Source organism: Chiroxiphia lanceolata, chromosome 5, assembly GCF_009829145.1.
Source record: "Chiroxiphia lanceolata isolate bChiLan1 chromosome 5, bChiLan1.pri, whole genome shotgun sequence".
NCBI lineage: Eukaryota > Metazoa > Chordata > Aves > Passeriformes > Pipridae > Chiroxiphia > Chiroxiphia lanceolata.
Window position 1 is genome coordinate 21,439,337 of NC_045641.1, and position 72,089 is coordinate 21,511,425.

The 72,089-nt window shown below is 37.1% G+C and overlaps 1 protein-coding gene and 2 long non-coding RNA genes across 3 annotated transcripts; 2 read left to right on the top strand and 1 right to left on the bottom strand.

Annotated features, from left to right (window-relative positions):
- The first annotated feature begins 35,452 nt into the window (after positions 1-35,452).
- LOC116787689 lies at positions 35,453-44,530 on the top strand. The gene is made up of 2 exons (XR_004357392.1): positions 35,453-35,618; positions 44,367-44,530. It is a non-coding gene; the product is annotated as an uncharacterized LOC116787689 (long non-coding RNA).
- On the bottom strand, positions 37,726-39,308 carry LOC116787687 (E3 ubiquitin-protein ligase Topors-like). Its single transcript, XM_032689511.1, has 2 exons — positions 39,013-39,308; positions 37,726-38,388 (listed from the first exon to the last, which is right to left on the bottom strand). Exon 2 carries the CDS (start codon positions 38,328-38,330, stop codon positions 37,902-37,904), a length of 429 nt encoding a protein of 142 aa, XP_032545402.1. The 5' UTR covers positions 38,331-38,388; positions 39,013-39,308; the 3' UTR covers positions 37,726-37,901.
- Positions 39,367-40,166, top strand: LOC116787688. Its single transcript, XR_004357390.1, has 2 exons — positions 39,367-39,503; positions 39,944-40,166. It is a non-coding gene; the product is annotated as an uncharacterized LOC116787688 (long non-coding RNA).
- Positions 44,531-72,089: the final 27,559 nt, after the last annotated feature.

The window sequence follows — 72,089 nt, forward strand, 5'->3', positions numbered from 1 at the left end:
TGTCTGACAAGATCAGCAGGTGTAGGCTCAGCTCCTGATTCTGCCGCCTAGGTTTGGGATACAATTCCTTTTATGGAAAAGAAAATGTGATGTTATGATATCTCTGTGTCATTAAAGATATTCTCATACTATGGGAGGGATGAACCTGTTTTATCAAAAGGAAAATATAAAAGTACATTCAGCTGCATATAGGGAGTAATTTTAAGTGCTCTTTGAGTTATTTCAGCAGCACAAAGTGCACCTATCCTGGTGCATGTAGGGCTATTCTGTATGTGAATTTTAGGTATTACAGTTCTGTTTAAGAGACTGAGCTAAGCTGGGTTGCCCATTTTACTGTGGTCACTTAGGCGAGATTCTTAAAATCTTCTACATTGCTCAGTAGCTGTGAAAATAAAGGATATATACAGACGCCATAACTTTACTTTTACAGTTATCTGATGCTTTCTTTACTGTCAACTGCTAGTTGCACAAAAGATTTCTAAGGTTATTTTTAAAATAAATGTGCTTGTTTTTGAGAAATATGTAAATACACACAAATCCAGTAAAGGGTTTACATGACTATAAAGTCTAGACAAAGCACTGTAGGTAGCAACCCTCCCCACTTTTTTAGAGCAGAAATGATACCTTACATCTATGTGACACTAATAACTTTGTACAGAAACTGACATTTTTTCTATTAGCTATATTTACAAAAGACTAATCAAGACTACTAGTTTGTTTCTAAAACAATGCTAGAAGAAATTATGTCAATGTCTTCTTTTTTACTCTTTTTATAAGTACCAGATTGAACCCAGCTTTTCTCAAGGGCTCAAAGGCTTGGATTCCAAGTTCTTCTCACCGTCATGTCCTGCTGGGAAGAGAGCATCCTAACACTGCACAGTAATAGAACAAGCAGTGTAGCCTTGGTGTGCTGTCTTTGTTCATTGTAGGGGGATTGAACTATACGACCTTTAAAAGGTCCCTTCCAACTCAAACTGTTCTGATTCTATGAATTGTGGACTGAGAGGAAAGAGCATCTTCAGTAATATTATTCTTTAGCTTGTGTGTTCAGTTGGCAAAGCAGAGTCATGGTTCTGGTCTCTGCCACTACAATTCAAAGGAAAGAACAGCTATAATGCTTTTCATCAGTGGTCCAGTCCTAACAATGTACATTGGAAGGACTACTAAACTGGAATGATTGTGATATAAGGAGGAGCAAGTAGCCAGGTTCTACAGGTTGCAGCCATTTAATGAATGTTCAGAAGCAGATCAACATTTCCGCTAAGCCCTTTCAAAGGAGACACACTTGGAAATGGAAAATAATTTGGGTTTCATTTAAAATATGATATGAATTTCCATTCAAAACAGGACCTGTCAATCACTAAGTGCTTCAGTATTAATTTTTTGGTGTGTGTCTTTTTAATTTTTTTTAACTATTGTTTGTTACAACTATTAACAGAGATTCCATTAACTGGCTTCCTTGCCAGACTGTTATTTTAACAGCCATGAAGTTCTGTGAATGAATCAGTTTTATGATGAAGACTTGTCTGCTGTACTGGGTCTGGCTGAGGTGCAGTTCATTTCCCCATAGCAGCCCTCACAGTGTTGTGCTTTGCATTGGTAGCTAGAAGGGTGTGGATAACATCCCAGTGTTTTGGCTGCTGCTGAGCACAGCAGCAGTGTTGTAACATTCCTTCCCCAATGAAAGGCAAAATTCTGGGAAGCGGCATAAGTAGGTCAGCTGACCCAAACTGACCAAAGGGATATTCCATGCCATACGAGGTCAGCTCAGATATAAAAGCTAAGGCAAGGAGCAGGAAAGGGGGCATTCATTGTCTCCAACGGCTGCCTGCTGAGAAACTGTTACGTGTGCCAAAGCTCTGCTTTTTGGGAGTGGCCAACCATCGCTGCTGATGGAAGTAGAAAATAAACCTTGTTATTGTTCACTTTGCTTTTGCTTTAATGAGCCACCTTATCCCAACTCATGAGTTGTTTTCCATCTCATTCTCTCTCTCCTTTATGGTTGGAGAGGGGAGTGATAGAGCAGCAACCCACCACATCTACATACATGGGTTAACTATGTTTCTGATACAGATCCTCACTTTTCTAGTGTAGTCTACTTTTGTTATGCAACTATTTCAACAACCATCAATTTCTAATAAAAAGACTTGTTTATGAGCCTAATAAACACAGAAAACATTATGGAATAATGAAACAGCTAATTAACTTTGTGAATTTAAAGTCCTGTCCTTGCACATGAAAACTAATTAGTGATTATATGGATTCCTGAATTAAGCTTGCTTCCTTTTTCTCTTCACGTGGTTGTTTACTTAAATGCAAAATATCCACAGTAATTTTCCTTTTTCTAAAAAGGATGCCAGAGTTTATAGTTAATAAAAAGCTGTATTGCTTATACATTCAAAATCTGCTCATATTTTATTGTCACATATTCTTCCACACAGTTGCAAACAATTTATTCACATTTCATCTTAGAGATACATGCTGATCTCAGCTTTGTTGAGGAGGCTGAATTCAAGTACAACTCAAGTAATAGTTCCCTAGAATTTAAAGCTAGACTGTGCTTAGTCTTGGGACAGCTATGCAGGAAAATAGGTTAGGACTCTTCTTTCCCTGTGTGTGGCTGATTTAGAACTTGCTGAACTGAACAGAATTATGCCACTTTGAGGGTGGGATTTTGGACAGTGATGGATATTCCATGGCTTGAGTAAGGGAGTAAGAAATAATGAAGCAAACTTTCCATGTTCTGCTGACAATAATTGTGGCTACACATCAGTTAGTAGTAGACTGAAAGCATTTATAACACAATGATCTACTGCAGAAAGATTAGTGGTCCTACTCCTTGCAAAACATCTGTTGGAGCAGAACATCCTCAGTGCAATCACACATCATCTACAGGATGGACAAGGGATCAGACCCAGTCAGTATGGGTTTAGGAAGGGCAGGTCCTGTCTGACCAACCTGATCTCCTTTTATGATCAGGTGACCCACCTGGTGGATGAGGGGAAGGCTGTGGATGTGTCTATCTGGACTGCAGCAAGGCCTTTGACACCGGCTCCCACAGCATACTCCTGAAAAAGCTGGCAGCCCACGGCTTGGACAGGGACACTCTCTGCTGGGTCAGGAGCTGACTGGAGGGCCAGGCCCAGAGAGTGGTGGTGAATGGTGCTGCATCCAGTTGGCAGCTGGTCACTAGTGGTGTCCCCCAGGGATCAGTGTTGGGCCCAGTACTGTTTAATATCTTTATTGGTGATTTAGACGAGGGGATTGAGTCCATCATCAGCAAATTTGCAGATGACACTAAGCTGGGGGGGAGTGTTGATCAGCTGGAAGGCAGGAGGGATCTGCAGAGGGACCTGGATAGGTTGGAGAATTGGGCTGATTCTAACGGGATGAGGTTCAACAAGGCCAAGTGCCGGGTCCTGCACTTTGGCCACAACAACCCCCTGCAGCGCTACAGGCTGGGGACAGAGTGGCTGGAGAGCAGCCAGGCAGAAAGGGACCTGGGAATTTGGATTGACAGGAAGCTGAACATGAGCCGGTAGCATGCCCAGGTGGCCAAGAAGGCCAATGGCATCCTGGCCTGTATCAGGAACAGTGTGGCCAGCAGGACCAGGGAAGTGATTCTTCCCCTGTACTCAGCACTGGTGAGGCCACACCTGGAGTACTGTGTCCAGTTCTGGACCTCTCAGTTCAGAAAGGATATTGAGATGCTGGAGCAGGTCCAGAGGAGGGCAACTAGGCTGGTGAAGGGGCTCAAGCACAAGTCCTGTGAGGAGAGGCTGAAGGAGCTGGGGCTGTTCAGCCTGGAGAAGAGGAGGCTCAGGGGAGACCTCATCACTCTCTACAACTAACTGAAAGGAGGTTGTAGCCAGGTGGGGGTTGGTCTCTTTTCCCAGGCAACTATCAGCAAGACAAGAGGGCATGGTCTTAAGCTCTACCAGGGGAGGTTTAGGTTAGATATTAGAAAGAATTTCTTTACAGAGAGGGTAATCAGACATTGGAATGGGCTGCCCAGGGAGGTGGTGGATTCTCTGTCCCTGGAGGTTTTTCAGATGAGACTGGATGTGGCACTTAGTGCCATGGTCTAGTAACCACGGAGGTAGTGGATCAAGGGTTGGACTTGATGATCTGGAAGGTCCCTTCCAACCCAGCTGATTCTATGATTCTATGATTTCCTAAACAAGAAGTTGCATATAAATCTTTTTTCTTCCCTTTATTTTTTCTTCAATAAATAGTGATAGACAAGTTCAGCGACTGCTTTTTCAAAATGCAGTTCGTTCATGAAGATGCAGTTGTTTCAGTTGGTGGAAATTAAAGTGGATTAAGGACTGAGTATGAGTTAGTTGTGTAACAACTGCAGAAAAAAATCCTGCCACAATGGCTGGTCTTAATAGAAGTGAATATAAAGTACAGAAAACAATTATCCTGCTCTATTTCAGCCCTGAAGTGAAACATTACATTGAATTAACAACTAGCACTGATGTACAGGGGGGAAAAGAGTTAACAGTTTTAGAATATAAAACCTTTGAAGTAGAAAGGATAAAAAAACCAAGAAAATTCTGCCAAAATTATAACCAACAGAGGATGTGATAACTATCACTGGAAATATGTACAGGATATCTATAGAAAGACATTAATTAAAGAACAGAAAAGTGGTAATGGGCTCGAACTCTGGAAAGACAGTCTTAGATTGGATATTAGACATATCTGCAAAAGTACAAGCTCAGTTAAATGAAAAATATTCCAACATACTTAATATTATTTCATGAGCCTTTCTATTTTTTTTCTTCTTACTAGTTGTAATAACATAATGGCTTGCCTTTTTTTTTTAATCCATTTGTTTTCCATTTCATTTATTTGTTACTGATGTATCTTATTAACAGTCAGCTCTGCTTTTTATTTATTTTCTTTAAACTGAGATTAAAAAGCCTTCTGCTTACCCAACCCAACAGTAGCCTTCACTACCACATGGGCTGGGAGATCCAACCAAGCAGATAGGGAGGTCCATCCCAGCTGCTACGTTAGTCTGCTTTTAGCAGTCCAACCCTAGATCCAATCCCCTTTCCATCCCTCTTGGTGACAGGTTTCTCTTTGTTCAGCTTGAACTGACAACTTGATACTCTGCACACATAAATGCCTTTATTGCTTTAAGCTGTCTTTAAAAGATGTATTCTGGGCCCTATTGACTGCACTAAAAGGGAAAAGTAGACATCCACCTAGTAGAAGGTGCCAAAATCATATAGGCAAATTTCTTCCAGAAGATCACCTTCTGAGTTTTCTTCCAGGGATCTGCAAAAGCAGTCTCACAGAGGGTGATAGTTCTAAATATTATGCAAAGATCTGGTATAGTGACTTCATGGCGGGTCAGCCCTTCTGGTGAATTCTTATAGTGGCAGAGGTATTCCTACAAGCTCCATGTTTGTTATGAGGCTTCATTTTGGTACAAGGCCTTGCATAGAATGGTACTTTATATCCTCACCCCCCGCATTGTGAGACAGTACACAGCAGAGCACAGTTATACCTACAAGGTGAAGGCTGAGGGGCTAAATCTCAAAATCCACCATGAAGTCATGATTTCACACTTATTTGAGATTGTTCCACACTTTTCTAATTACAGAACCTCTTACTGTAAAGACAGAATCCTGTGGGCTGCAACAGGTAGTTTACTCTACTGCACTACAGCAGAAGACCTTGGCTGTCTGAGAATAACCCAAAGAACGATGATGTTACTGAGGTGATTGGGAAAATGAGTTTACCAGTATGCATAGCACATGGAAGCTATAGGAAAGTATCACAAATTCTAGTAAATAATGGTGTTTAGTGATGTACCAGTTCTGGAATAGACTCCTAGATTACTTAATATCCAGCATCTGCTAATATATGAAAGAAGTAAACAGGGAAAATTATAATAGGACATGTCAACATATTTATACAGTCTTCTCTGCCTAATGGGAATTTATCAAGCAAACATTTTTAATCTTTCAGATCACTTCAGTATCAAAGCTGGATCAATGCTGAGAGAGATTTATAAGTGTTCTTTTTCAGCACAAACAGTACCTCTCTCTTTACTGTGAAATTAATAAGTAAGGTAGCATTGACGAAATTTGCTGTATGCTGGGCCTGCTGACATGAGTGGAGAAAAATTGTTGCAATATTGCACTCAGAAGAAATCATGTGAGAAAACAGATATTGTAGCTACAAAGCACTAAAGGCCAAGTGAACATAGCTAAATTCTTAATTGCTTCTCAAACAACTTTTTCACAAGAAAATAAATTACACTAAAAGCCTTCACAGAAAAAGTCTGCTACGAAAGAAGATTAATTCTCTCCTAATAAAAGCTGTATACATTGTTAATCTCTAAGTTTTGTAAAGTCCAAATAAACTTCAGTCCTAAATAAATCAAGAATATGCATCATTAGAGATTAAAATCAAGATTTTTTTTTTTTAATAAATCTATGTACTATAAATAGCTTTTAAATAGTTTAATATGTGATTCAACATTAGGTTGTCCAGAAAAAGTCATCTCGGATGTAACAGATTTCAAGATTCTATTTTAATTTCAAGATGAAAACAAGGCAGCATCAAAGTAGGCACAGTGACAACAGACACAGATAAACCTCATGTACTTCTTGTCCCCTTTGTTTCTTCACCAGCAAGGTGTCTCAGGATTCTGTATTTATTTAGAAGCAGAGTTCAAGGAGGAGAATATATAGCAGTGGATTAAGATCAGTCATTTCACCCCTACCAATCCACATACTGCATTCATGGAAGCTGAGAGAAATGATTCTTGCAAGGCTGCTTTCTGACATTTTGGAAAGGTCACAGAGATCAGGAAAATTCCTGGGTAACTGGAGAAAGCAAATGTTGCACCCATCTTGAAGAGATGCAGGGGATGCCATTCACTCTAATTTCAGCAATGCTTTCAACACTGACTCCCACAATATTCTCATATCCAAGTTAGAACACCACTGCCTGGGTGGGTAAACAATTACACAGGTAAAAAACCTGGGTCAATGACTGGGCTCAGGAAGTGATGGAGCACACTTATCAGATCTGCTGATGGCACCAGACTGGAAGAAGCATCTGGTATGTGGGTAGCGCTGCCAAACAGAGGAACCTAGAAAACCTGGAGGAATGGACTAACAGGAAGTTCATGAAATTCAGGAAGGTCAGATGCAAATCACTGGACATGAGAGGAAGAGCCCCTTGAAATATATAGAAGTTGTGTCTTGGCTGACTGCAGAGCAGGTCTGTAAAAAATTCCCTGGGGTCTAGCTGACAGTAACGCGAACATGAACTAATAGTCATCTGGTTATTCAGTTATTCTGTTTGTGAACAAAGAGTTGTTCACAGGAGTACAACTTGTAGATCAAAGGAATGGATTATTCTCTTCTATTCATGACACTTTGGGCAGTGTCTCAAATATTGCATTCAGTTTTGAACTCCCAGTATCAGACAAACATCAGTTAACTGGGTAAAGTTCAGTTTAGGGCCATCCTAAGGCCTTAATGTTGGAGTGCTTCTCTCATGAGGAGAGGCTGAGGGAGCTGCGCTTGTGCAGCCTGGAGAAGACACCTTCAGAGGGACTGAGCAGAGGTGCCCTATCACATACTGGGAGGTATATTACTTTAATGATCATATTGAATATGTAATTTTACTTTAATTTATTTTAATAATTATAAGGATTTTGTAATCTGTGTTGAGAACACATTTAAAAAAGAGAGAGGGGAGAAGAAAGTTGTAAATCTAATGACGGCAAACTCTATTCATTCTACTAGACAAAACCAAGGTTTTGTCATATGATAATTTATTGGATTAGAGTGCGAATGTGGTAATAATGGTGTTTTGACAGTGAATGATAAAGAGATTTTGATAAAATATTTATGAGGTTGTGTTTTTTTGACACCAATGATTATGATTGAATATTTTTAAGGTCACCATGACACTGAAGAGTTTTGACAAGATATTTATGAAGGCATTGTGGTCCCAAAGATGGATGTAGATGAGGAAGTGATGTAAATTAGATGAATTCATGAAAGACAAATATATCAAGGGCTATTAAGCACAAAGATATCAATTCTAACTCAAGAAGTAAGACAGCTGTGAGGTTATACCAGAGAAGTATCACTATCTGCTTGTGTATTTCTTAAACTCTTTATGTAGTCATTATAGAATAATTAGAGATGAAGAGAAGATATTATGTTAGCTGAAGGTTTGGTCTGATCAATACATAGGATACAAAGATATCCTGTTTTGAGATAATTACCTCTAAACCTAAATGAAGAAGTGGATTAGGTGATGAAGGTTATAAAGTGGTATGTACAAGCAATTCCTCTTTAGAGCTTTCCTGAAAATCTTAATTTTAAAATCTGGTGAACCATTGGCCAAGCCAAAAAAAAAAAATGAAGCTCTGGCACCAATAAGATTTTGTTTTGCCTTTTTTTTTGTTTTGTTTTTATTTCAGAAATAGCAGTGTCTACTTTTCCTCTTCATTTATGTGACTTCTTTTATGTTGCAATTATAATGTGACTGGCCGGAACTTCAGCCTAAACTATGGAAAATACTAAATTGAAAAATATCAAAGCAAAATGCTATCTTTCAGTAAATATTTTATTGGAGACTTTTCACTTCTTTTAAATGGTATAATTTTTCATTAAAAATTTAATCTAAGGGACTCAGTTTCTAAAAGAAATCAAAAAATTCCAGATTGCAAAATATTTGGTCTTTTTTAGGACTGTAAATTTTTATTCATAATCAACTGTTTCAAATAGCCTTTTACCACCAGTACTTTTAAGGAAAGCAATAACAAACCAGTGATGATATTTATTGCAACGGAAAGGACCTACCTCAAAGGAATATAATAGTGTGCAAAATGTGAATTTTTTCTGTGATAAGAAGGTGAAGATTACATATGTGAGAGGAGATTAAATAATGTGTTCGGGAAGCAGTGGGAAACAATGGTTTTAAAAATCTTCACTTCTAATGTGTAATCATTTGCCCATATGGTTGACGTATTGACCCTACTGAAATTAATACTAAAGGTTTCACCAATTCAAATGGGTAATACATTTCAGCTTAATTGTCATGTCCTAGTATCTATGCTGTTGGCACAGGCAACTCTTGCCTTGGCAATATGTGAGCTTGTCCCAGTACTGGAAATTTATTGCAGAATAATGTGTTCATGTAAAGTAGCCTGGGACTAAAAGCAACCTAAGTGCACTAGCACATCATTGCATCTGGGCATTGAAGCCATGCTAGGAAGTGCCATGCCAAATCATATAGACCTCTCTCTGAGTCCAAAGGTGAAAGAGAGTTCTGTTCATTACACTCCACTGCTACACTGGTCTTTACAAACAACCTAAGTTTCTCTTAACTGCAGTGAAAACCAAAAATAAATATTTTTTTTTAAAAAATCCTGTCCATGCTTATATGCTTTGGCAAATAACCTACTCAGAAAGTAGCCTAAATGAATCACAGAATTACAAAATTTTTGAGGCTAGAAAGGTCCTCTGGAGATCATCTAACCCAATGCCTTGCTGGTGCAGGACTTAGTTCTGCATCATATCAACCCACTTCTCCATTCTGTCAGAGTCCCTCTGAACCAGCACAGCCATCTGGTCTATCAGCCACTCCTCCGAGTTATATCATCTACAAAGCTTCTGTGGGTGTTCTCTGTGCTACCATCAAGTAGAAAGGTAATTAAAGAAGATGTCAAACATGACTGGACCAGTAATGACTCATGAGGCACACTGCTTGTCACCAGCTTCCGTCTGGGCTTTGTGCTCCTGATCACAACACTATCAGCCAGGCAGTTCAGCCAGTTTTCAGCCCACCTGACTGAACACCACCCTAGCCTGTACTTCCTCAGTTTGTCCATGAGGGTGTTACAGAAAAGAGTTATCTAAAGCAGGCTAAAGTCAAGATAAAAAACAGCTCCTACTCCTTCCTCTTTGACCAAACTAGTAATTTTTCTTATAGAAAGCTGCCATGTTCTTCAAACATGACTTCCCCTTTGTAAATCTCTGCTAACTACTTCAAATCACTTTCTTCTACTTAGCATGTTTGGAAATTTCTTCCAGGTGAATTTGCTGTATTGTTTTCCCAGAGACTGAGTTGAAGTTTACTGGTGTATATTTTCTCTGGTCCTCCTCTTTTTCTTGAAGACGGGATTGAAAAAATGAATTTAGGATGAGAATTAAGGATGAGAATGAACCATTGCCCCCAAATGTAAAGTGGATTTCAAGCTAAATAACACATAACTAAACATGAAGCTTCTGCTTTTCTTTTTCAATTGTGAAGTATTACTAATTTCACCTGAATAACGTCAACATTAATGTCACCTATAACCTACTATTTCAAATCTTTTAAATTGCATAAGTAATCAAACAAATGTTAAGTATATGTTTTATATAAGCAAATATCCTGGTTTTGCTTTTGAACATCGTAGGAGTAATTTATTATCAACAAGAATATCTTAGTCTTATGAATGTTATTGAGTTCTTTTTTTTAAGGTCATGAAAATCTCTCCTACAAGAATATCCTTTGCAGATAGAGAAGATTTATATACATCCTGGAGTATTACTCCCCTATGGCAACAATTATTATTTCAAAGTAATACTTTGATAATGAAGACAAACATTCTAAGAATAAAAATGTCAACTCATTTGTACACTTCTGACAGAAACAATCAGCAACCAGGGATGACTAATAAGACAATCGAGGGAATAGTACACAACCATTCAAAAGACTATTCTCATCCAGCTTTAAGCATCTAAAACTTAGTTGTGTAGTCTAGCAAACTGTCTTGGCTTTAGATCCAGAAAAAAAAAATCCCTCTATCAGAGGCATATCTGTTTTAAAGTGATATCAATCACTTTCTAGCTAAAGCTAGAGGGTATGAGGCTCAACCTTCTCGTGCAACTTTAGGGAATTCTTTGGTATTTCCTTACATTAGATTTAGTTATACAGTCAAGCAAGTATACAATTTTTCCTAAAAGATGAGGAGAAAATATATTAAAATGTATGAACACGTGGAATTGAGAGCTTTTGTTAGCACAATCATGGATAAGTCATCTAGTCTGTGCCAGCAGATCCAAATACAGGAACAAAATTAATACCAGAGGATGTGATGGTACCAGCTGTGCTTTCAATACTTCTGTATTTACACACAAGCAAATCGAGTGAACTCTATTAAGGCAAAAATAAACCCCATACATTCATAATAGGCTACCAAGCACTCAGACTGCCCAAGGAAATATGAAGTTGATAGATGATGTAGATTTTTCATGGCAGATGAATTGTCTATATTTCCACTCCAGATTATGTTTCCTAGGTAAATGAGTACTGTCATCGGCTTGTCCTATGAATCCTGTCAGTGTGATGGAACTGACCACATCAGAAACTAACTTGGCAAAATTTTAAAGTCACACACAAAGCAGGTTGTGCTCTGAGATGTCTAACTCCCGCTGAGTTATACGCTGGTTGCTTTTGTGGTTTTAAGAAAAGAACTCTGCCAAGAAGAAGGGTTTTTATGAATTGTCTGTGAAGACATAAGTTCATTTACCCATGTCTTCTGCCTACCTTTTCAGTGTGTGGTATAATCAGATAAATATGTAAATGAGAAGGTTGTTAGAAAGCCTAAACAAGACTGAGAAAGTGTAGATATGATGCTTTCTTTACATCTTCTTTCAAATTCAATTTTAGAAAGCAAGATACAAGTGCTAGAAATCTGAAGGGATTCACAGGCACCTTCTAGGGTCACCTTCTCAATAGCATATTTTTAGGTGCATCATATATTCATTCTTACAGAAGGGATAAAATGAAAAGAAAACCCAAGTAATCAAAGCCAATTTATACAGCAAAGATCTCCCAATACCTGCACATGACCAGCTGAAGCCCTAGGGTGGCATTGCTTAACTGCAGATTTTGGAAACAGCTGCAAATGTTATTAGTATGACAAGGTCCAAAAGGCAAGACAATACACAGTGGAATTCAGAGAGCTTGTCGGTCAGCTTTCATAACTGCCCACATTGAGCAAAAAGGATCAAAAATTGATTCCAAAAGTTGGTTCAAAGTCCTATTTATAAAGTATATTTCTAAGCAATCCATCCTAATGTTATTTCAATGTTCCTCTTTAGGAAGGTAAATTCTGGTTTGTAGTTAAATATTTCTAGGCTCTTTTACAAGTCTCTGAGATTTTATTTTTAATCCTTTTTTGATAGTACTGAAAATCAATGAAGGCCTTCTGTCTGCCTCAAACAAAAATAGCATTTATGCTTCCATTCACATCATCTCAGATCAACCTCTTCCTTCCTCATCTTACATACCAGTTTCCCTTTTTATTTTTCTGCTGAAAGTCCTTTCCCATTGCTCCTTACGTAAGCCTCAGTAGGTAAATCAGCCCAAAGCATATGTACCAAAGATCAGCAAGCTGGAAAGAGAAGAGGAAACTGTAGACTGAATAGACAATTTTTCTTGGAGCTCAAGTACATTATGACTGTTGGTTCTCAAATGAATTGCTTGCTAGCAGCCTTATTTCCACTGTCAAAATATTTTTGCCACTTGAAGTGATTGCTATCATCAGTTTTATTAACTTCCATTTATTTGGTAAGATGAATAGGACAAACTCCTTAATCCTTCATAATGAATCTATCTTCCATCCCATCGTTCATTTTGTGGTCCCTGAACTTGGCTTTGTATTCTATCTTTTCATATATATTTTTAGCTTACATGGCAAGGTTTTGGTGGTGGAGGGTCTGCAGAGGTTTCTTCAGTGAGAAGACACCAGAAGCTGCCCCCATGTCCAACAGTTCCAGCTGGCTCCATTTTGGAACTGCAGCTGGCCAAAGCTGAGCCCATGAGCGATGTTGGTAGCACCGGTATGATAACATATATAAGAAAAGGTAAAAACTGCTGCACAACAGTGAGTGGGAGAGGGGTGTGAGAAAATGTGAGAAATTACTCTAAAGGCATCAAAGTCAGTGAAGAAGGAGGGGGAGGAGGTGCTTCATGTGCCAAAACAGTGATTCCCCTGCAGCCTGTGGTGAGGGCCACTGTGACACAGGTTATCCTCTATAGCGTCTGGAGGTCCACAGGAGAGGAGATATTCACCTGCAGCCTGTGAAGGACCCCACATTGGAGCAGTTAGATATGCCTTGAAGGCACTGTGGCTTGTGGAGAACTTGCACTGGAGCAAGCTTCTGGCAGGACCCTGTGAAGAGCAGCCCACAGAAACAGGTTTTCCGTAAGGAACTGTAGCCCTGCAGGGGATCGACACTGGAGCAGTCTGTTCCTGTGGGACTGCACACCATGGAAAGGACCCACACTGGAGCAAGATTGTGAAAGACCCACACTGGAGAAGTCTGTGAGGGATATTCTATGGGAGGCACCCCACAGCAGAACAGAGGAAGAGTGTGAAAAGGAAGGAGCAGCAGAGGAAATGTGAGAGGAAGAGACTGCAATCTCCATTCCCTATTCCTCTGGACTGCTTGGGGGAAGGACATAAAGAAGTGAGTGGGGAGTGAAGTTGAGCCTGGGAAGAAGGTAGGGGAGTGTGAAAGATGCTTTCAGATTTATTCCTATTTCTCATTCTTCTGCTCTGTTTAATTGGCAATAAATTAAATTAATTTCCCCTAGCCAATTCTATTTTGCCTGTGATGGTGCTTAGCAAGTGTCCTTGTCGCTATCTCAGTCCATGACCTTTCTGTTGTGTATTCTCCCCCTGTTTTTGTTGAGAAGGAGAGTGATAGACTGGCTTGGTGGACACCTGGAGTCCAGCCAAAGTCAGTCCACCACAATATACTAAGATTTAAAAATCTTTATGACCACAGAAGTTCCTGAGTGGAAAAAAAAAAGAAAAGGTAGTTTTATATGAATTGACCTGTATCACACAATCAGAGAACCAAGAATGGTTGAATTTGAAAGGGATATCTGTAGACCGTCTGGTCCAAATCCTCTGCTTCAGCAGGGTCACCTAGAGTCAGTTGCCCAAGATCATGTCTAGATGGCTTTTGTGTGTCTCTAAAGTTGGAGACTCCATCTACAATCTTCCTCAACAACTTATGCCAGTTTTCAGTCACCCTCCCAGGAAAAAGATTTTCCCTGATGTTCATAGTGAACATGCTATGTTTCAGTTTGTGCCCATAGGCTCTTGTCCCTCACTGGACATCACTGAAAACAGCCTGGCTCCATCTTCATTACACCTTCCCTTCAGGCATTTTTGCATATTGATGAGATTCCCCCTAAACCATCTCTTCTCTATGCTAAACAGCCCCAGTTCTCTCAGCCTTGCCTTATTTAAGTGATACTCCAATCCCTTAGTCACTCTAATGACCCTTCATTGGAGTCCCCCCTGTAGCTTGATAATCTCTCCTGTACAGTAGATCTTTAAGTAGCTATTAAGAAATCTTAGAGCAGTTTCCATCTTTTGCTTACAAACAGTCACAAGGCTCTGAGAAAGGGAAAAAAATCCCCTGGAGAAATCACTGGCATCATGACATGGTGGTTTGAATCAGTAAAAGGCAAGAAGAAATCTTCTTTAGTATTTTAGAGAACACTGTCCCATGCACCCATATTATAAAGCTCTCCTGTATATTACAGTTAAGTAATACATGACATATAAATCTCTATTATTACTATTTTCTGTGCAGTTTATCTTTATAGTCTGCTTTTAAGTATGAGATGCATTTTCATTTCCCCTTTTATTTTTATTTCATTCTCTTATTGTTCTATCTCTTTCTATCAATACTAAGTCCATTCCATTATCTGACTGTTTACTCTAAAATACTCCCTTTCTCATTTTACACATTCATCTTAGAATATCTCTAGTCTTCAGCATCATTCTTTTGTTTACATTTTCTCTCAGCAGCTTTCCTTAATTACATTTTTCAAATGAAAATAAAACCTATTTTTTTCATGAAACTCAGACAATCTAATTGTTTCTTCAGGAGTTATTCTTTGTGACTCTTAACAGCCAGGATGCTGAATAAGGACAAATAAATAAGGACTGTCATTGTGTCATAGAATCCTCGTCATGAACACTGATGAAGATGGTAATTTTTGTCTGATCATTAACTAGTTGACTCATGTTCCATCTGAAGCTTTAAAAGTAAAGCTAAATAAAAAGAATTTTAGATGCCTTCCATTAAATTAAAATTTCAGGACTTGGAGTCATTATATGAATACTTGATACTCTTTTAAGGAGTCAGAGTTTATAAACTAATGAATGAGACCTAAATACTGTATGCTAGTTTAATCTGTGGCAATTAATCTTCCTCCAGTATTTTTCATGCTCTTTAATAGGAAACTGTGTCCATATTATTTAGTCTATATCCTTAAAGTTCAGAATCATTTTGCAGCATGATTAAACTGTGAAATGTTTTTGAACCTAATTGCTTCTGACAACTGCCATTAGACACATCTTGCAAATACATTTCCTAATTCCTTAATAGCAAGTAGTTCTTGTTATCTTTTGAACTTTTGGGCTCTGTTGTGAACAAGAAGAAAAAAAACACTTTTGCTTTAACTGTTTAACTACCATGTAAGAGAACAAGTCCCTGTTATAAACTACTGCTATAAAAGAAAGTAGTACAGGTCATACAGAGTGTGCTGGTCGATTCTATACATTGATGCTGACTAGACTGCGAGGTGTAGGAAGAAATTATACATACGTTTTTACAAAATATTTTTAAAGACTTCATCAATAAGTAGGTCTAGTAATACCATTGTAAATACTGCACATGTAAGATAAACTGTTTTGCTGTTATGCTATTATTTAGAAAGCTGATAAATGAGAATCCATTAATGTATGATTATTATAAACCTTTTATCATGTCATTCAGCAGACCATAGAATACTTTATGGTAAACATGCACTGTAATTAAATTACCAGATGCTGTTTCTCAAATGAATCAATCATACTCTGTAGTTTTTGAAATGTAGGAAACTGGGTGGTACAGTTACTTTATGACATCCTCATATTTACCAGTTAATGCTTGTTGACATACGGTATAAAGCGTTGACATACGGTATAAAGCATTGACAAGATGACAACAGTTATCTCTCACCAAAGTTTAAAAATCTTTATTAGTAACAGAAGACAAGACAAGAAAATGGGGCAAATTTTGATTCATATTTAACTTCCTTAAGCTACGGGTGGATTGCAATATCCACATGATCTTTCCTCTAAGATTTATTCTAAATCTCTGATTTATTCTTGCATATTATTTCCATACACTGCTTCAACCCAGACTGTATTCCTGACTACTATAAGTTATCTCGATTCCATATCTGTCTTTATTTCAGCAAACAGGAAGAACAGAATTGTTGTGCAGCTCCTATGGAGACTGGCTAATGGGTCAGCCACTATTCTGGCAAAGATTACCAACCATCCGCACACTAAGGAATAACAGCTGAGTTCTTTGGATCTTTTCTCCATAGAAGTACTAATATAATCTTTATTTTCTAACCATCTGCGAACATTTATGAAATCTTTGGGAACTGGTATCCCTGAAACTTACACAGTAGACTTATTTGAAACTGAAAATAGGTCAAATGACAAACAGATACCAGTGACACAATTAGACTAAACTAGTTTATGTGCTACATATAAACTAGTAACACATGGACAATCAAACTAAAAAATACCAAACCCCACCAAAAAAACCTCACCTGAAACAGAAATAAAATCTTCACAAAACAACATGGTGGGTTGACCCTAGCTGGATGCCAGGTGCCCACCAAAGCCACTCCATCTGGACTGTGCAAACAGGCATTTGCCTTCATGTCCTGTGCAGAAGTTTTATCAAGCAGTCCAGCAAAACTAATCTGAAAAAGAGACTAAAAATCTGTAAACCAAAATGGTAAATATCACTGCAGGCTGTGTAGTAAAAAACTAGTAAAAGATCAAGAATGTTCCTCTCTGTTGGTGACTGTGCTTAAGCATAATTCATCAGGAAAGCGCTAACCCAGCCCTCCTTCTCAACATGGAGCCTCAAAAGTGATGGCAACTACCATCTCCTCCATTTTGTGTGCAAGACATAGCTCCTCTGGGAACCTTCTGCCTTTATTTTTCATTCCCAGTTTCTACTGTTTCCTAGGCACTGGTTTTTACTACTCCTTTCTTTTCCTCACCATTATTTTCAGTGAAAATCCTGCCTAAATACAATATGCAAAACTTTGAGGGGTTTTTTGCTATCTCTTTCTCTGCAAGCCAAGCTGGTATTTCTCCTCTTGCTTGTTTTTCCTGTTCATGTCCAGTCCTTTTTTCACCACTCTTCTTCCTTCAGCATCCTTATTCTTTTTAAACCAGGACTTGTGGGTTTTGGTATTTTGTTGTTTGAGGGTTTTTTTGTTTGTTTGGTTGGGGGGTTTTATGTTTGTTTGTTTGTTTTCTTTGGTAGTGGTGATAGTGTTTTTGTTGTTGTTGTGATTTTTTTTTTCCCCACCTAGACTTTGTTTACCACATTTCTTCCTGTGTTATTATGATTCTCTGTTTTTTGCTTCTCTTCAGTGATTTGAAGCTGTATTTCCCCCTCATCAGTCTTCCTGGAATACTTTTGTTTGTTAGTTTACTTCCTTCTTTCCTTCTCTATTATCAACCAGAAGAATTAACATATCAGACATCCATGTATATCCATTCCCTTCCTGTAGCTTAGTTTTGACATCTTTATCCCAGAAGACAAGTCATTCTTTGTCACTGTATTTATGCCTTTGTTAAGAATACACCTTTTGAACGAATACTACATCTGACAGCCTGCTCTAAAATAATCAGATCTAACCTACTCCTTATATATACATATTTATTCAAATAGAAATAGTGCTCAAGGGTCCAAAATCCTCATTCTTGATTGTACTGGGTTCATTTTTAAGCTAGACAGTGTAAAAATATAGTCCTGACCACTTCTATGAAGGCCCATGAAGATTAGCATCACAAGAAAGTAAATGACATGGAAACATATTACATACAAATATACAAACATGCACCTATACATACAAGATTAGTCCCTAGTCAAGGTCAGAGATAACAGACCCTGTTAGCACACAGGTTTGCACACGATGTGTTTGCACACACTGTCTTCTCAGAGACACTTTGTGCTACAGAGAGGAGGCAAAACTCTCGGTAGAGAAAGCAACCACAAGCAAATTCCTTTAAATATTCTGTGAAATGGCAAGAACTTGTGGTTCTTATGTTCCTTGCTGAGTCTACTTCAAACTGCGACTAGAGTAACAGTAGATAACCATTAGAGAACAGCCTATTTACTTCCATGCAAGAAAAAGGCCCATCACATTCACTTCTCCGCTTTTCTGGGTAAGGACTTCCCATCCTAACAATCTTGCAAGAAAGGACATAGCCAGTGATATATTAGCAATAGTACAGATAATTGTATACTGCCTATAAGTCAGTCACATTGTAGAAGGGACTCTTACAAAAATAGGGGAAAGATGTTTCTTGACCCAAAATATTTACATCTAAGCATGAAGGGCTGATAGAAAGACATCAAAAGAAAAACAGAAACAGAGAAATAACAAAGACCAGATTAATAGGTAGTAGAAGAAAACAGCAACTGCTTTTCTGAAGGAGTACAGCAAATTAACTTTCTGAATGTATAATTCATAAAACTAACTGATAAGAGACAAAAATCAGTCTCTTGATAATAGATAACAATTTTCAGATTTCTTTCTTATTTCTTTCTTTTATTTGTGATGAAGAAAAAGGGGCTACTTTCCTTCAAACACAAAGATTTATTTTTAAATAATGATATTCCTAGACCAAACAGAATTTTTTTTTTGATAATAACCTAAAATTGCCCTTTCTCCTTCCATCACAGCCTTCCTTATGTCACACCTGCATTTACCCTAGAAGTTTTGGCATGTTATGTTGTGTGTGTGGTAGACAGGCATATATCCCAGCTGTCAAAGATATGCTATTTATATTACTTCAGAAGTAGCAAGGGTCCTTCAAATAAATATTATACCTGAGTTAGTCAAAACTTCTCAGAAATCCACTACCATGTGTGTTTAAAGGTATACTTATGATTCTTAAGGGATTTATTATCAGATTTTCATTATTTCTTAGATTTCTTGTTCTATTTCTTTTTCTTATTTGTACTGCCTCACAGACACTAATAAGTAGTCTTTTTTTATTACAAAAATAAAAGAATATTTGCTTCCATTCCTCAATTACTGACATACTATAAACCACAACTGTCTTATAATAAATAAATCAAAGAAAATTTCTCTATTTATATTATTCCACACAGTATACCTCCACATTTTTTCCAGACTTGATAACTAGAAAGGACTATTAGTAAACCAATACAGTCCAGGACAGATGACTACTACCAAAATAAATTTATCTAGTTCAGAATCTCCTGACTGGAAAAGCATGTACCCACTTCACATCACTGCACAACTCTTTTCAAAGATATTCTATTACAAGTACAATGCCTTCAAAATATGTACTTGGACAAGGGGGAATGATTAGAGAGCTGGAGTGATGGAGAATGATTCAGAGAGATGGAACACTACTTTGAAGAAAGGCTGAGAAAGTTAGAGCTTTTCAGCCTGGACAAGAAAAGACTCCAGAAAGATCTTATTATGGCCTTTCAGTACCTAAAGGAGGCTAAGAATAAAGACAGGGAAGGATGTTTTACTAAGGCCATAGTGATAGGACAAGGTAAAATGGTTTTAAACTTAAAGAGGGTAGGTTTAGATTGGACTTAAAGGAGGCATTTTTTATTATGAGGGTGGTAAGACACTGGAACAGTTTGCCCAGAAAAGTGATGGATGCCCCATCATTGGAAGTTAAGGTTGGACAGAGCTTTGAGAAACCTGATCTAGAAAAAGATCTCCCTGCTCATGGCAGGGGGATTGTCCTAGATGGTCTTTGAAGGTCCCTTCCAACCCAAACCATTCTATGATTCTGTGATAACCATTTTGTTTTTTACTATTTCTCTTAAGTAGAGTCCATTGTTAGATCTGGCATAAACTCAAAGCACACTTACGTGTATACAGTACCAATGTATATGTCTTCAAATTTTATGTGTTCTTGTGACTTCTTAAAACAGAATTTTCCTCCTAATTCTTACCTATTTTAGCTTTATCTACTTAATATTCTTGACATAACAAGCTACCACTGGAGTTTGTTTCCTTGGCATCTTTAACAGTAGAACTGATTTATTCTGTATTTACTACTCATAACTCATTAGAAAGTTTCACATTACATTTAGCAAATGTCAGGGAGATATTCCCACAGGCCTTTACTGGACAACAGAAACAACTGAGCCTGAGAATTTTTTTCTACAATGTGGGCAGGCAATACAATAAAAGAATCAGTTAAAATGACAAGGAATGCACCTGGAATTATTGGAAAGGCAGCATGCTTGGATAAAATCTTTGTTAAACCTTTTGGCATTTTAGCAAAACAAAAGTATGTGAATAAAGCATTTAGATGGGAAGTGTATCTTTATGAATGGTACTTTAAATTGATCATTAATACAGTATTAAAGCTGAATTACCTAACTACCTGATACCAGTTGTATAGAAGCAGTGTGGTTTAAAACCAGCTATAAATTAAGCTCCAAGCACCCATCTCCACTCCCCCAACCCCTGCAGTGAGAAAGTGACAAAAAAGCAGAGATTATGGTGTGAAACAACAATTTAGTGGAAAAACAACAATCACATAAGGAAAACAAACTGTAACAGTAACAATACTAATAACAACAGTGCATAAAAGAGGCTGATTACATGCAAAAAATGCTTGTGGAAGTCTGACCAACCCATCGTTACTGTGGCCAGTGACATAGTTTCTAGAGACAAAGGAGAAAATGGTGTATGCCACCTCAGCTCTAGCTCCTCCTTCGAGCCTAAGACAATGAAAAACAACGGCAGATAAATCTTCCTCCCCTGCTCTTACCCCAAGCCTGAGACAAGAAAAAACAATGACAGACAAACCCTCCAAGCTGGATCATCCATGCCATGCCACCCCCACCACTCTGCCACCCCACTCCCCTGGAAAGAGGAAAAAAAGTGACTGCACGTTCCTTTTTTCTTCCACCCAAAGCCATGACCCCCAGTGATGATGTAGGTAGTATAGAACAGCAACCTAGACATACCCACACAGCTCCAGGTTCAGCCTCCCTCGTGGCAACTGCCAGAAAATTAACTCTGACTTAACCAAAACTAGGACAAAAAGTTAGGAAGAGTGATGATATATTTTAACAGGACTAAAGTTGAACTGCTGTGGGTTTTTATTTTAGCTTTGAATCTTTACATTTTGGGGTCAGCATTTGTAATAGAGTAACTCAGGTTGCTGATGCATCACTTCCAAAGTCTTCTGAGATTTCATTAAATGCTGTTTTATTGTTATTCTGCACAGTAAAACTGCCATTGGAGAAATGAGGAAAAAATGTAGAATTAGGAAAAAAGATAAAAGAGAAAGCAATGAGCATGAAAGAATTTCTCAAGTCTGTGCTGCAAATTCCATCTCAATCTCCAACAAATTTCTTTTCTCAGCCCACCTTACGGCAATAGGCATTTGTACCTGCTCTGTAAGCTGCAGTCCTGTACGTGTTTCTGCACTTATCTGACACAGAAATGTTGAAGCAGGTATTTGCTATTAAACCAGAAATAGGAATTTGAGGAATTAATGTCACACAAAAAGGAGTAGAGAATGGCAGAAGAACACATCAAAAAAGGGACTGCACTAGTATCTATTGTTAATTTTTCAATACTATAGAATAATTGTTTACATAGCACTTTAGATATGCAAGTATCCTAAGATACCTAAAAATGCAATCAATACAACCAGAATCTTAGCTTAGATTTAGGCAAAATTAAAGGGAAAACTTCAGATAAAATTATCCCCATGAGAAAGTGAGTTTGAAGATTTCTGAAGCAGATGGAAATTCAGCATCGAGAAATGAAAGAGACCTCACAAAAAGGACTCTTGAGAGGCACTATTGTCAAGACATGCCTGTGTGTAGCATATGTAGCTGAAAATGTTGGCCTAATGCAAAAGGATAATGCATAGTAAGCCATAAAGGCAGGCCATAAAACTGTAAAATCAACCTGCAAAATAGCTTGGAGACAAAAATGCAATATGGTACAATCCTGATTAGTCAACCATTGTTTACTGACAGTCTCTGTTCTCCAAAATCAAAGTATTATGTCTCAGGCTGCAGTGAGTGTGTTTGTATTTTTTCTTTTATCTCATGTCTGTCTCCTACAGATATTAACAATTAAAATATTCCTGATGTCTTTAATTCTAGGATTGCAAAGACAGAACCAGCCAATACATAACTGTTTTTCTGTGGGTACTATTATCTCAGCTAACAGGTGGATGAGTGACTTGCCAGGATAAGAGTCGCATTTAAGTAGTGAAAGAAAATGATGAAGTAAGAATAATAACTAAGATTGCTGGGTAGATGAATGAACTTTAAATTTTAAAAATTAATCTTAAATAAAAAAGATGTTATTTAAAAGGATGAATTTTTTTTTAGTCTGTCTCCACCTATTTTTTTTCTATTGCCTGTTATTATTGAATAGTAAAGTTTTCTGTCCTAAAGTATAAATTTTCATTGCTTGAAGCAATAAATATTAATTCTGTACAAACTGCCAAGTAGTCTCTGTCTGCTGCTCATGTCATATTGTATTATTTTAAAGGAAAAAAATTAAATGTTTGGCACAATATGTCCCATTGTTATTAATGTAGTCAGTTCTATATGACTGTGTTTGGACTGTGTTATTTTATATCTTTTGTAACAGAAGGAAAACAGCATGACAGGATGACCTCATGAAAGCATTTCTCAAGTTTATAAAAATCATTAATCAACCACATTCTCTTTGAAATCACTCTGTAAAATAATTTATTACACGTATGCTAAACTCAGCTATTACAGATGCTTCCACTACCTAGTCTGATAATGTTTTGTCTAATATTACCTTCTTTCTCCAAAGAATTCTAATCAGACCTATGAAATGAAAGAAATCCTCACTTTAAAAGCCCATTTTTTTTTCTCTGCAAACTTAATATAGCCTATATGTGTGTAGTCTTAACTATGTTGCATATACCTCATGACTTTCATAACAATTGTTAAACCATCAGTAAAAATATGTAGGTAGGTATTTTAGTTATTTTGTTTTAACACTGTGCTGCATGCGTGTTACTTCACTCATGATACAGTATCTCACTCTTTGAAAATATATTTCTCCCTGTGCACTAAAATCTCTGAAACAGCTAATATTAATGAATTTGAAATAAACCTATCTTGAAATGACAACTTAATAGGTTGTAATTGGCATCTATAAATACCTTCTTTAGGAGTGGTAATTTCTACAAGACTGAGATATTGATCATTAGCACAATGATCCATGTCACAAGCACCTTAGTTTATCATAATCTCATTTCCTTAATGACATAAGTAAGCATTTTAATTCAGGAGACGCTTCAATAAATCAGCATAATACTGCATGTGAATGCTATCAGAAAGAACATTACTTTGTTGGATGAAAAGGTAAAATATTTTCAGCAAACACTATGAGAACAGGAGAAAACCTTGTCATGATTTTGATAACACAGTAACTAAGTAAATATCTAAGTTACCTACCATAGCCAAGGTAACCTGATAGTGCAACCCAAAGGTTTATTCTTGTTTACTTTTTTTTTACTTTTCAGAAAACCTAAAGCTGGATCAATCAATGTATTTAATTGACAAAAGAACTGTATATAAATAAATAATTTTCTGCTAAAAGCCACTGTTCAGACAGTCCCTTTGTATATTGGCTTTAAATATTCTGTGAAAAAAAAGAGCTGAGGTTTTTCACCATTAATGCTCTGAAAAGTATCCATCATCTAAGAGATTCAAAATGTTACCCTGTCAATAGGAGATACTCAGGCTAAACAGGGCCAAGATAGATGAGAGATGGTATGAGGGAGTGAAAAGCACTGTGAGGATGATAGACATGACTGGAGTAAAAATTACCCAAAGAGCAGGTCAGAGAGAATTCTTTTCCTGTCAGAAAATGATGATTCTCCCAAATCACTCACATAGGTGTAGAGATTTTGAAATTGTATCCATCAGAAAGTAAAACTGATCAAAAGTATGATCAAGAGAAAAAACCCCCCCATCCTTCTCTTAGCCCTGTAGAAGAATGTTATCATTAGATTTTACTTTTTTGTATTTTTTTCATTGGTTACAATAATGGAGTATAGTTTTCATTATTTTTTCTTTCTATTTTATTATATGCTATATCTCAAAAAAAAAATGTTGGATCTCAAACAGTGTTCCTGTCCCTCTTCACCAGCTTCATTTTTTTTAAATTTGTTTACTTTGAAACTGTAAATTATTTGCATAAGAATACAAACAAACAAGAAAGCCACCTTTCCCAGACAATCCTAAATCATCTGGTCAGTGCTGCTGTATGTATCACCAAAATACCCAGAGTTTTTATGAGAAAAATAAAATTTTTGTATATTTCCTTTCTATATTATTCTTTCTTGAAAAAGTTTTAAATTTTGTCTTCAGAATTAAAATCAGAGCATAGGTATTATATCAGTCTGCTATTAATATCAAATGGCATTTTACAAACTCTATGTGAAATCTTGACTTGGACTACTGTTGACCAGTCAAGGCCAAAATTTTACTTGAGGTTCTCTAGAGATAATCTTCTTAGTATGGATAGCTTAACACTGGGCCCAAATATTGCTAAAAAATTTCATGCAGTACAGCTCATGAACCAGTTAAGCATAACATGCTTAATGACATTAAACATTGTAAGTTGTGGAGCTTAAATTCTATTAATTGAATTGTTCCCAATGAGAAGATATCAACAAGAAAAATCTTTGTGAAGCAGATTTTAGAAAGGAAATATATTTTGTAGTCATGCACTGCTGAGAACACAGGTTTTCAATTTTCTGCATTAAACTAACTCCTCTCCTTCAAGCAGACTTTGCATTTAGGTTGTCCACATGCATGTACCCCAACTGTTTGACACTTAGAAAGTAGAGTTTGAATAATAGAGCTCAAACAATACATGTTTTCCTTACTATTTATCTGTGTGTAGTTTGGAATTCAGACTTAGAGAGAATCTACAGATTGTTGTCATCCAGAATAGTTTGGTGAATTTGGTGCTTTGCTATAAGCCCTTGTAAAAATAAACCCCATAAATTTTGTGGGTAAAAGTTTGACAGAAACTTCTTAACCTGAAGGGATAATAATATATTTCTCAAAATATATGAAAAATAAAGTAGCTTAAGTAAATTCTTGAAGTGCCTGGGAAAAACTTGGGAAACCATTAAAGTAACACTTACATTGTAAAATGAAAATATACATGAGAGACCTATATTTTCAATTGAGCATACTTTAAAGTAGGGTAACTACTTTTTTTTCTGTGTAGTTGATTTTTAGTTGACTTGATTAAAGGTCAGTTCAATAAATTAAGGAAGAAAAAATGTAACAGCGATAACCTTGACTTAGAATCATTAGTGCAGGTGTTAAAAAAGGAAAAACAAAGGGAGTGGCAGAGAAGGGTAAATGAGAAGAATGTACAATGGTGATGTATGGAATAATAATGACCAGGCAAATAAAAAAGTTAGAAATATCCATTATTAGGTAACATAAAATACATGATTCTTCCCCCCTACTTCCTCTCCACCTATAGTTTGTCACTGGCAGTTATTGCTGGAGGTAGAGGTTCAATCTGGGTTTGCAATTAGTAGTACATCAGAGTGAAGACAGGAGACTTTGTTCTAGCATAATAACTTGAAAAGCAGTGGGACTTTAAGATGAGTTTATCTTTCTAATCCACCTGGCTTGAAACTTGTTATTATATTATACATCTCCAAAATAGTGGGTAAGAAGTGTTCTGTGGGTAAAGGGATTATAGTGGATTATTGCAGATGGTAAATGTTGTGTATCTACAGGATTTTCAGTGTTGAAATCAGATTCCAGATTTTCTTTAAAATGAATGTTTCTAATAGTTTGTTAGACAATTTTTTAAATTTTTTGATTATGGTAATTTTATTTGATTTAGCAAGTTTACAGAGAAGGAAAGAACTGAATTAACATCTGAGGATTCTGCTTGACAAGACATAAATGATGTTGCAGGGTAACAGGAGGCTTTTAAACATTTCCATTTAAGTGGGATGAAGTTTGGTAACCAAATTGACCGGGTTTTGCAGTTAGGGCCTGAAGATTTCTATTCGCTGCTTGATTTATTTGAGTTTCTTGGATTTTTGTCTGGGGTTACAGAAAATGAAACTTCAGTTTATTGAATAAACAGTAGCAAGTAGAAAATAACTGAAGGCTTCTCTGTAGTAAGACAATTCAGGTGTGATATTCCCAACTGGAATGACCAGAAGCAACCATCTGGTGTTTTTCTGGACATCTACAAAAAACAGACATTTGGCATGGCAGAACTATTTAAAAGATCTTCACGGCTAACTCTAATAAGTGAGAATGAGGTCAAGAAGAAAACGAGTTAGAGTGGAAAGTTAAAATCAGTTAGAGTAGCAAAAATAAGACTATCTCGGAGTTCCTTTCTTGGTGAATGAAGCACATATTGAAGAAGTGATGTGCCATTGGCAGTAACCGATTTCTCTTTCTCTGACCCAGTTTTAGCTTCATTTCTTGTGCCAACAGAAAGTCTGAAAGTCAACAGTTCTATAATTAACAAGAAAGTTCTCACTCAGAAGCAACCTGTTCTTTTCTTTTTTGGCAGAAGCAGATTCTGAATTACACTGACAATTTTCCAAGTGTCAGTAAAGGAATGGGCACATAAACAAACATTGTGATCAAGAAGTGTAGCGGTTCACAAACACATCAGCCGGCTTATAGGAAATGTATGCACTTACCTCAGAGTAAAATAGTTCATGTAAAGGAGTTTTCTGCTTCATTTTTCTTGCAAGAGATCATTCTGTTCTGTTACTGTAGGCTACCTATCAAGGAACAATTGTGTAATTTGCATATTGTGGTAACTTATCTTTTTTGTTTGGTTTTTTTTAATAAGCTGTTATGGTTAAATGGTTTAATCCTGAATGGTTTGCATATGAGAACGTGAACACCACAAATTAATGCAAAGGTAGGTAGGTTTACAATTTGAAAATGAAATGTCAGTGGGTTTGGGCTACATATGGAGATATGTCTGGAGCTAAGGGAACCCCTTCAGGAAAGAAGACTTGCTTGTTGGTAGAAGGCAAACTTGCAATATCTGTAAAAGACATGAGTCTTCCTTAATGCTGATTGTACATACCCAGCTTCTGCAAAACATCTTTGTCATCTTTGTGAATATGCTGATTGTACCTCCATTCTTCTTTTGTGGTGTCTCATTTCCTAATGAAACAGAAATCACTTATCAGATATCTGATCTTTGATCTAGAGAGAAATGCAACTATATTTTATAACTCTCTGGACTGAGCAGTTATTTAGCTCTCAACTATGACAAAATATCCTTTAGGAATATTACTGCCAATCTTAGTTATTATGCTAATCAAGGCAATGCAAATAGTTAACTATTACACTCCTAAGTACAATGTACAGAAATAACAGCCTTGGTAGATGTTTTTTAGTTAGAGAAAAAATATAACGGTTTTATTTATTTCATTTTATTAATGTTGGGTTTTTTACGTTTGAAATAATTATGTAATCTCTCAAAATATAGGGGTAATTTCTACTTTATTTGCACAACTCAAAATTATTTAGATTTTCTAAACACATTGTAATTTCAAGAAGGTTTCCTAAATGACACAGAGGCTGAGGACCACATTTATGAAACAGAAAACAAAGTAAACTCCTAATATCTCTTATAAAATTAATTTTAATCAGATTTTCATTGGACTGCTGAAGTACTCCATATACTATCTAATTCAATTAGACACTGCAGTTTTTGGTAGTTCAGTCAGTCACTGGGTCCTGCTCCTGTGCACACTCAAGAGAATTATTGTATGCAGGTATTCTCCAAGCATGCCTCAGAGTTTGTGCTCTGCAGAGAATTCAGTAAGAGATTTTTTTTTTCACAGTATAAATGGAAGAATCTCTGCTTTTCTTTCTAAATAGCTCAGATCTTAAAGCTATTAGCCAGGGTGTTGGGAACCCAGATTAAAATCCATTCTCTATGTTAGGGTCCTTGAACCCACGTGGTTTTATTCTACAGAAGTGTCCAAGCTAAATTCCTGTGCTCGTTATAAGTGCATGTAGGCTCAAAACAATTTGTGGAGTTATCTTTTTTTCTGGTCTGGCAGTGATTAATGCAAAATACAAAACAGTCTTGAGAGCTGGAGCTAGATCAAAAGCCTTCTTCTTGTCAAATAAGTATTACAAGTAAAATTCAGCTTTATCTGTGGTCTCAACTGGGTCACTACAGTGCAGAGAAACCTTGGGGACCCTGAGGAGGAAATAAGATGGGCAAGGCAGGTGAGTGCTTTCAGGTGCAACCCCTGCAGCCTGGGAGATCAGTGGATGTGTCTGTGTGAATGTTCACCCATAGGTGTAGGTCAGTAATTTGGAGGGGTTAGCAAAAGGTGTTCAGAAATTTGCAGGTCTGTATCAATGTTGCAAGTGTCCAATATTTTGGTTTATATTTTTTATTTTTCTCAGAATTGCATAGTTTTCTGATTACCTGTTAATTACAGACTACTAATGAATCAACACAACACTTCAGTCTGGAAGGATTAAGGGATAAAACTAAACATATTTTCTCTCTGCGAGAAGGAACTTCCACAGCCCAGAGTCACTAGTGAGGGCAGTAAAGTACTACCTGGTTGCCCATGTTGTAGAGCCATAGTCTAAACACATATATATTCAGAAAAAAATGTTTAAAGTAAAGCCATTTTTAAAGGAAACAGTGATCTTTCTTCAGTTTTGAAAGAAAAATAAACACGCACTAATAGAATAATACTGCAGAATGTGAGCCCTGTATGGTTTGGAGCATGCAATTGTGTCTCAACACGACAGGATTACTTTTTGCCAATATCCAGCTCTAGTTTCCCATATATGAGCCAGACTTCTTGGGCTTCAGTTTCGAAGCATCCTTTTCTTTCCATGAAAATCTTGACACTACACATTGATCTGCCTTTCACTGTGAAGAGAAATATTTAGGTGACTAGATCAATCTTTTCTGTTCTTGCTTGTCCCATGTATGCTCAAAGTTAGTAGACTAACAGGAAATTGTTGTATTTCTCAAGATCTAAAACAACTTTAAAAATGGGGCGTTTTCCCTCTTCATTGTAGGAACTTGGACCTTCCTGTTTTTGTTCTATGTAATTTTATTTGTTTTCCATTTACAACAGATTTCGTATAAATTTTCATTAAATATTTGTGTTGGGTAACAAGAATGAGGTGAGCAAAATCTGCCTCAAGCAAATAAAATTTAGCTTTTGATAGTAACTGTTTACCTAAACCATTTCAAAAACATAAATTAAATGACTGGGAGGTAGAAAAACAATACTAGCAAATATAATTACCTGATTTTGATTTGCTTAAAAGAAATGCATTCTGAATTGACACTTTACAGTATATTCTGCTCCTGATTCCCCTAAGAATATGAGCTTTAAATGCATTTAATCATTACTTTTCTCTCTCTTGCATAAAACACAACTGAACATAGTTCAATAATTAGCCAGTGCAAATACCTTTAATTCTGACAGGTTTAGACTACATGGTGCTATTAGAATCTATCTATCTTATTTCTACTCTCTAGTAATTTTTGATTTAAAGAAACTAGAAATTTTTTTGAACAAAAACTGACCCTCCCTTACAAAACAATATTAATTTTATTTTTCTTCCTTTTATGAAATTCTTTGGAAACTGCTACCTTTTGTAACTTTTCTTTCCTAATCTCCTATAATATTTCTGAGCTTCCATTACAATGACCTATTTACAGTTAGTGCTCATTTCCTATTCGATATCAGTCCTTCTGTAAATTTCTTTTCTTAGACCTGTGACCTGTAATTCATCCCATAATTTAAAACAATAATCATTATTTCCAATTTACATATTTCACCAATCTTTAAAATCTGTCTAGAATTAGTAGATGCCTTTAAAAAGGCAAAAAGCTCTTTTTGTGACCACTAATAGGATAAATTTCTTTTAGTGCACCTGAAAGAGGATCCTATATGCTATCATAATATACATGTGTGGCTAAAAATACTTTCCTTCGTCTGGACTACTTCTGAGAACCAGTGTTGGGGCTTTGGTTTGGTTTGGTTTCATTTTTTTTTCCTAAAATGTTATTAGAAATTACAAACAACAACTGAAGAAAATGAAGAAAATACAAAAGACATCCTCTGAAGGATGATTAGAATATTCTTAATGGTAAATATAGTTTTTAGGGTTTAAAGAGCTTTATATTAGCTTGTCCACATTAATCCCATTTTTGTTTGCAAACATCAATTACTTGCTAAAAACTATGTAGCAGGTTTCAAAAAAAAAAATTTCTTGTTATAATTCCTCTTAGGTAAGAAGCTACCTAACTGGTTAAATTTCTCTTTTATCATTTACAATATGGATTATGTCACTATTGTAAAGTCAGAAAATATCTAGAAAACTTTGGACATATTTTCTAGCAAATAGGACTGTTTCATAGGTTTGTTAAAGGACTATTTTTAAAAGTTTGTTTCTTTGTTTGTTTAAAGAGAAACCAATCTATGCAATTTTGAAAGATTAAAATTCTCCTTTACAGCTGAGATGCAGAGCCTATGTCAACCAGTTCAGTTAGAAGTGTTTTAACCATTTCATCCTAGTGAAAAATCCCTTTACAATAAGAAAATTTAATTTTCCCTTTCTATACCTTGAATTCCCACTAACAGCAATAGGATATTGCAAGTATGTTGTATTTCTGGTTTAATCATGTGTCAAGAGTTTGAAACACTATTTGGGGACCAACGAAGACTTTTTAGTTTCTCTTCAAAAAGAAAAAAGTAAAAATGCCATACAGTGTGTCCTAATTTTTTGTATGCTGTTGACTGAAGTCTTGTTTTATTATTTCAATAAGTACCCCACACTCCCATGCACAATATGAACATTGTGAGGTAGAAGATTGTTAGGATGTTTTCTTTTGAATTAATGACACATATCTGCTTAGTTGAGATAATAAAACTTTGCATTAACAAAAAAAAAATCAATTTCTGGTTGACAGTATAATATCAGCTTTATTTTATTTTATTTTATTCTATTTTATTTTATTTTATTTTATTATTTTATTTTATTTTATTTTATTTTATTTTATTTTATTTTTTTTTAACTAGTGGATCCATTTCTTCTAGGGCTGAAGCAATCCTGTTCCTGTATGGGTAGTTAAGCAAACCTGTCTTTGTGCTATTAGCATTATGCAAATGAGGCTAAAATTCTTAATGTAATGATACTTTGGCTATAAAATGTGCTGTGAAGGGGAAAAAGTTGATAATGAAACAAGCATATCCTCAGAAAAGAGCAAAGCAGCTAACTTTCCATTTATTTTTGCATACTTCATAACCATTCTACATAAACTTACAAACAGGTCTTTGAAGTTTTGCATTAGCATAATTACACTATAATAAGTTTTCGCATTGTTTTTGTTTTTCTTTAATTTTTATTGTCTTACACAAAGTTGAGCTACACTGGGAGTATGCATTTCGCTTGGAGCTAGTCCTTCTCCTCAGTCCCCATACTCACATCAAAACAATTTTAATTCAAAGGATGGTCCTTGAGAGTAGTGCCTGGCTGCAGGATTGCTCATGCCAGCTGTGCCAGCCCCTGACTCCCTGCAGATCCTACTGCATCCTCCACACTAGAGGAGAACTCTGACACACTTCCATGAGGGAGTGGTAGCAAGTCTGTGCAGTAGTGCCACAAGCCTCGATCAAGTTCCATTCACCTGCTAGGAAAGGACCACAAAGAATTTCTCAAAATTTTTATTCATTATTCCCATTACTGCCATTTCCCAGACAAAGTTATCTCTTACAATAATATAATTTTTACGGAACAATCTTACTCTTATCAATCTGAGGGCCTTACACTCTCACTATAAAACAGTAAGTATGGAATAATAGAGTTAGTTAAGCACAGTGTGTGGTATTATCCCTCGTGGTGACCATGTTGTGCAAATTACACTCTGCATCTTTTTGAACCTTTATAAGGTGAAAGTCGTTAAGATTTTGCTCTACCTTTAAGCTTCTTTCTCTTCAGCAATATCTTGCCTGCATTGGACTGACCAAAACTGAATGTCAGTGCCTCTATGTGTTCTCTCAGTTCCTGTTTATAGAGCCTAGAAAACTACTGGCTCTCCTTGGTGCTAGAGCACAGCTGGCTCATACGCTGCTTGTTGTCTGCCAGAGCCTCAAAGGCTTTTCTGCAGAGCTACTTGCCAGTCCTCTGTGCCATTGCAAATTACTCTTCCTTCCCAGGTGTAGCATTTTTAATTCGTCCTTGTACTTTTTGAGGTTCCTTGTGGTCCATTCTTTCATCCTGCCTAAGTCCCTTTGCCCTACCCTCATGCATATCAACAGGTTACCCCAGTTTGGTGTCATTTGCAAACTTGATGAGATTACACTCTGTCACCTCATCAATTATGAAGTTGTTTAACAAGATGGATCCCACCGGGTTGACCTCTACACCAGTTCACTTGTTACTGGTCTCTGGGTAGAGTAGAACTCATTAATCACTACTTTCTGAGTCCAGTCATCCAGATAGATGGGTCATGCAGCTGTCTGGTCCATCAATCTAAACCTTGAATGGACCATCCTAACTTGGATACAATATCATAGGAGCCGGAGTGAAAAGACTGACAAAGCTGAGGTAAATGCTATCCCCTGCTCTCCCTTCAGTCACATGAGGTAGATGACATTATCTACTCTTTTTCCAATCACAGTTCTAGTCTGTTTATTATAGAAGATAATCAGGTTGATAAGAAGCAATATACTGCCAGACAGACCCATGCCCCACTTCCTAGAGTCATCGGTTTGTCTCTTTTTGTAAAGTGGGTGAAGCATTTGCATTTCTTCAGTCAGCAGAGACTTTATGTAGTCTCCATGCTCATTCAAAAGCTATAGAGCAGTTTTGCAAGGACCTTGTTCAATTCCTTCAGTCTACTTTATTGCAGCCTGTCAAATCCTCTATACCTGTAAGGATCCAAGTGAATCTTGACATCAAAAGGATTTACTATAGCATTCAAGTGGAAATATCCTTCTGAATATTTTCTCTGAATTGTTGAATTATATAATTTTTCTAAGAAATGGTGGACATAAATCTTGACCTGTGAAACTTTGCCTTCATTTTTTCATTAGAACTTGAAGTGAACCCCAGAGTGAAGCATCTGCTGAGGATTATTATGCTGTTTTCCTTGTCAATAGACAGTATACACATAACCTGTAATACGAAATTTATGGTTTGTTTTCTGTACTCACTTTCAGTCATTTTATAGTTTTGGTTACAGGTATCAAAATATAGATAATTCTTTGTGTCTGGAGACAACCCACAGCATAAGAGACTGGTTTCACTGAACCATGCACTGATATAATATTCTGGAAATTATAGTTCTGAGTAAGAATCATCACATGTTGTAGAGAACTTGGCAGAAAAAGAATTTTCAAAACCTCAAACTTTGTTTCTATTCCACATTGGAATGGCCACAAGTGTTCCTTTGACAATGGAATTCTTTCAAAAATTGATTTTTTTCAATATAGTACCTGAGGGGTTTAAGTCATCTCTTTTTCCTCTCTCTTTCTCATTAAAGGTGACCAGGGAGCTCTGGGCTGCAGGAAACTTTCCTTTGAAAAATTCATTGAAACCAATATGCCTCTCAGGAAACATTTTGGCTTCTATAAATTACGTTTAGTCACAACTATTTTAGCCAGGTTTAATGTAGTAAGAATAATCATAATACAGAAGAGCTCTCTAGACCTTCTAGCATAATGATGGAACTCTTTATTTATTATTTATCAAATGATTTATTTATAATTTGAGTGTCTCAGATAAGCAAAAGTGATATACATTAGCATAGTAAGAAATGTAGCTGGACTAAAATTGATAACTATTTCTAACATCAGATAAACAGAAGCAAATGAGTAGTTGATTGCCATTTTGTGGATTTTTGGAGTCTAACATGGATGAGCCAGATGGACAAATCATGTCCCAGGCTACATTCACAGGGGTACAACTAATAGAGGTAAAATTGTGATCTTTCCTCTCCACTCAGCCCTTGTCAGGCCTCGCCTGCAGTACTGTGTTCAGTTCTGGTTTCCACAATTAGAGGAAGATGAGAACAGACTGGAGAGTGTCCAAAGGAGGGTCACAAAGATGATCCAAGCACTGGAGAACTGATCTATGAGGAAAGACTGAAGGACTTACATCTCTCTTGTCACTGGAGAAGAGAAGGCTTGTGGATGAGGTCATCACAGTATTCCAGTACTTAAAGGGCAGTCACAAAGAGGAGGTTCTCTCTTTGTGAGGAGCCATCCAGAGAAGGCAAATGTAAAGAACACAAGTTGCACTGAGAGAGGCTCTTTTGAGTAAGAACAATCAGATGAAATTGGACAGGGTTCTAGAAAAATTCATCTAGTCTCCCTTTACCACAAAAGTTTGGAGCAGATATTTCCAGGAATCTTCCAACTTGGTCTATTCTATGATTCTAATAACAGATTTATATAATCTAGCTTGATTTTTCTTAGGTTGAAAGATTTTATTTTATTTTCTAAATGAAATAAAAAATGAAAAAGTGAGAAATAGAGTCAGTACAGGTTTTCTCATATGCTGATAACAGCATTTGAACTGTTAGTCAACCAGTTGCATATTGAGAGATCTGTACACAGAAATGCCAGTACTCTTCATGATCATTTCTGTAAAGGACAGTCATTTAAACAGTCTTATCAAGAGACATAGTACATTATCATAATATGCTAATTGTATCACTGAGAGTCCACTGTCTTATGTGTGGGTTCAAGTACAAACATTTGAGTGTAATTAAAATTCATTTTTACTCTTCGTTTCTGTAGCCACAAAAAGAATCAAATGCAACCAGTTTCCAGATTAATGTTGTTTTAGAAAGCACAATTTTTGTTTAGGTGGGTTTTTGTTTGTTTTGTTTTTTTTCAAATTATAATCCAAACAAAATGCTAAAATTGTTAAAAAACGTTTAAAAATATCCTCACTAAATAATAAGCTCCTGTAGTCTCAGCTCTAACAGTGCAAAGCAGTGGTAGGCTTTTCTTTTGTAAACCTTAACACTTACTTGCTAAAGATTTTGGCAAAATTACTCTTTGGTAAGAGATTTCTCATATGAGAAATGAGATGTGACTTTCTTCGATGATATGTTTGATCAAATCCACTTCCAACTATGTGTTAGTCAGGAAACTTGGAGAGTGAGATGTGTTAACACAACTTGAAAATGACGGTGAAATATCTAGGTTATTGTATCCGTCACTACAATTTATAACAAAAAAAGTATAAACCATGACTGAAAATTGAATTGGTAGTAACACCATCAAAACTATACACTCTAGTACAGCATTTTTTACTGATAAAAGAAATGTATTTAGCATAATTTCTTCATGTTTGCAGGTCTGATGCTCTCAAATCCATGCTTCATAAAACATATGGCTTTTTCAGGAAAGAGTATGTCTTTCCTGTTACTCTCTGGCAGACTCTACAGTAAGTAGACAGTAAAACGATGAAATATTTATCTTGTAATATTCCTATAATCATCACCTTTCCTTTGATAAAAAGAAAACATGTTTTGGGGTTTTTTCTTATTTCTGTATGTTACTAATTGGTGGAAATCACAGAATTATGGAATCATTTATGTTGGAAAAGACCTCTAAGATCATCAAGTCCAACCTTTGACCAATCACCTCCATGTCAAATAGACCACAGCATTAAGTGCCATGTCCTGTTGTATCTTGAACACCTCCAGGGATGGTGACTCCACCACCTCTCCTGAAGTCCATTCCAGTGTTTAACAACCCTTTCCATGAGGAAATTCTTTCTGATATCTAACCTGAACCTCCCCTGGAGTAGGTTGTGGCCATGTCCTCTTATCTTGTCGCTAGTTTCCTGGGAGAAAAGACCAACCTCCACCTTGCTAAAACCTCCTGACAGGTATTTCTAGAGATAAACTCTCCCCTGAGCCTCCTTTTCTCCAGGATAAACAACCCCAGTTCCCTCAGCCACTCCTGAAAATGAAATGTACGGTTCTTTGCTAGTTGAATGTTCAAACAAACACATCTAGAGTAAATACATTCAGTAAGCATTAGGGCAGGACATGAGTGGTTGAAGATCAAGTATAAGAATCAGCTTATAAAAACATATTGATATAGAAATAAGACCATCAAAAATATAGTTTGGGGCAGATTCAAACAAACTGAGGAAGGTTTTTCTTCAAATAAATTACATTATGGTTGCCAGAATTTTTATGAGAGGAATGCGGAAAAATATTTTTCAGAGGGACTTAGTGTGGAATTATTAAGTAACAAATTATATCATGCTTAAAAAGTCTCTACAGCAGACAATAATTGAAGCCTGGAAAATTTGAGGGCTAAATATCATGTTCATTTTTATTATTGTGAATTAATAGTGAACACTGTTGAAAATGAAGTCTTGGCTAGAAGTACATTGATCTGAACCACTACATCCATTTTTCTGTCTTTTTCTTTATGGGTTAAATAAATATTTTTTAAATATTTCCGTCTGGTTTCATCTGGATGTGGAAGAAAGCAACATCGAAAAAGGAAAATCATAGGCTCATGGTAAAATTCAGATTGGAAAGGATGCCAGGAGGTCCCCAGTGAAGCCCCCTGCTCAAAGCAGCATCAGCCAGAAGGCATGATGATTCAGTTGAGGGCTTTTCCCAGCCTGGTCTTGAAAAGCCCCAAGGATGCAGACAGCACAGCCTCTCTAGGCTTTCCACACTGGAAAGTCCCCTTAGGGAAGAAGGTTGCCCTTTCTTTCCAGTGTGAACTTGCCTTGTTTCAGGTGAGACCTGTTGCCTCTCATCCTTCTGCCATGCACTTCTGTTGAGAACCTGACACTGTATTCTCAACATGCAATTTGGAGTCCTGCTGCAGAGACTTCCTCTGGGCCTAGACCTTGGCACCTTTCCATAGGCAATCCATCTCCAGTACTCCTCCTCAGAGTCCTTGTCTGCTTTCCCTGGACACAGGACATGTACCTCTGCATCTGTGACTGCTCATGGTGGTGAGAGTAGCCAAAGCTGCTTCTTGTGTATTTACTCCTAACTTCTTGTTGGAAATAGGCTGTCCAGGCTTTCTCTTCAATACAGGCTCTCCAACACAGCTCCTGAATGCCCATTTCTCCAGAACTTTTGTCTGTGGAAAAACTGCTTTGTTTGCAAGTCATCTTACTTCTGGATGGTTCCTGAAAAACCAGGATGCCTGAGATTCAGAGCTTTGCTCTCCTGAGCGAGATCAAGCCAAGGTGTGTGAATCACCAAAAGTCCTCATTCCACTGGGATGGGGTTTGTGACCCAGAGAGCATTTAGCCATAAGAGCACAACAAGCTCTCTCCTGCCTGCCAACCACAGCCATGGGGAATTGGGCCGGCTGCTGCTGTCAGAGATAGACAGAGTAGTGCCTAAAGAATGGCCAGAAACATTTGGGTGCAGAGGCACTAGCAGGACCAGCTGCTGGTCAAAGGCCTTGGACACCCCCGCATTGGTGCTTGGAAGTGGGAAGTGAGGAAAGCAGGAGAGAAACACCTTATGTTGTAGCAATTAACAATGACGGAAATCATCATACACATCTTTAAATTGAAAGCACCTGGCTGTTTATTGCAGATGAAAAAGGTCAGGCTGCCACAGGGGCCAGGCGCTCCTCTGAGGTCAGTGGTGTTCCCTCATGAGAGATGCTGGCTGCAGAAGCCTGCTAGGAAGTTGCACTGGAGGGCTCCACAGCTACTGGATCCCCCTGTACTCAGTTCCTATATTCCCCCTCCTCCCTGTGAAGGGTTGGGTGTCAGGGGTCTGCGATGTGGGTTGTCATGCTTCTGGGGGGATCTGCTCCGGCTCTTGGAGGGCTTGATGTCAGTGGACCTGTGACACAGGTTGTAGTGCCACTGTGGGGATCTGCTCCGGATCCTGGCTGCCTTCCTTTGGCGGTGGGCAGACTGGTCAAACACATATTCCTCATAGTTGCCATCCACTGTCACGGTGTGCAGCAGTCGCTCGAAGGGCTGCTTGCAGAGTGGGCACGTCTCTGTCAGTTTGGCCCATTCTCGGATGCAGATGAAGCAAAAACAATGCTGACAGACCTCCACATAGGTGGCATTTTCAAGGTCACCCAGGCAGATGGGGCATCTGCCATCTGCTGCTGCCACCTCTGATGGCCCTGCTGGTGGCAGCTGGCTCATGCTGGCCCTGGTAGCAGACTCTCTTCTCCAGGACTTCTGCAGTGCCCCACACCTGGCCCTGCCCAGAGAGACATGCAAAGTGCTTGGATGCCTGACCTTCTCGGCGCTTGAAGGGGAAAAACAAGGAAGGTCCAAGCAAGCTGTGGGTTGGGAAAAGTGACTGTATCCCAAAGGGGTCACCTTCTGGGTGCTTCAAAGCAGAAGCAGCAACAGCAGCAGCAATTGCCATGTGGGCCAGCCAGACCAAAAGGCAGCCCTGCAACCCTACCTTCCACCCTTATTTCTCCCAGGCAAGCAGCCTCCACTGGATGTTGAGGTACTGGGGAAACCTCCTGCCTGTGCTCCAAGGGAAGAGCAGGCTTGGGCAAGGGGCCCGGGGCAAGGGGACCCCATGTGGCTCTAGGTTGGAGAGGTTCTTGCTGGGACTTGGAAGGGTCTTGGACAGACTCTGTGGAGGTCTGCTTCATGGAGGGAGGCAGGGAGGGAGGCAGGGAGGGAGGGATAGCAGGAGGGGGAGCCCCAGTCTCTTCCACACCTCCCTAGTGCTCAAGCCAGATGGGTGAGTGCCCTGGGGCAGGCTCTGGTGAGGTGTCAGGAAGCCCTGGGGAAAGAGCTGCTGTGCCCAAGACACCAGAGCCCCCAACAATGTCTCCCAGACACGGCCTAGTTTAGCACAAGGTACCTGAAGGACACAGTGATGGAGCAGGGAAACTTGCTGAAAGCCTTCAGTGCTGGATGGCCCCAGCACCCTCCTGGCTCTCACAGCCCCAGGACAGCTCCTGCATGGGACCCACAGGTCCTCACAACTGGGCAGACGGGAGAGGAGTTTAGAAGAGACTGCCTTTTCTCAGTACCTGGAGCTGCTGCTCTCTACCAAGCCAAAGCTTAAAGAGCGAGACCACGATCCTCCTGGATCCTGCTCGCCATGTGTGTGTGCCCACAAAAGTTCTGGACAGTGCCAAGGGATAGAACTTTTGGGTGCTGAAAAGCAGGAAGGTTGGGGTGATGTCACAGTCACATTCTGTGATGTCACTGGGTTCCAAGGAGCCACTCATCATTGGCCATCCCAAAGGGAGGTACCCTAAAGGGAGAAAGTTTTTTTGGGAGATGCTTTGGTACCTTCCTGTGGTGTGGCAGACTAGTTTTCAGCTCCAGCTTATCACTGAAGCAAAGGTAACACATCTCCTTACCTATTCAGCAGTGGGCTCATAATTTTCCTAGTCTTCTCCTTGCCACTTAGATGTTTAGAGAAGTTCTTGTTGCTTGTGGCATTCCTTGATAGATTCAGTTCCAAGTAGCTTTTCGAGTCTTACTGACAAGTCCCTTACTCATGCAGCCCAGTATACCCTTGGACTGCTTTGCTAAAGGGTGGGTCACAGTTCTGGCTCGTGTTCAGCTTACTGTCCACCATTCCCCCCTGTTGCTGGACCAGATGAAAACAGATAGGGGCTGCTCCATACAATCCCTGTGCAGGACCCAAAGGTCCTTGCAACTGGACAGATGGGAGCAAACTGTGGGAAAGGGGAGGGAAGGGTTTCCCACCACTGGCCACCCAGACAGGAAGACAGATGGTTGTTTTGCAAGATGTTTGGTATCTTCTTGTTGCCTTGCAGGTGGGTTTTCACCTCTAACTTATTATTTCTGTGATGAAAAATTGGTGCCCTGTGCACAAGGGCCTGGCAATAAGCAACCCACCAAGGAGGGAGGGTAGGGAAGCAGGTGATGGTTCATAAATAGTTACCAAGCAAGGTAGAAAAAGAGAGAAAAATGAAGAAGACAGACACTTCCACTACTGAATTCATCCTGGTCTCTAAAATAAAACTGTTCACATAATGGTAGAGTGGTTGAGGTTGGAAGACTCACCTGCAGGTAGCCCTTTGCTCAAACAGGGCCACCTAGAGCCTGTTGCCCCAATCCCTTTTACCAAAATTTCAGCTCATGTGTTGCTGTAAGAAGATACCAGCATTAGATTTCTCATCTTCCAGAATTGAACATTAATGTGTAAAGCATTCCTTTAGACATTAGTAACTATATATTGGTTTTATAAGGAGTAATACCCAATATCTTAGAGATCACACTGTTAAATTTCCAAACTTAACCATTGCTTAATTCTGTTTGATAGAGTAAACTATGTTTTTTTTTTTACTTTATAATAATATGGCATTATAAAATAATATGGTATCATTGGTTTGAGTTTCCCCCTTATTCCTAGAAAGAAAAACTCACGAAACACCCAACAGCTTTGTTATCTTACTTTGCAACCTGAAAAAAACGCTGGAAGCAGAGTAACTTATGTGTCAGTGAGTTTATAATGTGATCAGGAAATAACAGGATAGGACTTATTTGGATAATAAGATTTCATGGTGAGAGTAAATCTCTTCCTATGATCATTCTGCCTTAACGTTTTCCATGAAAGATTTTGTTGTAAGAATCATTCTGACTAATAAAAAAAAGGCAGCAGACGTAGGCAAAAAAAGATATTTCCATACATTTGTTTTACTGATTTAGTGATTAGATGCATATTTGACAAAAGTTTCTGAATAGTATATGAAATTTTAAATTATTTATTGATGAGATATTTTTAATTTCTGGATTTTTAAACTGCCCATACATCACTTGCACACAGATAGAGTTAACTGTAATAAGATCAGAGCAGAGAATCCACTGTTTTTTAAAGTCCTTGGTGCAACTCAAATTTCAGGAGGGTATTGAAAGTGGTGGTTACATTTCCCACTCAAGTAATACCATCTTTTTCAATTATTAATGTTTCAATTGTTTAGTGTAACTGATACACACTTTATCCACCAAGGAATTATGTAAAGTCTTTTGGTAGAAATTAAATCAACCATCTGGTCCTGAGTGCCAAAAGAGGCTTTTTTTTTTGTCTTTATTTCTTTTCTTCCATAAGTTTATAATACACAAAAATGCCATGCACATTCTGTGCTTTTCTCGCAAATAGGCTTAAAATTTTAATGCTCTCCAAAAGCCATTAGAAGCCTTTTTTTTTATTAAGAAGCATTTGAATAATACATTAATTTTTACTTTGAGTAAATTTCAAGGGAAAATTTGGTCTCAAATCTTTTCCATGTCTTTGACATAGTTTGTCACAATCTGCAATAAAATAGTTGTAACTTAAAAAAAAAATTAATAAAACCTTTCTTCCCTTGAAGTTCTCCTCCCCTCAAAAAAGCAAGAAAGGTCATTCCAGGTTTTATATTTTTAAAACTACAGAATCACAGAATCATAGAATATGCTGACTTGGAAGGCACCCACAAGGATTACTGAGTCCAACCCTTAGCCCTTCACAGGACCATTCCCAAGAGTCACACCATGTGCCTGAGAGTATCATCCAAACACTCCTTGAATTCTGTCAGACTTGGTGCTGTGACCACTTCCCTGGGGAGCCTGTTCCAACACCCAACTACCCTCTGGGTGAAGAATGTCTTTCTAACATCTAAACTAAATCTCCCCTGACACAACTTCAGGCCATTCCCTCAGGTCCTGTCACTGGTCACCACAGAGAAGACATCACGGTCTACCCCTTCTCCTCCCCTCATGAGGAAGTTGTAACTGCAATGAGGTCTCCTCTCAGTCTCCTCTTCTCCAGGTTGAACAGACCAAGCGACCTCAGCCGCTCCTCATACGGTTTCCCCTCAAGGCCTTTCACCATCTTCATTGCCCTCCTTTGGGCACCCTCCAATAGCTTAATATGTTTCTTATATTGTGGTGCCCAAAACTGCACACAATATTCAAGTCAAGGCCTCATCTGTGCAGAGCAGAGTGGGACAATCACCGCCCTGCCCCAGCTGGCGATGCTTTGCCTGATGCCCCCCAGGACACAGTTGGCCCTCCTGGCTGCCAGGGCACTGCTGACTCATATTCAACTTGCCATTGACCAGGACTCCCATGTCCCTTTCTGCAACACTGCTTTCCAGCATCGACCATAGATTACCACAATGACATCTACATTATTTGTTTACCCCTTAATTCTTACTCAGAGCAATGTCTTTGTGGTTGAAGTCCTGACTGTGGCAAATCATGTTTAGTGCAGCCTGAACTGAACAGAGAAAGGTGCTAACAGCAGTTTCCTTAAGCGCTTAAGACCTCTTTTCTGAAACTATTTAAAAGACATTAATTTAAAATTCTTGCTGAGCTCTCATTGTGACTTTCTTTAAACCTGTTTATTTAATTATTTTTCACAGACACAAACAAGTTAGAAAATCTGTCCCACTTATCTGGAATATTTTGTAACTTCACAGAAATAACCTATCCAGGAATTTAAGTAATTCTCGTATTTATTTGATAACTTCAATTATCAAACTGTTTGGTTTGGGGTTTTTAATAAGCACAAGTGAATCTCACTGTTCCTGGAATCCTTGTTTGTTCAGGGATGACCTGTAGCCAGCAGTGTCTCTAGAAAAGCCAATAAGGCATGCTGCAGCGTGTAAGGCCAGTCTTCTTCTAGATACCCAGTGAAATGTGTTAATGGTATCTGGTTGTGCTCAGGCTATGTGCAGCACTGTAGTGAAACCTCGACACTTAATCTTCAGTTATACCACAGTAGCTAGTTTAAGGGACAGCACTGCTCACCTGACTCGAGGAAGGGGGAAAACCAACATCAACCATAACTCACTATATGATTGATTTGCTAAATGATACCTGAGGTGTTAAAGAAAATTGCTGAGTGAAAATCAGTTGTTAAACACTTCTTTACATACAGTTTTCTGGAACAACTGTATCTTCTGACTGTGGTGGTAGAGGAACAAGGTACCCAATGAAAATATTTGCAAAATATTGTTTCTATGTAGTTACATTATGTGTAACATTTCTTCCAAGAATATTCAATGTGAAGAAAGCTGGTGCTAGATACACTTTTCACTGAATTGACAGAAAAGCATCTGTGTGGCTTGGTTTTTGCAGTCAAACGTCAGTGCTTGCTCAGGGAAATAAACAAGTCACTCATAACCTTTACTCAAGTTAAGCATTAGCTTTTTATAAAAGCACTGTCACTGTGTTACATAGTCACCCATAGAGGTATATGCAGAGGACTTAAAAATAGGAAACCCTTGATAAAAAAACAAAGATTTTTTTTTTTTTTTCAAACAAGCTTATTAAATTGTGGATTATAGTATGAGCAGATGTTAATTTTGGAAAAGGTAGCAGAATATTTTTCAGCACTAACGTATTGTGGGGAAAAAAGGAATATAAATAGAAACATATTAATTTTTTTTGGTGATTATTAATCCTTAATATGAACAGGTAACAAAACAGGAAACTACACAGACAAAACAATGGTTAAGTCATGGACATGTTCTTTGTATATCAGAATATACAGGGTATACCTGTCCTTCCATGAGACTACCTTCTTGACCAAAATAGTGTCTACATTATCAACCTTTAAAAAGTCTTAGTGTAAAATGTGACTTTGCATTTGTATCTTTGTATTTTAAATTAGCTACATAATCTCACAAACCTCCTAATATATCACAATTCCCTGATGTGGAGGATCTTGACTCACCATGCCACTTTACAGAGTCACTTTGAAGACACGTGCAGTGTAGCTCTTTTTTCCATGAAGGGAAAAAAAAATCAAAAAGGTTTGTTGAAACAAGGTTTGACAAGCCTACTTCTGACATCTGCAAGTATTGAGAATCTGCAAAAAAAGCCCATCCATCTGACTAAAGAAAATGGAAATAATTCTTCTTGGGACAATCATTGTCATAGTTTTCTCACGAATATATCTAGGAAGATAACTGTTAGACAGATGCTAAATTGCTGAACTGATGAATATACAGAAAATGCCTTACTCAGAATACAATGTGATTTCATTCTAAGCAGAGTACATTCTAAGTACAACTGGTGTAATTATTCTGCATGTCTGCAGGTCTAAGAAAAATGCTGTGAGTATAATCAAGACCGAGATACAGTGGTTTTTGATCTCACTAAAGCTTCAGTAAGTCAAAATATTTCAAGGGTCCTGATTCTTAAATTGGACTATAATAACCATGACAACTTCATTTCTTCTCTCTCATACAGAAATGAAGATTCATGTTCTTAATCACAGAGATGTTTTTAAAGAGCTTCTGCTGTAACAAGTGACTCCCTCAGTGTCTGTATAACACAAGAAATGTTTCACCAAGGTTTCTTTGTTCAGAAAATACTTATCAATGAGAAATAAACTCTTTTTCTCTTTTGTTTCTTTTTTTGTGTGTTTGTTTGTTTGGGCTTTTTTAGGTTTGTTTTTTTGTGTGTGTGTGTGTGTGTGTGTGCAAGAATCTATCCCCCTTGGTGAATATATCAATTACTCAGGACTGATTTTTTAAGTAAATCAGAGTCAATGGTGAAATGCTTAAGGTGTCACTATATCTTCAAGACCTTTGTGTATTTGACTTACACCTTGATGCACAATGATGAATATTCATTTCCTTCTGAACACCAGTAGAGGCAAAGAGATAAACAAATATTGTTGTGTTTTTGTTTTATCTTTGGTTTGTTTGGGTTTTTTAAAGATGACTAAAATAACCTAAGGATATGTAAAAACATCAAAACTTCTATGGTATAAAAAAAATCATCTGGGAACTCACAAATAAAAGTACACTGAGTATTGTGGGTGTTTATACAAGAGGAGGTAAAACAAAATAAAGAATTTGCTGTCCACTAATATAGTGTTAATGTGCCAGAATGAGCTAGAAAATAATCTTCTTCTTAATAGACATATAGTTGCATTACATATACTAGTAAGTGCAGTAAAGCAGACTTAAAAAGGTCAAATGGTTTCAGTAGACTTTTTTTCTCTCAAACTGTCAATTTCAAAACCCAAATCATTTGTGAGGAAAGATTTATTTTTGTGAATTTTCCATTTCAAGTTTGGTCTTAAATTAATTCTGAAAGACTGAAGCATCACATCTTATGTTTGATAAACTGTGATATACAAACAGTTTTGGTTTTAGATCATATGACTATTTAAAATTATACATTATTTTTAGTGAAGATGAAATTAATAAAGTGAATGTTTTCACCTATCAGAGGGGAAGAGGGAAGCTGTTCCACAAAAAGGTGGAACTGAATAATGACTTGAATCATAATGAATAAAATTTGATGAGATGGGAACCACTTTTCATTTAGTCTATGATGACCAAGGTTAAGATTCTCAGAATTGCCACTTGATGTGATTGCTGTTTTAGCTGTAAATTAGACCTAGAGAGTGGAGAACTAAAACAATGTGTAATTCAATAAGTCGATTTATTTGTGTATTGATATACTGATGTTTTTTAAGAGGGGTAAATGAGTGAAGGTCACAGTTCACTACATACAAGAAATCCATGAATTGTGTAAATAATGACTGAGATGTACACATGCAATTTTTCTTTGTGTGGCTGTTCACCATGCTCTAGTTACTACTTTTAAACATCTTTTCCACGTAGATCTGTACAGATCATATACAAGTTTCCAGGACTTAAGCTTTCTAACATCTGGATAAATTGTTACAACTGACAAGAAGAGTAGAAGAAAAAGGACAACGAACTTCCTTACTTAGACATTTAACAACTGGATATCTGCAACTGAGCTAGGTATCTTCTTGGTCAAAACCAGAAAAGGTTGAGTTTCAGGAGGGACATTTCTCTTCTGAAAACAGATCTCAAAGAGCCATTTGAAAAGCAGTTTTTCTCTCTATTAACTGTTGAAGGAAAACAAACAAAAGAGTTAATTAATTTAAAAAGTCTCAGATTTCTAAAGGTAGGTGAAATTAATATTAACCTAAGGAACCTGAAGTCAAAGTTAGTTATAAAAACTTGGTCCTGACTACAGAGAATAAACTAGTTAACTATATTTAAGTTTTCATGGCTACTTCTTTTGTATCTGTTCTTATTACCTACCTATTAATACAGTTTTAATTACCTCCTTAATATTTTTTGAATATGTTCAGGCTGACCTGCCTGAACTCAGTTTCAGTGCACCGGTAAAAATGATACTGGCAAAAATGTGTTCTCTTTGACTGTATCTCATATTTTAGTCTTCTGTTGAGGGAAAATAGTTGATACCACATTTATCTAGTTCAAATGCAAGATGCTTTGACCCAAGTGAAAATTTCTCTCAGAAGTGTTCATGAAAGGTAAAATTAGTTACAACACTTTCATAGTTTTATCAGAGATCTTTGCGAGGATACACGGCTCTTTGGGGGGAGGAATGATAAAGGGGAAGTAATACAATTGATAACACAGAATTTCATAGTAAAATACACTAAAACCAAAACAGTCACAGTTTGGGAATCACAAAATGCTTACTAAATTTTAACATTAGAATTACAGATAGTATCTTGTGGATTTTTTTCTTTACATATGTGTTAACATGTATTTTTTCTATAGTATTCCTACACTACTTTGTGATATCTCTCAATATGTCACTGAATACATTTTTTATACATATATATATATTTTAATAAACAAAAGAAATAATAGATGGCAGCTCCTGCTAAGTAATGATTTTATATATTAGGTATCCTACATCATACAGTTTTTCCTGTTTGATATAATGAAATCATTTCCTTATAACATACAAGAAATAACAAACATAACAAACAAGAAATAATGTCTTTGTTTTATCTAATTACCATATTTTTCATAGAACAAAAATTTATTTGAGACAGGAAAGATTAAACTAATAGTTGTCCTTTCGTTATTTTACCAGACTTATATTTGAACAAATATGTATTTCCATATAGTTTAGAGTATTATAATTTATTAATATGAATAAGTGTGCTTTCAGCTGGGATAGACTTAATTTTCTATACAGTGGTTAATATGGGGCTATGTTTTGGATTTGTGCTAAACACAGGGTGGATAATACAGAGATGATTTTGTTATTGCTCAGCAGTGTTTATGCAGAGCCAAGGTCTCTTCTGCTTTTCACGCTGCCACACTGGTGGGGAAGTTGGAGGTGCATGGCAGGCTGGGAGGACACAGCCAGGGCAGGTGACCTCAGCTGACCAAAGGGATGTTCCATACCATATGACGTCATGCTCAGTATATAAACTAGGGGGGAGGAGGTAGAAGTGGGGGATGTTTGAAGAGAGAATCAGATATGAAATAAGAATGCAATACAAATGAAAAAACACAACATTTAACTTCAATTAAAACACAAAATGATATTTTGAAAATGAAGAAAACTCATAATTAAATTATTTGAAATTGTCATGTTGTAGGAAACTTGGAAGGTATCAGTTATGGCCTTCAAGAAGGAGATAAATAAATTTTGAAATATGAAAATTTTCCTTGAAATGTAGACCTTGTGTGAAGATGTTCCACTTTTTGATTATATAAGTAACTTGGGAACACTCTAGCATTTTTCATCAGTAAGAAGAGGTGAATTAAAAATATGCAATGGAAGACATCATTGTAGTGATTAACCCCCAAAAGTCTTTCATTCTTGTCAGGTTTTTTCCACACATTTTGAAAATATAGAAAATATTCAGATATTATCTGCTGACAGTCCTGTCATAAGGTATCAGAAGGTTAATTTGCATCTAAATGTTTAACAAGGTATTCATTGAGAACTGAGTTTCCATATCCACTGGGTCAGCCTTACTGGAAAGTGGGAAGTATAATTTCAGTTTCAGCCAGAAAAGTGATAGGAAACAGTTTTACTCTGATCTATCCCATGTAATTTATAACTTCAGCTTATCTGAAGGGCTAACTTTTATAGCACAATGACTTGAAATTTCTGTATGGCTGATAAAGAAATGGGTGCTCTTTGTAACTTACTAGTTGAAACATTCTTTGGAGAGGTTGACTTTCTCCACAAGCTCTCTGGGAACTTAAGGATTCATCATATTCATATAGCACCTAGGATTTAACCTCCATAGCTAAGTGTTTTACGGTTAGGTGTGAGGGAAACAGAATGCCATTTCCTCTTTCTACACTTCTTTTTTTGTTTTTAATAATCCACAATTAAACATTAAAGATTAAAAAAACCCTTCACTTTTACTTTTTTTTTAATAAGAAGGACCAATCATCATGAACTTGTGTGATGGAATGGAAATGAGAAAGAGATATTATAGGAATTATTAGAAGCTGGAAGCATCAACGTAACATCCATTCTTGCTATATTGCTTAAATTAGTTACAACCCACTGTAGAATCAAATTTGAACCAAGTAGTAAGAATTTGTGAGATCAGATCCACGTCCATGAGTAGAGAATTATCATTGAACTAAGACATACTGAATTTACCCCTAATTAAAAGGCCAAGAAAGACCCTTCTTTCTTTAAGTAAAAAAAAAAAAACAGATGCATTTATAAACTCACATATAAATTCATTTTTTTCTTTTTTTCTTTTTCCCATTGGACTTAACAAGCAAATAGAATCAAGAAGGTTACACACATTCCCAAATGATTTTCAGAAGGAAGACATTTTACCAGAAGAACATTTGGACACTTACCAAACTAACCAGCAGCTTTTTTGTTTGACATCCTTCACAAAATGTGGTAAACAATGTCTTTCAAGGATTTTATAACAAGTGTCTGCACCAAATGCATTAGCAACAGGAATAAAATCAAAACACTCAGACACACAGCACCAAGAATAAGCCAGACATTTTTAGGCTTTTCAAATACTCATAAATAAAACTGGTTTTACATTAGCATCTACTTAGCTTAAAAAAAATTAAGAATAATGTAAAATTTGAATCTGGCCATTAATTAGGCCCGAATCTAATCACTTTAACATGAAAGATATTACTATGGTCATCATGCTTTATTTATATGTTCTAATGGCCACACAAAGTAAAACATTAATTTAACTGCAATAGCAGCTATGTCTGTAAATGATATCACAAATTACAATTGCCTGCATTTAGAAACCCTAACTTTATGTGTCTTATTGCACTTGTTGGGAACACAGAGGCAGTTTAATTGTTGTGGTTACCATGAAGAAAAGCTGTATTCTCAAGCACTCTTCATGTTTGTCTGCCTAATTTCTGAAGACTTGCTAATTTTATTAGTTATCTGAACTTTCTGCGAGCCAAGACTTCTTAATTTTCTGCAAGGTGCTAGTCCATCAACACACCTTGCTTTTCAAGTAAAGATTGTCACGGTCTTCACAGCAGTTTTTATAAAAAACTATTATCTTCCTATCATATTGTGTACCTCCCTGATGGTAATATTGTTAGCATGAAAATACAACCAGTGGAGATATTCTCTGAAGGAAAGAAAATCTACCTAAAGGAAGTTCTATACCATACATATATCTTCACATAAAAAATTTATGTACCTGAAAAAATTTATATACCTGTAATACACACATATATCCCAGAAAACAGACTTTGGAAACATTCACATCTACAGGGGAGACCTATTCACTTCCTTCATTCCTGAAATTTTATAAAGAGACTTGAAAAGAAAAAGAAATTAGCAGATGACAATACAACTATAATTAAAAATCTCTAAAGACTGAAGACGATCTTTAACAGGATAGAATTTCTCTTTTACAACTACATTTCCCCAGTTACACATATAAGACATGACCATATGGTAAACAACAGAGAAATCCATTTTATAGGCTATTCTTCCAGTATATTGCTTTACCATGCAGTTAATGAAGTCACTAAAATACACTTTGTACACTTCAAAATACTTTGATGAGTGATTCAAAAAGAGTATTTAGAGGAGCATTCATTCAAGTAAGTTTGTAGTGCCCCAAAAGTAGGTAAGAAGAATACTGATTTTCATATAAGATATAAAGAAATGTGAGTGTATCCATATCAGGGAGGAGAAACACTTTTATTTTACAGAATAAAAGATTTATTTTGAAAGTTGAAAAGAAGTTAAACTTTTTTAAAACTCTGCATATGCCAGAGTGCTCCACAGTTGCATCGTGGATGTATTTCCTACAAAATATTCTCAAAGGGTTTTTTAAGTAGAGGGAGAAATTAGTAACTTTGTTTTAGGTCTGTAATGAGGAGTGGTACACTTGGAGGGTGGTTTTGAAGCAATCAGTATTGTCATTGCCTATAGCCCTGCAGTAAAAACACTGGCCAAAACATTGATGAGAAGGATAGAGGTAAACACAAATAGGTCAGGAGGAAAAGAGCAGGTAGAACTGGGTTTTCAAGAGAACTTTAATTGGCTTCCCATGGACTTATCCTTCAGGTGCTCTCTTTTACCTCTGTGTATACTAACTATATGTCACCAAGGAGTTACCCTTAAAAGGTGCAGCTACGGGGTAACTTGGGACCTACCCCTCTGTGGCTTGTTTGAGCCAGGGGATTTGTGAGCAGAGCCAGAACTGAGCAGTTGGCTCCATTTTCTGACTTTGAGCTCAGCTTTCTTGCGGTTCATCAAATCCTCCTTTCAGACTTGAACCCAGATTGCAAATATTACAGCTTCTTCCTAGTCTAAAAGGACAGATGAATTGGGGTTGATTTGGGTTTTTTTTCCTATTTTTTCTTCTTTCTTTTAAGAATGACAGGGATGTTCACTGTTGTAAAAGAGTTGTATGAAGCCATTAAAAACTCCGTTGTTGAAAATCAAATTCTGTTTCTATATATTGCTGTATTTAAGATATATAAATGTTAAACACATTCTTAATTCTGGTTTCTCTGGGCAAGTAGAACCTCAATTATTCTTATTCTCCACTTCCTAGGTATAGTAAAAGAACTAGATGGAAATCAGCATTTAGGTTTATTTCAGATGTAGAAGAGATATTGTGACTTGCTGTTCAAGAACTTAGCTGGTTTACCATTTATCGTGCTAATTATCTGAGCTACCCAATGTGGGTTTAGTTGTGGAAGTCAGAAATCTTGCAGGTTTGTGCATAGACGAGGAAGCAAAAACAGGAGGCAGAGGTATTTGTTCAGGATGGAAGACCATAGTTCCTTTTTGAGCTTCTTTCACTCGGGAACCACAATATCATGATTAAAGTGTGTTTCCTCTTCTCTCCCCTTAATCCCATTGTGAATGAATTATGCCTGTTAGGGAGGAGATTCAGATTTGAATTAAGACTTTTTGTGTGTGCATATATTTTAATCTTCAGTGAATTGGTCTGACATGTTTTTATTACTAAAAAGCTCATATAAGTTGTACAACACTAATTTATTTTTTCATAAATATTTTCCCAGGGTGTTCAGGAACCATCCAGGTAGATAGGGAATGTTGCACTAAGCATTACATAAAAAAGACAAGACCTTGATGCCTGAGTCTCTCTGGGCTGAAAACATCTATTACCGTGGCAAAGTCTTTCTAGATCAAGATATGTCAGGTGAAGCAGAAACCATTCAAAATGATTTACTGTCATTTGAAAAGCCAGTTTTCGGATCTCAGCTACTCTGCTACAAGTTCCTTTGAGGGATGAGGGGAAAATGTGTTTCTAAACCTATTTTGCCCACTGAAAGAAAGCAAAATCTGTAGCATCATAGTCAGCACAGCTCTGTGTGACAGTGAGGCCTGCAGTTTATCAGCTCTGCTCACATGAATGAGTATCATTTCAGTCAATGGGAATTCTTATAAAGGCAATCTGCAGGTTTGGAGATAAATCAAGCAGCTAAAAGAGGCATTAAAAATGTGCAAGGATGGCAGAAGGATACAAGCAGTTAGAATATATTTAGCTAGCTCATAAAAGAACAGAGCTTGAAGTCGGTATGGTTTTAATGTAATGAATGCTACAAGGCTCTCTCTTATACTATCATCTCAGAGAGATGGACAGGGAGATTTTAAAAATGGTGTTGAAAATGAAAAGCTTTATATTTTTTATTTGGTTTTTAAGTCTGCTCTTGTCATTTATGAGATGACAGATAAAGCACAGGGGGCTATTAAAAATATAAGCAAGTCTCTTGTTCTTTTGAAATGGAGTCAGATTTTGACAGCAGTGTCACTGTTGGAAATGAATAAGAACCGTGATTTTGTTACAGGTATAAACAGCAAAAATAAAATACCCAAAATAAAACAAGTGAGTCACTGTTTATTCCAGTGAAAATATTTAAAATTATATTTAATTATAATGTGCCACATGAGTACCAAATCAGCACCATTTTTTATATGCACAGCTTGTTCTATTTAATATTATAATTTTTGGTTTGTTTAGCAAAAAAAGGAGCTAATCAAAGGAGTTATTCCCAGCATGTTCTTACATTTTTACTAGAAAGGAAATATAAATCTTGAAGATGAGGGGAATTTTATTTCCACATTCAACTTCATCTGGTTGGGAACTGTGACCAGAGTCAGAGTGAAGCAACTGAGTAGACCACAGAGAGTTTTAGGGGTGAGTCTCTTTCCAAAGCTTGATGGTGTAAATGTCCCAACTGACTAAAGGCATTAAAGAATGCTGGCATGAAAAGCAGTTAACAACAATTATTGTTTAGTCTTGCACACCCGACAGCATTGTTAAATATCATAGAGAAATAAAACAGCCTAATGAGCCAAATAAATTCCCAGTGCAGCTGTACAGCCTTTTGACAATTGAACCAGGATGATATTCTCCCAGTTGCCATATTAAAAAAAAAAAAAATACTTCTAGTAAGCACAAATGAGGCTTAAATTAAGCCAAATATTTGGAAGGAAGCTTCTGAAAAGTTAGCTGTGACCTATGCTGGTAGGCCACGTCTAAAGAAATCACAGAACTGATTTCCAAACAGAAATGCAAAAAAACCTCACAGGAGTTTAGATAGGCTCACTGTGTGAGCAGGGAATTTTGTTTAATTTGCTGTTAGTAAGTTTTTCCACAATGGCTTTTTCATGGACAAACTGATGTGAAGATTAGGTAAGCAAAAAGTGCAATTGACTGAAAGCTAGTTGAACAACTAGGCTTAAAAGGCTGTAGGTAGCACAAAGTCCAGTTAGAGGTCAGTCCCTAATTGCATAACCAGGGGTCCATATTGAGATCACTGTTGAATAACACCTTAATTAATTACTTAGATGCTCATACAAGGTGCACCTTCAGCAATTTTGCAAATGAAACAAAACTGGAAGGAGTGGTTAACACATCAGAGGGTTCAGAAGGACCGCAGCAGGCTGGAGAAATGATATGACAGGAGCCGTATGAAGTTCAACACATGGAAAAGCCTATTCCTGAAATTGGGAAGGATTAATCCAATGCACTAGTATAGGCCGGGACTGGAAAGCAGCTCTGCGATTAAGGACCTGAAGGTCCTGGTAGACAAGAGGTTGAACACGAGTCAGAACTCCTATGAGGAGAGGCTGAGAGAACTGGGATTGCTCAGCCTGGAAAAGAGAAGGCTTCAGAGTGACCTGATTGTGTCCTTCCAGTACCTAAGGGAACCTACAAGAAACATGGAAAGGGACTTTTTACAAGAGCATGTAGTCACAGGACAAGGAGGAATGGCTTCAAACTGAGAGTAGGTTTAGATCAGATACTAGGAAGAATTTCTTTACTGTGAAGGTGGTGAGGTACTGGAACAAGTTGCCTGGAGAAGCTGTGGATTCCCCATACCTGGAAGCATTCAAGGCCAGGTTGGATGGGGCTCTGAGCAACCTGGTCTACTGAAAAGTGTTCCTGCCCATGGCAGTAGTGTTGGAACTAGATGATCTCTAAGGTCCCTTTCAACCCAAACCATTCTATGATTCTATGATGCTATGAATTATGCTGTCAAGGCAAAGAAGGCCAGCAATATTTTCAGGTGCGCAGGAAAGAGTGTTGGCAGCAGGTCAGAGGAGCTGATCCTTCTCATCTGCTTGAGAGTTTGCCCAGAGAATCTTGGGAGTCTACATCTTTTAAACTATTAAAAACGCTAGATATGGTCTTGAGCAACCTGCTCTACCTGACCTTGCTTTTAATAGAGGGTTGAAGCAGAGAATCTCTGGAGGTCCCTGTTAACCTCAACATTTCCGTGATACTGTGTCCAGTGTCAGACAAACCCTTTATTCTAGCACGTTGTTCCCTGTAACTAGCATACCTTTAAGTGTGCTTACAGTATATTCAGGCCAGAGGGTTTTTTTTTCAGTATTCATGGGGTTTTTTTTAACCACAATGGCTGAGTCTTCACCGAGACTTTTGAAGAATAACAAACATTGTAAAATCAGTCTTTTAAAAGGTATGGATGAGTATTCCCTTTTCGTATTAGTAATAAGTGTTGTCTAGGGTTTGGAAACATCACTATTCTACTCCTTTGTGCTACAGTTATGATTAACAGATGCATGCCCAGACTTAGAAGCCCAGGGGCTATTCTTGCAGAGAACACTAGGCAGAATCACATTGAATAGGACAATGAAGAGGTAAGATTCCTCACAAATGCTGTCAGATTTCAGAGACAGTAATTTCTGTCTTTGATATCCTCTAAGCAATCAATTCAGATCAGGTTTGCTGAGGACAGATTCCAGATAGGTGATAGAAATTAGTGAAGAACCAATAAGAGGATGAAGAGGTGTTGAGTGGTACTTCAGGAGTACTACTCTAAGGTAAATGGAGTTACTTGAGAAGATGTGAAGTTTTCTGTTCCTACAATCATTAAATAAAATAGAACCTGAAGAATCTATATTCTCTTTGATTCTTGTACTTGGGAAAGCAAAATAAAATCCCTCATAAATGTTACTTTATTTAAAAAAAAAATAAAAAAAAGAAATGCTTTTACTGGTTTAGATTATTTAGTTTCTCTATGCATGGACAAAAGTTGAATATGTAAGTATTTTCCTACAATAAAGACAGTCACAAAGGAAAGAAAGATATAAAGTATTTTATGGCATTATACTATGGATATTTTTTGTATGTGTCTGTGGGCAAATGTGGTGCATCTGAGTTATGTATGCATTATTTCAGATTTTCTATGCCTATCTGATAGATAAACATCTGTTAATACAGACTCCTTACTTTAGCACAAAATAAATTATCATGATGCTTTAAAAATACTGTAAAATTAATTTTTGGAAATTTAACTATTTATTGAAATGCTGGAAAACAAGAAAAGTTTCCCTTGATATTAGAAAATATTTAATTATTCTATGCTACTTAAAAAAAAATTGGATTCTGTCATACTCCATTGTTAAGTTTGGGACCTTATTTTACATAAAGTGAGAATATATAAGGATTCAAATATTTTTCCAGAATAAATTGAAATAAAACTTCTGTTAACAATATGTATAACCTGAGTGCCTACTTCAGGAATTTTATGAAAATTGGGATGATGATTAGTGCCCCCAGGTTATAAGTTATGTGTAACAAAACAAATGAATTGTCTTGAGGGACTGACAGAGAAAAGAAAGCTAAATTTGCTGATGCTATTCCCTGCTCATCATAGAAATTGGATTCAGTAAGACTACTAGTCAAGTAGTTGACAGAAGATGAAACTAGTGGTCAGACATGCATCACAACAAGGCATGTAAATAAGAGCCTAGGCTTCTATTTGGACCATGTTTTTTCTTCCCTCTAAACTGAATTAAGATATATACCGGGGATATTCTGTTATTTAAGTGGGCTGCTTGTCTTGTGTCATATAGTATGAGGGAAAACAAAGTATTTCTTTCATTTCAAGTTTGGTCAATGATTGTCAAAATAACAGGTTTGTGCTATCAAGTAAATTGGAAATGCTCAGAAGTGCAGCTGTTCTTTATTATCTTTTGTCTTACCTCTTCCCATTCCCAAATTTCTGACTTTTCTTCCCTGTGTTCACAGTTTGACACAAGTAACTTGTCCTGGGTTACACAAAAATTCTACTATTCACCTTTTCTTCTCTCTTTTCTTTTTTTTCTTTTCTTTCTTTTCTTTCTTTTCTTTTCTTTCTTTTCTTTTCTTTTCTTTTCTTTTCTTTTCTTTTCTTTTCTTTTCTTTTCTTTTCTTTTCTTTTCTTTTCTTTTCTTTTCTTTTCTTTTCTTTTCTTTTCTTTTCTTTTCTTTTTCTCCAAATATACTTTTTTGACTTCTTGGTGTTTTGCCTTCTTGTTTTTGTCCTGTGGGTGGGGATTGGGAAGTTTCTCCTCATTGGTTACTTTAACTCAGTTTTATCAGTATTGTTATCAACATTCTTCTTGGTAAAGAGTTATTTTTTCACTTACATCTGGGCATATTTTCTCTCTTTCTCTGTATTGGAGAAACCAGGGGAATTGAATCCGAGGGAGGAGATTTCTGTCTGAGATCTCTGCCCCTCCAGATTGTCTCAAACCAAGACAAAACTGCAGCCTTTACCTACTCCCTCCATTATGTTAAACTTTAGCAACAGGATGCATGAGGTGCATGACATTATATTATTAAAAGTGGTAAGACTAAACATTGCCTATGTATATATACTCTGTTATTCAACTCCTCCTCCTCATCCCCATATATGCTTCCTAGCCACTACCAGTCACTATTTGTATTTCCTTCTCTCAAAGAAGGGGTATTAGTGATAATAGTTATCATTTTAATCTTTCACAATAACAAGAAGGAGCATCATATCCACAACTGTTCCAATACTATTAAGCCCTTGGTCAGGAAAGCTCCAGAGGTCTGAGCAGCAGGTCCCAGGAACCTTTCCTGTTCCTCAGCTGTGTTGTTCTTTCTAGGAAACAGAGAACTCTCTGAGAGACTTCATTTCATGTTGGAGACAATGTCGGAAGTTGATACCAAGGTTTTCTCTTCTTCCACCATCACTTTTGGATGCTGCAGTCTTTAAGCTGCATGAAATCCGTGCTCAGTTTTATATCTCTTGCAATAGAGTTTGATGTGGACACTATTGCATAAAGGAATGGTAGGAATGGACAGATGAGCCCTAAATTTTCACATAGTCACCAACACTCAGAAATGCCTATATTACTCTGAGTCAGATGAAATCTGAGGAATGTCTTCCCCTTTCTTCCTCCCAACAGCTGCTTCTGGCCTTCAGGGAATGGCATGTAAGCCTCATTCAGGCTCCTTTCCAGCAGCCACTCAGCTGCTGCTTCCCCTGCTCCCTAATGAATGTTTTTCTCGGTTTCTACAGTGGCCAATTCCAACCTCATCCCTGAACAGCTGAATGAAAGTCACAACAGGGAAAATCTGAAGCCAGCTGCTGCTGGCACAAGGCCATCCAGGCAACAGGACAGGGGGAAAGATGGAAAATATTGTCTCCGTTTAGGGCAGCTGCTCCCTACTGGCACGAACCGTAATAGGACCGGGCATGTTGTACACTCTGTGATGATTCTGGGAAACTGGGTCTGTCCCAGCCAAACTAGCCCTTTTATAGATGTTAACACTGTTGATGTTTGGTTTTTTTTCAGTCTGCGAATAAAGTCAAAGGATGTTGACTTTATTCCAGCATCCAAGACTGGAAGTAAAACCGCCAACCTCTTTACAATGGAAAAATCGTTCTTCAAAGAACTCCCAAGCCTACAATTCCCCATCACCATATTCTAACTTATTTTGTTGCATGTATTCCAAGTATTGTGCTAAACATCTTAAAACCCCCCCTTGAACAGGGTTGGCTTATATTGTTCTCAGTTTTTATGTTAGAGCTGGATGTTCTAATCAGAGTTGTTAGACTCAGGAATTTCCTGAGTTATTCCTTATCTTGTTTACATGCACTTTTGCACATCTCTGTGGGGATAAAAATCATTTCAATGTAACCATTTTGTCAAAATGGAAAGCATCTTGAAAAGGAAAGTAAAATCCTTTATATATATACAACTATTCAATATTCATGCAGCAATGTAAAACAAGGTAAAAGAAATACCAGAGAATCACAGGATGGTTGGGACTGGAACGGATCTCTGGAGATCATCTAGTCCAAGCACTGCTTCTAAAACAGATCTGCCCAGAACAGGTTGAACAAATTCATGTCCAGGCAGGTTTTGAGCATCTCCAGAGAAGGAGACTCCACAACCTCTCTGGGCAGCCTGGGCTCTGTCACCTTCAAAGTAAAGAAGTTTTTCCTCCTATTCAGATGGATCCTGCCTTGTTTCAGTTTGTACCCAATGCCCCTTGTTCTGCCATTGGTCCCCACGGAAAAGAGCCTGGCTCCATCATCTTGACACTTGTTCTGACAATATTGGTATGCACTGAACTTGCTTTCCACCATCACTTGTCCACCAGGACTCTCTGGTCCTGCTCCACAGAGCTGCTTTCCAAGCAGATCAACCCCTAACCTGTGCTGGTGTAGGGAGTTATTCTTCCCAGGTGCAAGACCTTGCATTTGCCTTTGTTGAACTTCACTGCACCTCTCTGCCCAACTGTCCAGCATGTTCAGGTCTGTCTGAATGACAGAAGTCTTTTAGTTTATCAAACACTCCTCCCAGTTTTGCATCATCAGCAAACTGGCTAAAGGCCTACTTCATCCAGGTCATTGAATAAGTTGGACAAGATTGGACCCAATATTGACCCTGGGGAACACCTCTGGCAACAGACCTCCGACTAGACTCTGCACCACTGACCACAACCCTCTGAGCTCTGCTATTCGGCCAGTTCTTCATCCACCTCACTGTCCACTCATCCAACCCACACTCCCTGAGGTCACCTGTGAAGATGTTGTGGAAGACTGCCAACTGTAGAGCATGTGACAGGAGGGTTGTGTGTATTGGAGAAGCTCTGGGGATCAGTCCCAGGCCTTGTTTGACATCTCAATCAGTGACTGATGAGAGGGAGAATCAAATCAAATAATAATAAATTAACAGACAACATTGAATAAGGAGGAGTTTTGAATACCAATGAAGGGAGAAAGGCACACAAAAAAAAACAGTGCTGTTGGTACTGTACTGTGGATTCTGCTGGCTCTGAGCAATGTGCCTTGCTCAGTCTTAGTTTTTACTGTAAAATGTTGCCCAGAGAAGGTGTAAAAGAGGACAAAAAAGCTACAACAAATAATAGAGAAAGGGACATCTACATAGAAAAACAGGTCATATATATTGGAGGGAAATAGTTTATAGACATAATCTTAAAACGTAAGAAATCCTCTGAACAACTCAGGTACAAGAGCTCTGCATTGGATGTGGCAGAAGGGTAAAAGTATTAATAGTTGTGTATTAATACATTTGTGCCCTTTCTCTCTCCCACTCCACTATCCGTCAGGTGGAACAGAAGTCACTGATCTAAAGTATCTTCAGGGAAATACAAATAAATAGTGACTAGTTTTTCTGTATTGTTGATTATGGATAAAACAGGAGGTAGGAGAGTGATAAAGGGATAGGCACATAATGGTTGTGTAAGAGATCTTAGATGGCTACATCATATGGGAGTGTGTCTTGGCTTAAAGACAAATATTGGGGCGGGAACTCCAATAAAATGAACTTCCTTCTCTTTTATTCCTCCCTAATATAGAGAGACTAAGAAAATGTAAGGAAGTTATAAGTGAAACAATAGCAGTTTACTGCCAAGGAAAAATAGTAGTGAAAACAACAATGCTAACAAAACAGTTCAGATTGACAACAGAGAGAAACGCTTCTTGTCTCCCCATCCCTCCAATCCCTGGGGCAAAACAAGAAACAAAATAGTGGAGGCTCCTGCACTGGACCACATGTTTGGAGAGAACAAAGGAGATGCCAAACAAATTTCCGTGGTTGTACGCCCTCCCCCAAGAGGCTCCAAGTTGTAGTGAGACCATGGCAGGGGCTGGAGCTTGGGTGATCCCCCAGGCTGCTTCAATGCCAGCACGGTGTGGTGAGGTAGCAGCTCCCAGCTTTGCTACTGTCCCGGTGGATGAGACCCCGGAGCAACTCTGACCTGTGGCAAACGCCTCTCCCGCACCAAGTGGGTGGAGCGGCCCCTTCAGATGATGAACTAGTGTGAATATTCATCCCTATAGCTCCTTCCCCTGGCTTGTAACCATAACAGATTGGGACCTGCACTGGCAGGAATATAAATAAATTGTGAATTACAGAAGCATATTGATTACAAATCAGCAATGTATTCACTGCAATTTAGGACAGCATCGGCTTAATTTCTCCCTACTGCAGCCGAACACAACAGAACAACTACCATCTGCTTTGTTCAGGGCTTAATCAATGCCTGTGTAGTGAGGTGGAGTCAGCAACTTTCAACAACTTTGGAGGAAGTCATTTAATGAAGTCACAAGCAGAGAAAACTGAGGCTCCAGGCAAAAATTCCTTATCCATTGAATGCTATGCAACCTTCCCTGGTACTCAGATAATTTCTCTCATATTTGTGCTGAGAATGTGGCAGTTTTCCAATCTATCAGCCAGCCCAATGTGCCTTTCCATGGTAATATCATAATGTCAACCACTTTATCAGTCTATAAGATTATGAAGTTATCTACTTCCAAAATGATTGCACTAAGGCACGTAAGAGTCAATTTTCATTCCCCTATAATTTCCTATATTGTAGTTGTGATCATAACCATAGTAATCACTCCTCATTTATTTTCATATAAAAAGTTTTTTCATTCATTGTAACTTGATTCTATAACTAAATACTTCTATAAAAACAAAATCCTAGAATTATATTAATTTCTCAATCCCTAATGTTGTTACTTCTATTTCTCGTTCCTAGTTTAGCTTTCCAAAACTGTTCTGTTAAAGAAAAAAACCTCCTGCAAACTGAATGCCATTTATTAATAAAATAGATGCTTCTGATTTTTGAATATGAAGACTAAGACACTAAACAGACAGCAAATGGTCTTAGGATCTCAAGGGATCTTGTCTGAACAAAGAAGGATAAGTGTGAAAATTGGCCTTTACAAAGGTGACTAGTCTGATGCTCATAAAAGTGACTAATGTTGCATCTCTGAAAGCAGTAGAAACAATTTTCTCCTGAATATCCTCAAAAATCCTCATGGTCAACTCAGTTACTCATGCACCTGAGCTTTTCACTTCCTCCCTTAATGTTAGACTTTCAGACTTTTGCCTATAATTAATCACCTGGCTGTAGGATAGAGAATTCAGGTCACCAAAATGTGATTTCATGGTTTGTGATTTACCACAGATATGGCTGAGTTATGGTTAGCTAGTCAGGAAATAACAGGAAAATAAATTGTCTTGGGTTCCTAGTGTAAGATGGTTTAACGTGAAGGAATTACAGTGACAGCCAGAAGACAAGAGAAACCTAGAGAAGTTAGAAACAATGCAGAGAAGAGCTGAAATAGACCTCATCAAATTTTTCACTAGGTCTGCTCTATCCTACCAAAAAGTGTCCTTTTTGAAAACTCCAGTTTTTGTGGTGTGGGAAAAGACATTAACGTTTCAAGACAGGAAAGAAAACACAAAAATTGATTTTGCACAGGCAAGAATCAACATTAGTCTTCTGAGACTACTTTCCTGTAAGGCTATTGGCTAAAAAAATCCTACATTCCTAGAAGTTGTTCTGCAAATCTAGTAGCTGAAGAATAATTCTGACATTGCTTTGAGTCCAGCAGAAACAGCTGCAATCTGCAGACTCAGTAGCAAACCAGAATACTCCCACTAAAGTAATTATTTCTATTATACTTTATTATATCTTATTTTCAAATGAAAAACACTTTCATGGAAAAAATGTATAATTGTCTATTTTCCTGATTAATTATGAAAATCAATTTTAAGTGGTTTAGGAAAGGATAAAAAAATTTCCTACTTTGTTCCTAACTTTTAAAAATTTCAATATTTTCATAAGCTATTAACTTATTAGATTGATTTTTTCAGTTTAAAAAGAAATAACAAATGCAATGAAAGAAAAAATAACAAAATTAGTACTCAATATTTCTTTTTTTTCATTTGACTGTAAGATAAGAGTTTTCATGATCTGATGAATTTTTAGCTGAACTCTGCAGAACAATTTTTAGCCTTTTATTGAACAGAAAATCTGTTTCAGAGAAAAGATATTGCTTAGTGTAAGACTACTGTTTCAGACTATGGGAACCAAATAATATTTAACTAGTTCAAACTTAAACTTGCCTCTGATTAAATAGAAAAGTCCTCTACAAATTTATCATCGCTGAAGTCTAAGTTTGTCCATATAACTACAAATCTCCTCTTTCTCTAAGACTACAGACAGTGAATCTGTAAAAGAAAGTATTTGTAATGTCAAATTATTCATTTTATTAAAAACCCAACACACAGTGCTATCATATAGCAGCTGACTGCATTTCAAGGTGGTAGCATTCTCCACCAGAGGCTTGCACCGCAAGTGCATATGCTGGTCTGTTCAATTTTGTAAACATATTTGAACCAAATAAATCAGTAAAATGATAAGCTGCAAGTTTACCCTACCTAAAAAAAAAAAAAAAAAGGCTTAAATGCCCTAGAACAAATAAAACATAGAAATGTAACTTCCTCCACACTTCAATTTTATTCGTTCTTACTGCATTGAAGAATGAAAATAGGGTAGATTCTTATTGGAATAATAATACTCTACTTCTGAACAAGTCCAATTTTAGATAGTTTGACCGGCTGATTTATAAATTCAATTTCTAAACCAATTTTCTTTAAATTGTGAATAATACGAAATTCATGACTAAAAGGAAAGATTCCCACTCAGACCGCATTTGATTAAAGTGCAGCATTTGTCAAAAAGTGAGTCATCAACAGAGAGGAGACACACAGAGCTTACATTAAAAAAAATAAATCTTGTGCTCTGTGGTTTAAACCAATCACACAACTGAGGTCTCCAACCTAGGAAATTCTTATTACTCCCCATACCTTGGTGCCAACAGCTTTGCTACCAGCATATTCACTATAACCCTAATGTTTCCACTTGACCGCTGCATTATTGCTGAGATTTGGTGCAAGGGAAGGGCTGAATATTATCACGTGTGCTCAGACGCACAGAGATGTGACTTCTGTTTGCCTTTGGAAACTTAAATCACCTGAGAAGGATTTCTCTCTGAAAAGGTAAAATAGTTTTAGGGGGTTTATAAATGTGCCTGTGACCAAGTCACGGGCTTGAAATGCACCTTTAGCAGCATTTCACTGGACAGTCTGTTTCTGCCTCCTGGTAGTGTTAAAACAGAAGGTTTTGACATGAACAATATCCATTTAAGCCTTACGTGATGTAACTGAAAAAGTGCACTGAAGCTTTTCCTCCATTAGCGAAGAGAACAAGTGCTGTTCCTTGTACTACATAGGAAATAAGCAACATTCCTGTGGCTCTCTCCACTCTCTTTCTTCATCTTAGAATAGATACAAGAGTGTCTGGAGACTGTGCCCATGGAAACTCTATCACAATGTAAGGCGAGATCATTTTATCTTTGATTTTTTCTGATCTTGCTTGGATTTTTGACTTTTTGTTGGGTTAAAGTGACATTTTAAATGGTGTGGTAGGTTTTCTTTCTTTCAGAAAGAAATACTTAGAGGCTTACAAATATATTATAATACTGTAAAGGAGTAAGGATTTTTAATTTGTTATACATAAAGTTGAATTTAAGATTCCATTTCAGACTATTTATTCAAATACATAAAATTATTCTTTTCATACAACTTCTTAAGAAAACACTTTTTATTTAGTGCTCAGAAGAAAATCAGGTAGAGGGTTAGAGGCTTACAAGTGCTCGAAGTCCATGGAAATAGGATATCTTTTTTCAGCCCTGAAACTCAGCAGAAATACTTGCTACATGAAGTCTCAGATTCACTTTTTTACGAAGTGTCTTTTACTTCAGTTTCTAAAGAATGCACCAGAAATAGTGACAATAAAAAAAAAGCTAGCCCTGACAGGCCTTAGGCACTCCTAAACCAAATAACCTGGACGGAGGAGATTAAAAGTGGTTGGTTATTAGGAAGTTCAGAGGAAACAAGAACTGCTGAAATGAATGTAGCCCAAAGCACTGTTAAACTTTAATGCTTTATGTGTGCATACAGCCTAAGACAAGATTAAAACTCCTGAGACTAACTTTTAGGTAACCAGCACTAACAGCCTAGCACAGCAGACTTAGGGTTCAAAGTCAGTCTTAGAAACTGGGAAAATAGCTCTCTGCTGAGGTCAGCTGTGCCATGGGAACACAGCTATTAGTATTTCACACAGTCAGGTTAAAGCTGTCTTAGATACACCTAGACAAGTCATAATCAAATCTTTAGTGTGTAATAAATAAACCATTAGTCTCAAATATATCTCACAAGAGAGGAATAACATTAGCTAACTTTAAATGATTCTACTGTACATCTTTGCATTTATATTAGCTACCTGATGTTGCATTTGTAGTCAAGTCTAGAAAAATAGGGCATAATTAATCCATATTATTTTAGAAGTCTACTTTAGAATGAAATGAATTACAACACCGAAAGTGCCTGTTCCTTTCTATTTGCCAGGGAGCACATGGATTCTGACTCACGTCCTCATCAGCTATGCCTGCATGTAGTTCAGTGGCTCCCATCTGCAATATCCAGCAGCTGTGAACAGCCAGATGATAACAGAGAGAATACACAGAAGTAGTAAAATACAGATCTTGACATATTTTTCATCTCTCAACGTGACCAGGTATTTCAGGAATACATTTTGATAGATACATTTTGCTTTCACTCCTGAAGAAGTACACAGGGAATACGCACCCAGATTTAATTGTGATGCAGTCTAACATAATTATCATTTTCAGTGGTATTTATATATTTATTTGAAAATTCAGTGTCTCATCTGACCTAACCATCTTGATGTCCTCTTTGTTCAAAAGAAATAAATAAGTGCATTTGGAAGTTACTCCCAAAAATGTTAGACATGCTTTAAAGGTCTCTACCACCTGTAGAGAGTCTAGTCAAATAACTAATATCAATATACCACACTTTAGATAGCTATATTTGAGAAAGATTAATTCCTTCACTGGTTTTGGGTTGGGTTTTGTTGGTTTTTTGTTTAGTTTGGAGTGTTGGTGTTTGTGAGGTTTTTTGTTTTGCTTTGTTTTGTTGGTTTTTTTTTATAATATCTGTTTTTATCTTTTCAGAATCACAGAATCATTTAGGTTGGAAAAGAGCTCTAGAACCATTGAGTCCAAGCTTTGACCAACCACCACCTCCCTGGGTAGTTTATTCCAATGTTTAACATCCATTTCCATGAAGAAATTCCTCCTGATGTCCAACCTAAATCACCCCTGGTGCAGCTTGAAGCCATTTCCTGTCGTGCTGTCACTAGCTGCCTGGGAGAAGAAGCTGACCCCCACTTAGCTAAAACCTCCTTTCAGGTGGTTGTAGAGAGTGAGAAGGTCTCCAACTTTTTTGGGTTGGGACCATACAACTTCCTTAAGCACACATAGTGATAACATTTTACTTGCTTATAGCATTCCTTCATGAGTTTTATATCTTTATCAACCTCCTTTATATCTTCATCAACCTCCTTTATTTAAATATGTGTATAATGTACCTGTAAACCTTTTGTTTCCATTGTTGATAATAAAATTGGAGCATTCACTATCCTTTAGAATAGTGTATTAGCACCTGAGCACTTAAAAAAAAGAGGATCTGATCATTAACATTCCAATGTTCAAGGACCTAGGAAGCCTGTGGAGAACTCTGACTGTGCTCTTCTCATTTTTCTTGAAGCTGATCACTGTCATGGTTGAAGAAAAAAAAAAAAGAGAGAAAGGGCTTTGAGGCATTAAACAAAGCTGATGAAATGATTTATTACTCTGCTTATTGGTACCAAATCAGTTTCCCACCTAAGAAGCAGATAACAGTTCAACATCAACAGAGTTGAACATATGAATGCTTAAGCTTTAGTGACTGTGAAGATCAAAGGACATTAAATGGGAAAAAAAACCAACACTATATCAAAGCTATAATCTTAAATATCCTATTAAGAATACTGGTTAATAAGATTTCAACAACAACAAACCTAATGGCTAAAACATCTGAGTCAACCTATTTTTGGCACTATACAAGATCTTTACAAATTGCTATTCATGTTATTCATCAATACTTGTTTTTCTTTACATTAATTTTATCTATAAGTACATTAATTAGCAGTAGGCAATTAAAAGAACATAACTCTGCCTTAAAACATTATGCTTATGAGAAATAACCAGAGAGAACTGGAGAGTTTACATAAAAATTATTTTCCTCAAGCATGTGCCAAGTATTAGATAAATTCATTTATTCTGATGAAACTTCATTTGACTAAAAGGACCTGAAAGAAATACTGTACATATCAAAATATTCTCCTTTCATATTTATGGAATGAAATATTTCTGGAATGAGGAATACAAAACTGGAACTTCAGAAATGCATAATTTTTCTGGTTTATATTAAACACCTGCTTTAGAACCAGATGAGTAAAGCTTCAGAGAGACCTGCTTTTTACCATTGATTACAGAAGCATGTATATTGGTAATTTTCACAACATTCTCACTGAGTGTTGTGCTTACTTGGTATATACAATGGGTAGATTGGATCTGATCCTAACACAGAGCATGTGTCATTTAGGCCATAATGTAAGATTTTGACCTGGATAATCCTAACAAAATTTGGACACATAGATGCAAGATTATCATCAGATGGGTAGTAATTTACCATTCAGCTCTTGGTTGTGCTTCCATGTCCACACAATCACTTCTCCTCCATCTGCTTTCCTAATGTGAAATGAAAGGCATTATTATACCCACCGGATAGTTTACTAATAGTTTACTAATAAAAGGTGCTAAGCTGAATCATTTAGTTTTGGATTGGAATAGGAAAAAAATCACAAGCAGTACTGCTCTTGACATACTAATTAACATAGTGTGCCCCAACCATATGTGTAAGTATTTTGCCATCTTTTTTTAAAAACCAAAGTCAAATAGGTTAGCTTAATAACTAATTGATAATTGATGAGATTTTTGCATGGAGAGAAGTGTTCACTATCACCACTCTTAGGTAGCAGGACAGGACCAAGAGCATTATCTGTCACACAGTCTTGCTCTGAGGTATCAGTTTTTCCTGATAGTTGGTAGTTGCAGGACCTGATGATCCGAATGAGAATCTGGGTCAAGGACATTAAATACGTGAATGAACAGTGAATTTAAGTACAGATTCAGACTTAAATACCTGATTTTTTTCTGTTAATTACAAATAAGAATAAAATGTCAAAGTAAAAATACCCTTCAGCAACTTTTTGTTTGAGTATGCTATTTAGATTGCAAGTGTTAGTAATTTGTTCCTGCTCATTTTATACTACAGAAGAGTAGATGGATTGACAAACTGCCAGACAATGGAGAAACATTTTTCATCCATAAAGTTCTTTCCTGATTTTTCCCCTCTGACTTTCCTTTAACTAGTGATCTTCAGACCATTGCTCCCAAACCAATTCATTAAATTGTTGTAGAAAATGTTTGAAAGATATTTAGCGATACATTTCCAAATTCGCTCATATGATCCTACAGCCCAGAGAAATGTATGGGTATATTTGCATGAACAGTGAGAACAATAATCCAAAAACTAGAATGTCAAGAGAGAGAAAGTAAATCTCGTGGAATTGCTTTGATTTATTCTATGCCAAGAAGTGAAAAACAAACTTCACAGAACTGGAACTAATTCAAACAAAAGAGTTTCATTGCTACATGAAGCTGATGAATGTTGTTTGCTCTGTGTATCATGATTTACAGATAATGAGCATACATAGATTTTGAATGTTGAATTTACATTGTGGAAAAATAAACTATTGTAGCTGGGAATGGAAATAAAGTAAGGTTACAATCTAGCAAAATTAGTGTGAAACAATAATGTCTATGTAATGTAGCAACCAGAAAGCAAAATCTGCAGTACTGCCAGATTTTAAGAGCACCTAGACAAACATTTTCACACATGAGAGGGAGAAGGAAAGGGATTACTTTCATATCTCAGTGTTGACATCAGATACTTATCCTGCCTTTTACACATTGCCATCTTTGAGATTTGATTTTTCTCGCAGTTTGCACGACAGCAAGCATTTGTGCACATTCAGCCATCAACAAGCCTTATTTTGATTGATTTACAAGAACTGATATTGCTATAAGAGCACTAAAGGCAGTGTGGAAGAGTTTAAACGAAAATTGTACTTCAGAAACCACAAAAACTGCTCCCTAGTGTCCAGTAGCTTTTATGAGCCTTTGCAAATAGGCAGTAGGACTGTTAACAGACCATGATGACATAGAAAACATGTTGTATAATACAATTATTTTATGCTAAAGCAAGTATATAACTCATTTCTATACACTCTTAATTGATAGTGCTTTAGTTTTTATGGAAAATGTAAGTGATGAGAACAAATATATGCTATTCTCTTGTATGCTAACTTCTGCTAAGCACACAGGGAAATTTATGAATAAAAGTTCTCAATTACAGTAAAAGTGTCAATACACCTTCTGCGTAGGCTGTGAAATGTAAAATATCTTTTCAGGTCATCTCTTTTTATCATATATAAGAAAAAAATACTGTGTTCATTCTGAAGTTCTTGAAATACTTTTATAGTTATCATAAATAACTAGTCTCTCAGTTTTGAGACTGGAAAGAATATACTGTTAACAAGATCATGTGTTTAGGAGGAGACCTCTGCAGCAAATCAGACCTGTACTACATATGGACAAAACCTTTTTAAAGTGGATTTTGTGACAGTAATCTCTTGAAACAGTCTAAAGTCTAGAAAAATGATTGATTGATTTGAAACAACCCCCTTTGAAGTACCAACTTGCTTTTCACATTTAAGTTCTAATAACCAAGTAAAAACTTTATATAACAAGTGGAATAAATTGATATGTAGAAAAACATTCAAATTACAGCTAGCTGCCATTATAGCTACATAAACCAATCTTGCAGCTCTTTAAAGGAAATCTTTTTAAAACATAGTCTGTGATCTCATGCCTTCCCTTTATTCAGGACTGAAAAAAGTGGATGCACTAGGACATGAACTCTCCCTGGTTCTGCAACAACTTGTCCTTATCTCAAGTTACCAGAATTTACATGTGTCCTTTCACATGGTAGAATCTCTTCAACTTTACGTACTTGTTGATTTTACACACTATGATTCTTTTCATTTAAATGTATGGCACTTAAGACTGCAGGAACTGAACACATTTTGAAGTTGAATACATTTAGCCTGTTCTCCCATACAAAGCAGGGAAATGCCATGATAGCCCTCTAAAACAGAAAGAAATTCATCAGAGAGAGAAAGAAAGGCTAAAGAAGGATTTTAAGTATAGTTTTGCCATGCAGAGGTGACTTGTATGATTCAGTCAGTCCTATCACTGCACTCCTGGCACCTTGTTCAGAGATGGTTATGGAAAGACCCTACTGCATTGCCTTGGCACTCACCACTGGAGATGTGTAAAAATCTAATGTAAGAGAGAGAGTCAGAAAGAATTGTATGCATAAATCTTTAACATATAATGCAGTAAATATGGTATTAATCAAGACCATCTAAATCTGAAAAAAACATTTGCTGGTTAACCTCTCCCTTAATTTTCTCAGGGACATGGATCTCTCCTTACTGTTACTTTACCATAAAATTTTCTTTCTTCACAAACTTACTTCCATTTCTGCCTGTCTCTTACACTGCAGTAGTGTGGTATTCTGTTTCAATGAAAAAGCCCTATATTTCAGCTTTATTATATTGAAAGTAAAGCATTGATAAGGCTAGTCTGCAAGGGTAGTTGAGGTGTTCAAATTTGCATACTACAGCCATGAGAATTACTTGGGAGATATTTTCTCCCCTTATTTGTCTGCCTAATAAAAATACAGAGGCAGTTTTATAGGCTAAGGTAAAAGTAAGATGCCTATGCTAGGGTGACATAGCAGATAAACCAAGATTTTCAGAGTTACATCTTATGATTTAAGCACTTCATATCAATCTAAGTGCCAGTTCATCAGTCTGATTTTTTTTTTTTTTTTTTTTTTAAATCTAACCCTAGGAGAGATCACAATGTACTGTTTTCAAGAAAGGTATTGTAATTATTACGATGGGCATAAATTGCTAATTTTCCCTGACGTAATCCTGTTGCTCAACATCAAAGGCAGCAAATAAATGAAAAAGTTGAAAAAAATAGATGAATGAGCATATCACTGTATCAATCTTGTTTGCAGCCAACTGAGCTCCACACAAACAGGAAAATTCATTTTGGGATTTGGTTTATGTAACATGTATTCACATGGATCCCACATAAGAATTTGCAATTTGCTGTTTCATCTGATTTGGACTTTTTGAAAATGATTATATTTTCCTGACTCTTCCTGTCAGATCTTAATTGTATGGTTGTTAGAGAGATAAATGTTAATTATGAATGCTCTCTGCTGTCCTCGTTTCCCTCTTCCCCTCATCCTATTCTGATTAATCAAATTTTCATTCTAGTTTAATTATTGTGCTACCATTTGGCACTACTTTGCTAGTAAAAAAAAAAAGAAACAAAACCAATCTCACACCTTTCCCAAATAAATCAGACTTAACCTGCCTTAGTAAAGTAGCATCAATTAAAAACATAGTAACTTTGAAAATTGGGTACAGTTTCCACTGTTCTGGCTATATTTTCTAGTTTTTGAAGTGGTACAGGTACAGTTTCTTGTTTTATTTTCCTTTTTTTCCATGGGAGAACTTTGAATCTCACCTTCTGACACTGAATGCATCAAATATAACTCAGCCATCTGTATGTGCCAGCAGGTGTAATCAGCTGTAAGACCACCCAGTAAGAATGGTCTGCCTTATAAAACATTCATGCCATTGCTGCATCTGAGCTCTCACAAGCTAAGATGTTAATAGGCCTTCAGACAGTCTTGTAAACCATTTTGCTCCACATTTTAATGAAGTAAAAACCCATCAATATGATTGCACAGTCAGTGTGGTTGTGAGCTCTGATTTCAAGAATAAGGCCATAAAATTTGCTGTGTATTTGCTGTGTAAAGAAAAGACTGAACCAAATCTACAGCTGGGATGGGAAGACTGAGTTTTCACACAAGCAGCCAAGTAAGAGCCGACAGGCAGCAAAGCACAGCTTTCTAAAGTACACCCCACTGGTAACTGACAATGTGAGCCTTCCTGAGCAAATGAAGTGCGTGAGTTGGTATTAAATTTATTTTTTTGAAGTCTGAATTCCTGTGCCTGGTTTGGTTCCAAAATTAAATCCCTCACACTGTCTTCTGTTTAGCTAATCTTTGCTGCTTCACTGCTGCTACTGGTCAGGTGCCAGCTAAGACCCAGTGTCCTCCAATATGAATATTGTATCTTCTGCAGCAAATCACCTGTTTCAGCTGAGGCAAGAAGCAAAACCTGAATTACTGTTTATTGTTGTTAGTTAGTTCACTTTTTATTACATGAGACTTCTGTATAAAGACATTTTCCTTCACTACGTTGTAGGCTTTTGGCAGAGAGGTGACAAGCTCTTCCCTATGTATGTAATTAATCTTGATGGGGGAAGGCAGAACACAGTAAACAGTGATATGTGCCTGTCCCGTCTCCCTTTTATCTGGAATTAATGCCTGACTTCATGGTTTATGCTGAAAAAGAACATACACATATAGCTAGGATTTCCAAATTTTTAGAACATTTTTAGAACATACTCTCTACCATCCCTCTGCTGTTAGCGACTGTGTCACAGCATAGTTATGGGAGAGGCTGGCTGTGTGCTGACTTGTTGAATTAAGGGGAAAATCTGACATTTCAGTAACTTTTCTGGAGCATCAGTCCAGCATCTCAACCCCAGAACCGTCCCTGTTCCCCTCCTGAAGAAAATGTCTTAAATGTTCCCATGCTTTCATGGTGTTGTGAGTTTTACCTTCAACTGTGGTGTTAACATTTGTTTAAACTCCACACAGTTCAGTGGTTTTGCATCAAAGTTAGCTTTTAACACAGTCTCACACATCTGCTTGCCAGCCTCTGTGTAATACAACCTAGCTTTCTGTGTCTTGTCAGAGTCCCTAATTAACCTCCCCTCGCTGCAGTCTGACAAGATGTGTGACACCTTGTAACTACTGAGAAGATATGACGAGTTTCTTGTTCCACAGTTCATGATAAAAATACTGACTGGTG

Excerpts from the sequence above, each read along its gene's own strand:
- LOC116787687 (XM_032689511.1), bottom strand. The coding sequence starts at position 38,330 with ATGAGCCAGCTGCCACCAGCAGGGCCATCAGAGGTGGCAGCAGCAGAT.